Source organism: Phaseolus vulgaris, chromosome 10 (assembly GCF_000499845.2).
Source record: "Phaseolus vulgaris cultivar G19833 chromosome 10, P. vulgaris v2.0, whole genome shotgun sequence".
In the NCBI taxonomy this organism is placed as follows: Eukaryota; Viridiplantae; Streptophyta; class Magnoliopsida; order Fabales; family Fabaceae; genus Phaseolus; species Phaseolus vulgaris.
In genome coordinates, this window is record NC_023750.2 from 34,182,147 (window position 1) to 34,254,235 (window position 72,089).

The 72,089-nt window shown below is 32.9% G+C and overlaps 1 protein-coding gene across 1 annotated transcript; it reads left to right on the forward strand.

Moving 5' to 3' along the window:
* The first annotated feature begins 24,644 nt into the window (after positions 1 to 24,644).
* LOC137817957 (uncharacterized) lies at positions 24,645 to 25,691 on the forward strand. Its single transcript, XM_068621181.1, has one exon. The coding sequence runs from the start codon at positions 24,645 to 24,647 to the stop codon at positions 25,689 to 25,691; it is 1,047 nt and encodes a 348-aa protein (XP_068477282.1).
* Positions 25,692 to 72,089: the final 46,398 nt, after the last annotated feature.

Consider the following 72,089-nt stretch of genomic DNA (forward strand, 5'->3'; position numbering starts at 1 on the left):
GGAACCTAATTGACTATGTCTTCCCTTAAAAAAATAACCTAATCGATTATGTTGAATATTTGAATAACATAATCGATTATGTCTATTTTAACACACACCACGTAATCCATTCTCCTCCTAAAAGTAGAGGTTAATCGATTTTGATGTATGCTTAATCGATTATAAACTATTGTTTATGACATAATCGATTAAGTCCTATATTTTTTTTTCACGCATAATCGGTTAGGTACTGTGAAAAATCTTGAAATGGAATATCGTGTTGTTTTGCATGGCATGCGTATACGTTGGTGTTATTGATGCTCTTGTTTTGTGCATGGCATGGGAGTGGAGTTGATGCTGATGTAAATTCAGCATAACAAAGTGAAGCAAGGGTAGCATGATATTTTATGGTGTGGCTTTCTCCTTACATACTCTCTTTTCTCTTCATTGTAGAGAGAACCAACTAAACCCTTCACTTTCTCTGCCTCCGTCGGCACCGTCACACTCAACTGTCCACTAAAACAAATGGGGGTGGCATCCTCTCTTCCGCCTTTGCTACAATGTCACCCGTAAAACCAAATATTGTGTAAATGAAAAAATTGTGAATAGTCTAACATTTTACCATTTTATCCTTTAAATTTAAATAATTCTTTCGAATAAATTATTAAAAAAAATATTTATTTATATAGTTACTTTCAATAAAAAAATATTTTTATATCGTATTCATATTTTATCCTTCATAATATTAAAATAAAAAAAAACTTAATAATCATTTATTTTAAACTAAAACTTTGAATTTAAAATTTTTAGAGAAATTTGAATTAAAAAAAAACCTAGTTTTTTTTTATAATTTTATCCTTTAAATAACTAATTTGTTTAAATTCAAACATTTTTTTCCAATAAAAAATCACATTCACGGTAAAAGAATTACAATAAATTATTAAAAAAATTATTTATTTCTGTACTTAGTTTTAATAAAAATTATATTTAATAATATAATTTTATTTCTATAATCTATATGTTATCCTTCTCTTAATTATTTTTTATACGTTTATTTTTTAATTTTATTCTTATATTAATGATAGAATATGTTTTTAAAATAATTATAAATTATTATATGTATATAATTTATGTTTATATTCGTATATATTTTGCCATTCTTTTATTTTAAACTTTTAACAAAAATATTGAATAAATGTAGTAATATATAATCAAGATCAACTCAGCTCTAGCATTCCTTTTGGTTATTATCGCATTTTCACATAAGTATAGTTACAGTCACTTAGAATTAGTTACGAATTAAGAATTGATTAACAATCACGTCTATAAATTATGATAATGATTTTTTTTTTACAACACTATATACCTATAATTAATTTATATTTTTTTTCCATTTTTCTATCTAAAGAAAAAAGTTGGATTAATCTAATTTTATTTTATGTGTTGTCACATCTTTTTCAAAATAAATTTAAATAAATCACCCTAATAACTTTTTAGACAAAAGTAAAATAAAGATTAATCTTTACACTGAAATTAATGCATTGACAAGATATATTTCAGAATTAATGTTTAGACAACATAATTCATTTATATAATATGCAGTCAATTTATTAATAAAACTATACATAATATTTTACAATTCAATTTGGATTTGATCTTTTAATTTTATAACTATAAAAAATAAATTAAAAAAAAACATAGTATGCTTTTTTTTATAATTATTTCAAATTTACAAATTCAATTTAATAGATAAATTACTAATCTTACCATTAGAAACTATATACATATTTATATTTTTTACCATGTTTCAAAATTATTTGTGAAAACAAATTTTTATTACTTTCATGACTAATAACATTAATTAAAATAATTATGACTAATATCTATTAATTGAATCATTCAGTTGGAAGTCCACTATATGATAACAAAAATTATATATTTTTATATATTGTCATCATTAAATTTATTATAATAGATACATATTAATATTTAAAAAAGTACGAATACTCATAAGTTCATAATAAATTAAAATATCATAATATAAATTTATAAATTATTTTAATAATATAAATACACATATTAAATAAAATAAAATACGGATATATCACTTTTTTTCTTATTATATTTGAGAGACATGTACTACATTTATTATTTGAAAAGAATGAGTCAAATTGAATGTGACTTGATTACCTGCAAAAAGGGACCATACGAAAGAAAAACTTTGAGAGATGTGTGAGAAAGAGAAACTGAAAAAAAGAACAAAAAAGAAAAAGAAGTTGAGGAGAGAAAAGAAACATGAATGTAAACCACAAAAAATTTAGTTAGTTTTTTTCCAAAAAGTTGGTTAGTTTTTTCATTTCTCTGTCAATCTAAAGTATTTCTTATTGAACCAATGTCATCATTGTTTATTTTGTTCTAATCAATCAATGCATGTGGTATAAATACTGATTGTTTAATTGTTAATGCTCCTCATTTTACTCTGTTTTTCATTTTCACAACAAGTGGAGGCGGAAGAGGAAGAAGATAGAGAAGCATAATTACTTGAATACAAAAACTCACGAGCATTCAGATTTTTGCACAGGTATAGAGTTTCGATACCCCACGATTGTCAAATGCGTTACATGGATCTTGTCACAAATTTCTTTTCCGTTCAAGAACAAATTTATAAAGAAATTAAGAAAGAAAGGGAGCGAGGAACCTATGAAAATGAACACTTTGATTGGACCGCCACCATAAGTTCTGTAGAATATCTTGATGTTATTGTTGATGTGGGCGACGGGGGAGGATGGATCTGTTCTGACATCGAAATACGGCATTGTTGCAGGGAAGAGGGAAGATATTGGAATATAGATATTTTCTTAGGGTTTGTTACAGGAGTTTCTCATCTTATTATTCTTTTTCTTTTTTTTATTATTATATTTATTTTAGTTTTATATTAATTACAAATTAAGATTAGTGATTTGTAAGTCCTGACAATGAAGCAGTTGATGTAATTGTTTAATATAATTATGTTTCTTGTGTTATAAATTTTAATTTGTTTAATATATTTTGTACTTTAAATTATTAAAATTGTATCGGAACTCTTGATAAGAGAAAATGTTTCTATCTTATATATATTTAAATTATTTCCATTCATCATTTTCTTTACCCGACATACAACTAATTTCTAATTAAATTTTATACTAATCAGACTTATAAAAATATTCAATTCAAATCTTCAGAAAATAATTTAACCACGGAATAATTATGACATAAATAAATATTTTAACATATTTTTTTCTTATGTATTTATTTATTAAATAAATAAAATATAAAATTATAATAAATATATATCTATTTAAATATTTTTAAATGCGGAATAAAAATAACTTTAAAATTTTAAAAGAACTAAACTTTTAAGAAATTAAATTTGTTTGAAATAGGATACGATTGATGTTTATGGTGAATGCAACATAATAAATACTAATAATTGTTTTACGTCTAATGTGATATTCCTAAACCTTAATTTTTAAAAGTTTTATTTTTGTAATGTTGAGTCTAAAGATCTTAGAAATGAGATTTTTTCATAAACTTGGAAATAATTTTTGATAATATTGTTACCTTGCTCTTTTGTTTGAATTTTTAATTTTAAAAGAATTATTTCTATTAGATATCTGTCAGTAACAACGTGATCAGGTTGGAAGCATGTCTTTCAGTAATTTTAGACAACTTTTGCTTTTTTTAATCTTCTTTTTTTAGTATATTATAGGTAGGTTTGTGAATGTTCAGAATATGATGGATTACTTATAGTAAAGTTTTGTATCCAAATGTGCCGATCTGTCCTTTTAGGCGTTGACCAAAGTCAAACATACGATGGAACTCACCAAGGGGTTCCAAGGAGGAAAGTAAGTGTTGATCGCCTTGGGCGTCGCCAGGTATGGGCGTCACCAGCTTTTGGCGTCGACAGGTTTAGGCGTCGCCCACCTTAAAAGCGTGACCCGTTATCCTGAGAGCGTGCGGTGGGCCAGATGGTGCCACCCCCCGATACCCATGGGTAGGGAAGGCCGTGGAGGGGGCGACACAGTGAGGGGCCACAGTACAGCCGTGGAGGCCTCAGGACTCGGTACCTCAGAACAGTAATAAAGAGAAGAGAAAGGTGGCTTCAAGGCCATATTCCTAGTACCAGCAGGGAGTGACCTGACTCGTGAAGTACCCATGCATGAGGTGTAGGGACGTGGCAATCCACGCCACCTTTGAAGAATCGCTGGGACAGACACGACCTGGGAGAGGGCCACGTCCCAGGGGTAATCTGTGTGCATGGTGCGAGAGGAAGGCTGAGATACTCCCAGGGCGAGTGACTAGAGGCTGGGGCGCATGAGTTGGCACCCAGGCTGGGGCGCATGACTTACGCGTTGGGATTTCCCTAAGTTGGGTTACAGCGTCGTAAGGCCTTCCACGTGGAGTTGCGCTTAAGTCATAAGTGACACGTGGCAGTAACATTGAAACCCAAGGTATATAAGCTTTTCTGAAAGCTTAGAAAGGTACGTTCTGACATTTGACGCATTACGCACACTTGAATCATTTGCTAGCTTACACAGATTGTACGCACGAGTGATTTGAGCACTAGAGAGAGAAGTTAGTTAGAAAACGGTTACGCACCTTCAGAACACCTGAGTCACAGTGTTCCGATACGGAGGTGCACGGTGTTTACTGCCTTACTGACTTGAGCGTCGGAGTGCAAATGGTCGCGAGGGCGCCCTATGTTCTCTTTGTTTCAGGTACTCAGGGCGGCGAAGGGTGGTGATCTGGAACAAATATGAAGGAGTCCTTGATATGCGAGTCTTAGCTACGCACGAAGCACGATCTGGTCAACCGGCAGGAACACCAAACAAGTTTTTTCATCTGTAAAATTCAACTTAAAGTTTCGTTGGTTTTCGACGGAGGGAAAAAAACTTACTTTTTTCACTTTATATTTACTTATTTATGAAGAAAGAAGACACTACAACGTAGAGGCTCCAAAAAGTGACGCAAAAAGTAAAAGATATATGTTATATGAGATTAGTGTGGACTTAGTCCGTGTTTGGATCAGGGGGTGGCCCTGTAGCGCGGACGGCTTATAGGATGGCCACCCCGTTTGGTTCTGTGAGAGGGAGAGGGTGAAGGTGAGGGTGAGTGGAAAGGAGAGTGTTTTTTGGGTCATTTGTAATATGAGGAAAAAGGAGGGTGGGAAGGATGGAAAACCACGTAGGATTGGTTCAATTACCATGTTGCCCTTATTCACATTACACACAGTAACGTCTTTTTGCATTGATATAGGGTGCTTGGAGAGGGTCTTCAATGAGAATAGAGGTAGGAGAGTGAGTTTGGTAGTTCATTTTTGCCCTGGGTTACGTTTTATTTATTTATTTTAGTTTGAGCATAATCGATTATTATTGAAAAATAAGGCACTATATAATCGATTATGTGGTTAAAAACAGTTCATAATCGATTACAGTGCTCACATAATCGGTTATTTGAGAATTTTTGGGAACTATAATTGATTATAGGACGTGTGTTATTTTGACCATAATCGATTATGTATTATGCATAATCAATTATGTTAGTTTTTGAACTACAAGCATAATCGATTATGTCTGTGGATAATCGATTATGTGGCTTTTTGAAGGGAAGTGATACTCGATTATGTTCATAGTTTTCCAGATTTATGATTTTTTGATTTTTTTTTAAAATATTTTTTCAGTGACAATTTGACAACTACTTAATATTCATTCTAAATATCTATTTTCTTTTTAAAATATATTCATTTTGTTATTCATAACAATGAAAATCATTATTAAAATTAAATGATACTTAAATTTAAAATTATAATTCATGATTTCTTTCAATTTTACATTTTTTAATTTATAAATGAAACTTAAAATTATTTTAATTAACTAAAATATGAAAAATGATTAATCATTATTTATTCTTTTTTTATATACAAGGGTAAATTTGTAATCTTACAAATTTTACTATTCAAAATAATTTATAATATTCTTACAACCATCACATCACTCACAAATTTCAATAAACTTTCCTCATACATCTACTCTAGCATACCCCAATCCAAACAACCTCAACTTTCTTCACACTTTCTTCACACTTTCTTTACACTTCCACTCTCCCTCACCCTATATATATATCCTTCTTGATAGAAAACTATAATTTGACTTCCCTTTAATAATATTGTTCTTTTTTGTTTTGTATCATATTATTTCCTCTATTTATATAAATACATGAAGAAAAACTAATGAGAACTTAGTTATCAAATATGTAAGATTGAATTAATATTAATTAATATTTTTATAGTTGAATTTTGTAACACACTACATATAACTAATTTGATATATATTTTTTCAGTGTCACATATGTTACTGGATCAAAAACATTATTATCATAAGCAAACTTCACAATCGTCATTCCATACACAATAGATTGATGTGTGAAATAATATACATGTACTAATATTAACTGATTTTTTCATAGTTGAATCTTGTACCACACACTACATGAGATTATACATAACTAAATCAATATAATTTTTCTTAGTGCCATAAATGATACTTGGGATGGTACATAACTAGTTCAATATATTTTTCTCAGTGCCACAAATGTTGTTGGACCGAAAACATTATTATCATAAACAAACTTCACAACCGTCATTCCATACACAAGATTGATGTGTGAAACAATTTACATGAACTAATATTAACTGATATTTTCATAATTGAATCTTGTATAACACACTACATAGGATGGTACATAAGTAATTCAATATATTTTTTCTCAATGCCACAAATGCTACTGGACCCAAAGCATTATTACCCTAAGAAACTTCACAACCGTCATTCCATACACAATAGATTGATGTTATGAACAATATATATGAACTATATTAAACGATATGCCCATAGTTGAATCTTGTACCACACGCTACATGGGATGGTATATCAATAATTCAATATATTTTGTTAACATATTTAGTTTTTCTGTTTTAAGTTATTGGATTTGTTTGTTTTGCCCAACTTTCCTTATTTGTTTCAGCTAGGTCTTAGACTTTTTCTTATATATACACCATGTATTTTATTCTGTAATACATAAGTAAATAAGAATTTCTTTTGTATTTTCTTTTCTCTGTTTTTCTCTCTTTTATGTTTAAGTCATTGTCTCTTTTTCATTTGCAATTAGAGTTCATCAGAACCTCCCTTTCTCCATTGCGATTACGTGCGCTCCATTTGATGCACCACATCAGACAAGGAATACTCATCTTCATTGACTGTAATATGGTACAGAGCTCTTCCAATGAAGAGCTATGCTGCACTTCTCTCTAATCTTTATTTCCCGCTTTGTTGTTCTTGGTTATCTTTTCTGTTCTCTTTCAAAATCTTGATTGGGTTTCAAAATCTCTTAGGCAATGTCTAATGAAAACCCTAGTCTTCATAGTCTTAATAGTAGTCACAATATTACATGCAATTTTTGTGGTAAATACGGTCATACTGAGGTTGTTTGTTTTCGCAAAGTTGGTTTTCCTTCTAGTAATGTTAAAACCTCAAAGTTTTCTTCTACTAGAAAAGTCTGCACTTTTTGTAATCGTCTTGGCCACACTGTCGACACCTGTTATAAAAAGCATGGGTTCCCTCCTGGCTACAAATTCACCAATTGGACATCCTAAGCCAATAATATGATTACTACTGACACTTTTTATGAGCTTTTTCCTAAAGAACAGGATGTAAAGGGGATTCAACTTACATCACAACAATGCCAATTCCTGATCAACATTTTGCGTCAGCAAAACCTTAAGGATCCTGCCCCTCACACTCAAATTAATCAAGTTGGCACCTTCTCTGCAGATGAAATCCCCAATACTGAGCAATCTTCAACAGGTAAGTTTCTCTCTTCACTATCGGCTATAAAAGAATCTTGGATTATTGATTCTGGTGCCACGGATTATGTTTGCCACAATTTGAACGTTTTTACTACTTTTACTAAAATTAAACTTGTCTTAGTCTTCCAAATGACCAAACTGTTTATGCCACATATTCTGGATTAGTACGTTTTTCTGAAAAGTTTTATTTGTCTGATGTGTTATATGTGCCTCATTTTCAATTAAACTTAATATTCATTTCTAAACTCACACACCAACTTAAATGCACTTTAAATTTCACTTCAACCCATTGCATTATATAGGACAATCTCACCCAAGAGAGGATTGGTACAGTTAAAGCCATTGTTGTCTTATACCTTGTCACTACCTTGCCTACTTCTAGCCATTTTAAATTGCATTGTTTTGCTCCTTTTATTAATTGTAATATCACGGACAAAACACTGTGACATTATAGACTAGGACACCCTTCACTTGAAAGATTACATGTCTTAAGCAAACAATACTCTTTTATTACTATTGATACTCATCATGTATGTGACACTTGTAGTCGTGCAAAGTAGAGAAAACTTCCTCTCACTTTAAGTAATACTGTTACCTATGCTATTTTTTATCTTGCACACTTTGATATTTGGGGACCATGTTCCAACTCAGCATGTTTAACAACCATTGCATTTCCTGTTGGGAATGTCCTTTACATAACCCAGTTATAATATATAATTGTTCTATTATTTATATTTTTAAAATTTAAATATTTAATTGAATTTTCTATTCTTATTAATAAATCAAAATCTAAATTACTATAATATATAATTGATTTCTGAATAATATAATATAAATAAAATTACAAAAATAAGAACCTATAATTTCAAATAATGTATTTTATTAATTCTGATAAATAAGAATTTTTTTAATATTTCTAAAAAAATACAAACAAAATATTAAATTAGAACAAAAACAAAAAAAAACACGTAAAAAAATCAAAGGAAAAATCATAAAAAAAATTAGAAAATCTAGAAAAAAAATTAACATAACCGATTATGTTTTGTCTTAAAAATACAACATAATTGATTATTCACTGTTTTTAGGAGCCTAATTGGTTATATCTTCCTTTAAAAAAATAACCTAATCGATTATGTTGAATATCTAAATAGTATAATTGACTATGTCTATTTTAACACACACCACATAATCCATTATCCTCCTAAAAATAGAGGCTAATCGATTTTGATGTATGATTAATTGATTATAAACTATTGTTTAAGACATAATCGATTAAGTCCTATATGTTTTTTCATGCATAATCGATTAGGTACTCTGAAAAATCTTGAAATGGAATACCATGTTGTTGTGCATGGCATGCTTATACAGTGGTGTTATTGATGCTCTTGTCTTGTGCATGACATGGAAGTGGAGTTGCTCCTGAAGTAAATTCTGTTTCAAAAAAGTGAAGCAAAGGTAGCATGGTATTTTATGGTGTGTGATGTGGCTTTCTTCTTAACATACTCTCTTTTATCTTCAAGAGAACTAGCTAAACCCTCCACTTTTTCATGGGGGTGACAACTCTCATCCGTCTTTGCTACATTGTCACCCTAGAACCAAATATTGTGTAAATGAAAAAATTGTGAATAGTCTAACATTTTACCATTTTATCCTTTAAATTTAAATAATTCTTTCGAATAAATTATTAAAAAAATATTTATTTATATAGTCACTTTCAATAAAAAAATCATTTTATATCGTATTCATATTTTATCTTTTATAATATTAAAATAAAATAAACTTAATAATAATTTATTTTAAACTAAAATTTGAATTTAAAAAATTAAGAGAAATTTGAATTAAAAAAAAACTAGTTTTTTTATAATTTTATCCTTTAAATAACTAATTTGTTTAAATTCAAACAATTTTTTCCAATAAAATATTATATTTAATAATATACTTTTATTTCAATAATCTATATATGATCTTTCTCTTAATTACTTTTTATACGTTTATTTTTTAATTTTATTCTTATATTAATGATAGAATATGTTTTTAAAATAATTATAAATTATTATATGTATATAATTTATGTTTATATTCGTATATATTTTGCCATTCTTTTATTTTAAACGTTTAACAAAAATATTGAATAAATGTAGGAATTTCTAATCAAGATCAACGCAGCTCTAGCATTCTTTTGGTTATTATCGCATTTTCACATAAGTATACTGACAGTCACTTATAATTAGTTACGAATTAAGAATTGATTAACAATCACGTCTATAAATTATGATAATGAATTTTTTTTTTTTTACAACAATATATACGTATAATTAATTTATATTTTTTCCCATTTTTCTATCTAAATAAAAAAGTTGGATTAATCTAATTTTATTTTATGTGTTGTCACATCTTTATCAAAATAAATCACCCTAATAACTTTTTAGACAAAGTAAAATAAAGATTAAACTTTACACTGAAATTAATGCTTTGACAACATATATTTCAGAATTAATGTTTAGACAATATAATTAATTTTATATAATATGCAGTCAATTTATTAATAAAACTATAAATAATATTTTACAATTCAATTTGTATTTGATCTTTTAATTTTATAACTATAAAAAATAAATTAAAAAAAACATAGTATGCTTTTTTTATAATTATTTCAAATTTACAAATTCAATTTAATAGATAAATTACTAATCTTACCATTAGAAACTATATACATATTTATATTTTTTACCATGTTTCAAAATTACTTTTGAAAACAAATGTTTATTACTTTCATGACTAATAAAATTAATTAAAATAATTATGACTAATATCTATTAATTGAATCATACAGTTGGAAGTGCTATGATAACAAAAATTATATATTTTTATATATTCTCATCATTAAATTTATTATGATAGATACATATTAATATTTAAAAAAGTACGAATACTCATAAATTCATAATAAATTAAAATATCATAATATAAATTTATAAATTATTTTAATAAATATAAATACACATATTAAAAAAATAAAATACAGATATATAACTTTTTTTCTATTATATTTGAGAGACATGTACTACATTTATTATTTGAAAAGAATGAGTCAAATTAAATCGACAAAAAGGGACCATACAAAAGAAAAGTTTGAGAGATGTGTGAGAAAGAGAAACTGAGAAAAAAGAACAAAAAAGAAAAAGAACTTGAGGAGAGAAAAGAAACATGAATGTAAACCACAAAAAAGTTAGTTAGTTTTTTTCCAAAAAGTTAGTTAGTTTTTTCATTTCTCCGTCAATCTAAAGGTATTTTTTATTGAACCAATGTCATCATTGTTTATTTTGTTCTAATCAATCAATGCATGTTGTATAAATTCTCATTGTTTAATTGTTAATGCTCCTCATTTTTATTTATTTTACTCTGTTTTTCATTTTCACAACAAGTGGAGGCGAAAGAGGAAGAAGATAGAGAAACAGAATTACTTGAATACAAAAACTCACGAGCATTCAGATTTTTGCACGAGTTTCGATACCCCACGATTATCAAATGCGCTACATGGATCTTGTCACAAATTTCTTTTCCGTTCAAGAACAAATTTATAAAGAAATTAAGAAAAAAAGGGAGCGAGGAACCTATGACAATGAACACTTTGATTGGACCGCCACCATAAGTTCTGTAGAATATCTTGATGTTATTGTTGACGTGGGCGACGGGGGAGGATGGATTTGTTCTGACATTGAAATACGACGTGGTTGCAGGGAAGATGGAAGATATTGGAATATAGATATTTTCTTAGAGTTTGTTACAGGAATTTCTCATCTTATTATTTTTTTTCTTTTTTTTATTATTATATTCATTTTTTTTAGTTTTATATTAATTACAAATCAAAATTAGTGATTTGTAAGTCCAGACAATGAAACAATTGATGTAATTGCTTTAATATAATTATGTTTATTGTGTTATAAATTTTAATTTATTTAATATATTTTGTACTTTAAATTATTAAAATTGTATGTTGGAACTCTAGATGAAACTGAAAGAAAATGTTTCTATCTTATATATATTTAAATTATTTTCATTCATCATTTTCTTTACACGACATACAACTAATTTCTAATTAAATTTTATTACTAACCAGACTTATAAAAATATTCAATTCAAATCTTTGGAAAATAATTTAACAACGGAATAATTATGACATAAATAAATATTTTAACATATTTTTTTCTTATGTATTTATTTATTAAATAAATAAAATATAAAATTATAATAAATACATATCTATTTAAATATTTTTAAATGCGGAATAAAAATAATTTTAAAATTTTAAAAGAACTAAACTTTTAAGAAATTAAATTAGTTTGAAATAGGAACGATTGATGTTTATGGTGGATGAAACATAATAAATACTAATAATTGTTTAACTTCTATGCGATATTCCTAAACCTTAATTTTTAAAAGTTTTATTTTTGTAATATTGAGTCTAATGATCTTAGAAATGAAAATTTTTCATAAACTTGGAAATAATTTTTGATAATGTTATTACCTTGCTCTTTTGTTTGAATTTAAATTTTTAATTTTAAAAGAATTATTTCTATTATATATCTATAACTGTCTATAACCACTATAATAGTGACAGGGAGAATGAGGTTGGAAGCATGTCTTTCAGTAATTTTAGACAACTTTTGTTTTTTTTAATCTTCTTTTTTCAGTATATTATAGGTAGGTTTGTGAATGGTCAGAATATGATGGATTACTTATAGTAAAGTTTTGTATTCAATCTATTTTTTTCATCCGTAAAATTCAACTTAAAGTTTCGTTGGTTTTCCCACTTTATATTTACTTATTTAAGAAGAAAGAAGACAATACAACGTCCAAAAAAGTGACAAAAAAAAGTAAAAGATATATGTTATATGAGATTAGTGTGGACTTAGTGTTACAATATAAATGGATAAATGAAAGTTAATCTTTTAGTTGTATTAGAGACGACATTCAATAGAATACAAATTTATAAGGTAGTGATGACTAAATCTACATAAAAAAAAATATTATTTAACAATAGCGTAGGTTTTGAAGACACTAAAATGAATATAAAATTAAATAATTATTAAGAATGAGTTTTAAGTCTAACTCAATCTCATAAAACTGGTTTATAAGCGGTTTTTTTGACCATGATGGGGTTATTTTTTTTGGTTTTTACCAAAATGGGGTCCATTTAAAAAAAATTACAAATTTAGGTAAGTCGTGCCAATTCGGCACGACTTCATATGCAGAAATCGTTCCAATTAGGCATGACTTCTGCCATGTCATACTGAAGTCGTGCCAACTTGGCACGACTTCGGCCTTGTCATACAGAAGTCGTGCCAAGTTGGCATGACTTCTGCCATGTCATATTTTTTTTAAAAAAATTTTATTGTTTATATATTGGATAGTAAGTTATGTAATGTTAAAAATTAATTTGATACATAATTTTCTAAGAGTGTTAGTTTTAAGGAACAAAAAATTGGATAATCGTGTATGAATCATGTTTGACGGTAATGTAATAAAATAACTTGATTATTTGATTAATTAAAAAATGAAGAAAATTATTATTGAATTTGGAAATAAATAGATAAATGAAAAATTATTATATTTAGAAAATAAATAGAGAATTATTGTTGTGAATTTGCAAAATAAATAGCTTGAGAAGTAATGATTTTACAGAACACGTAATGATGAGAAGAAATTAATTTTTAACATTACATAACTTACTACCCAATATATAAACAATAAAATAAAAAATAAAAAATTATGACGTGGCAGAAGTCGTGCCAAGTTGGCACGACTTCAGTATGACAAGGCAGAAGTCGTGTCAAGTTGGCACGACTTCAGTATGACAGGGTAGAAGTCGTACCAAGTTGGCACGACTTTAGTATGACATGGCAGAAGTCGTGCCTAATTGGAACGATTTCTGCATATGAAGTCGTATCGAATTGGCACGACTTGCCTAAATTTGTAATTTTTTTTAAACGGACCCCATTTTGGTAAAAAAAATAAAAAATAACCCCATCATGGTCAAAAAACCTTTATAAGCTGATGTTTGCACCCACTTATATGTGTGAGACTATATATTATGAGTGGTCCGATAATGGACCGATAGTAGGTGACCTAATAAACCCATCAAACAAGTGTTAGGATAGACTTGAAATGACTCTGATACCATATTAAAAAATGGACTTTAAGCCTAACTCAACCTCATAAAATCAATTTATAAGATGAGGTTTGCACCCACTTATATATACTATGAAATGTCCTAATCTCTAGTCGATGTGGGATCTCTAACAACAATTAAACTTAACGTCGACGTTGCAGACACTACGTGAGAAAACAAATGTGAGTAAATTGTCGTCATTGGAGATACTACCTGTCAAAATTGTCTGTAGCTTTGATAAGATGGTGATCTATGTAGCATGGATACTGACACGGACACTGATACGACACGGACACGAAGATATGTATAATATCTAAATGTAGGACACGGGGATACGAATCTATATATTATATAATTATGAATTATATAAATTGACAATAAAGATTTATGTGCAAAAGTATGTTCCAGATTATTTTTTGGAGCAGAAAAATGTTTTTCATGACTGGTTCAAAAAGATTTGTTTCTTATTTTTATAATCATAATAAAAATTTATACAATAAGTTTGAGTTTTTAGAAAATTAATGTATTTTTTTTTAAATTGTGTTAGAACCGTACTAGAATTATCATAAATCCAACAAATACTTTTTGAATTGGACACTTCACGGATACGTGTCCTACAAGTGTCATATGAGTGTCGGTGTCCGATATGAGTATCCGACACGTCATTTAAGAGAAGTGTCTGAGGTTCATAGATGGTGATCCTAAAATTAGTTAATTTTATTATTACTTTTGAAATGTTAACTTCAAAGTAATTATTTATTAAAAATAAATTATTCTATTAAAAAGTTATAGCAATATAGCTATTTTTCATTTTTACTAAAGATCACAAATTATCATTTTTACAAGTGTATTGTATAAAATATTAATACAAATATTATAGAAACTTTAATAAAAAAAATTATCATCATTATGTAAACTTATAATGTAATATATATATATATATATATATATATATAAAATAAAGTAATACTTTAAATTTTTATGATGATATTTGTAAATTTATTATATATTAATTGAAAGAATATAATTATTATAAATTTATAATGTATATTATTATAATAATATTTAAAAGATACGAATACATAAATATAATAATGCTTGAATTTCGGCTAATTTTTTTATAAAAAGAAATAAAGATTTTTTTTACTAACAAGTGTAATAAATGGGTTTTTGACCATCATGGAGTTATTTTTTTTGTTTTTTTATCAAAATGGGGTCCGTTTAAAAAAAATTACAAATTTAGACAAGTCATGCCGATTCGGCACGACTTCATATGCACAAATCGTCCCAATTAGACACGAATCTGCCATGTCATACTGAAGTCGTGTCAACTTGGCACGACTTCTTCCTTGTCATACTGAAGTGGCACGACTTCTGCCATGTTATAATTTTTTTTAAAAATTTTATTGTTTATATATTGGGTAGTAAGTTATGTAATGTTAAAAATTAATTTGATACATAATTTTCTAAGAGTGTTAGTTTTAAGGAAAAAAAAATTGGATAATCGTGTATGGATCATGTTTGATGGCAATGTAATACAATAACTTGATTATTTGATTAATTAAAAAATGAATAAAATTGTTATTGAATTTGAAAATAAATAGATAAATGAAAATTTATTGTATTTGGAAAATAAATAGAGAATTATTGTTGTGAATTTGCAAAATAAAGAGCTTGAGAAGTAATGATTTTACAGAACACGTAATGATGAGAAGAGATTAATTAGAACTAAACAAACTAGTAAGATTCATTACAAGATATAAAATAAAAATATAAAGTTCAACTAGAAGTAAATTATTTGTGAGAAAACGTGTCAAGTTGGCACGACTTCAGTATGACAAGACAGAAGTCGTGCTAAGTTGGCACGACTTCAATATGAAGTGGCAGAGTTGTGTCTAATTGGGACGATTTGTGCATATGAAGTCGTGCCAAATTAGCACGACTTGTCTAAATTTGTAAAAAAAATTTAAACAGATCCCATTTTGATAAAAAAAAAAAAAACCCCTATCACGATCAAAAACCCGTAATAAACTCTAGCTAGAACCATGAATATAAACACAACTGCATTTATAACCATACTCATGGATAGTGGTAGAAAATCTAATATCTTTTTTTAGAGGGGGTTACATATCCTAAGACTAATCACAATTAATTTCCTTTAATACTAATTTTCATCATAATTGTTTACTGTGATTATATATATATATATATATATATATATATATATATATCCTTCTTGATAGAAAACTGTATTTTGACTTCCCTTAAATAATATTGTTCTTTTTTTGTTTTGTATCATATTATTCCCTATATTTATATAAATACATGAAGAAAAACTAATGAGAACTAAGTTATCAAATATATAAGATTGATGTGTGAAACAATATACATGAATTAATATTAATCAATATTTTTATAGTTGAATTTTGTAACACACTACATATAACTAATTTGATATTATGCCACAAATGCTACTGGATCCAAATCATTATTACCGTAAGAAACTTCACAACCGTCATTCCATACACAATAGATTGATGTTATGAACAATATATATGAACTATATTAAACGATATGCCCATAGTTGAATCTTGTACCACACGCTACATGGGATGGTATATCAATAATTCAATATATTTTGTTAACATATTTAGTTTTTATTGGATTTGTTTGTTTTGCCCAACTTTCCTTATTTGTTTCAGCTAGGTCTTAGTCTTTTTCTTATATATACACCATGTATTTTATTCTCTAATACATAAGTAAATACGAATTTCTTTTGTATTTTCTATTCTCTGTTTTTCTCTCTTTTATGCTTAAGTCATTGTCTCTTTTTCATTTGCAATTAGAGTTCATCAGAACCTCCCTTTCTCCATTGCGATTACGTGCGCTCCATTTGATGCACCACATCAGACAAGGAATATTCATCTTCATTGACTGTAATATGGTATCAGAGCTCTTCCAATGAAGAGCTCTGCTACACTTCTCTCTGATCTTTATTTCCCCCTTTGTTGTTCTTGGTTATCTTTTCTGTTCTCTTTCAAAATCTTGATTGGGTTTCAAAATCTCTTAGGCAATGTCTAATGAAAACCCTAGTCTTCATAGTCTTAATAGTAGTCACAATATTACATGCAATTTTTGTGGTAAATACGGTCATACTGAGGTTGTTTGTTTTCGCAAAGTGGGTTTTCCTTCTGGTAATGTTAAAACCTCAAAGTTTTCTTCTACTAGAAAAGTCTACACTTTTTGTAATCATCTTGGCCACACTGTCGACACCTGTTATAAAACGCATGGGATCCCTCCTAGCTACAAATTCACCAATTGGACATCCTAAGCCAATAATATGATTACTACTGACACTTTTTATGAGCTTTTTCCTAAAGAACAGGATGTAAAGGGGATACAACTTACATCACAACAATGCCAATTCCTGATCAACATTTTGCGTCAGCAAAACCTTGAGGATCCTGCCCCTCACACTCAAATTAATCAAGTTGGCACCTTCTCTGCAGATGAAATCCCTAATACTGAGCAATCTTCAACAGGTAAGTTTCTCTCTTCACTATCGGCTATAAAAGAATCTTGGATTATTGATTCTGGTGCCACGGATCATGTTTGGCACAATTTGAATGTTTTTACTACTTATACTAAAATTAAACCTGTCTTAGTCTTCCAAATGGCCAAACTGTTTATGCCACATATTCTGGTTTAGTACGTTTTTCTGATAAGTTTTATTTGTGTGATGTGTTATATGTGCCTCATTTTCAATTAAACTTAATATTTGTTTCGAAACTCACACACCAACTTAAATGCACTTTAAATTTCACTTCAACCCATTGCATTATACAGGACAATCTCACCCAAGAGAGGATTGGTACAGTTAAAGCCATTGTTGTCTTGTACCTTGTCACTACCTTGCCTGCTTCTAGCCATTTTAAATTGCATTGTTTTGCTCCTTTTATTAATTGTAATATCACGGACAAAACACTGTGGCATTATAGACTAGGACACCCTTCACTTGAAAGATTACATGTCTTAAGCAAACAATACTCTTTTATTACTGTTGATACTCATCATGTATGTGACACTTGTAGTCACACTTTGATATTTGGGGACCATGTTCCATAATTTCTATGTAAGATTTTCATTATTTATTGACTATTGTTGATGATTACTCATGTTATACTTGGGTTATTCCGCTGCATAACAAATCTGAAGTGCGTCAGCACATCATTAACTTCACTATTTTCGTTCAAAAGCATTTCAAAACTAATATGAAAATGATTTGTACTGACAATGGTGTTGAGTTTTCTATGTCAAATTTTTATGCTTCAAAGAGAATTATACATAAAAAAATCTTGTGTTGAAACACCACAACAAAATGGCATTGTAGAACGTAAAAATCAACACATACTAAATGTAACCCGGGCTTTACTTTTTCAAGCAAATCTTCCTCATATTTTTTGGGAATTTGCTGTAAATCATGTTGTTTTCTTATAAATGTTATTCCTACTCCATTACTTAATAACATCACTCCTCATGAAAAGTTGTTTGGAAAACTGTATGACATTTCCTTTTTAAAAGTGTTTGGTTGTCTCTGTTATGCTAGTACCATTATAACACATAGGAAAAAAAATTAGATGATAGATCTATCAAAGGTATTTTTCTTGGCTTCCCGCAAAACACAAAAGGTTATATTATCTTAAATTTAAAGTTTCATAACATAGAGATATCAAGACATGTAATCTTTCATGAAAACCACTTTCCATATAAATTGGACAGTGGCTTGCCTAGGGACCCCAACACTTTATCTCTCCCTATTTCTAACGCATATAATTCTGCTTTTGATTTTTTTTTCTGATATTGCACCTCCTGCCGAGCCATGTGCCTCTACTCATGCACCCAATACTGTCCTTCCACCAGCCTCATTATCCTCTGATCTTCCAACAAATAGTGTCTATGTTCCTACATCCAACATTGCACCTCCACCAGAATTATCACCACTTGCACCTCCAGGAAGCACCTCACCCCAATTTCCAAGAAGATCAGCTCGTCCTCACCGACAACCTGTCTATCTTGCAGATTTCCACACTACAACCAACATTGTAAGTAGTAGATATCCTATTTTTAATTACTTGTCTTACAATTCCTTATCTTCTAATTTTAGAAATATTATTTCCTCTATCAATTCTCATCATGAACCTTAGACCTATAACGAAGTCTCCAAACATTCTTCTTGGCAATCTGCCATGCAAGATGAGATTCAAGCTCTTGCTGCTAACAATACTTGGCAACTTATCCCTCTCCCTCCAGAAAGAAAACTATTGGTTGTAAATGGGTATATAAAATCAAATACCATTCTGATGGCACTGTTGAGTGCCACAAAGCTAGAGTTGTTACTAAAGGGTTCACCCAACTTGAAGGACTTGATTTCTTAGACACTTTTGCACCTGTTGCTAAACTCACTACCCTCCGCCTTCTCCTTGCCGTTGCCACTACCAAAAATTGGATTTTAAAACAACTTGATGTCAATAATGCCTTTTTTCATGGTGATCTCCATGAAGAGGTATACATGACTCCCCCACCTGGCCTCTCTCTTCCTTCTCCCCATCATGCTTGCAAGCTTCAACGGTCTTTGTATGGCCTTCATCAAGCTGGTCGCCAATGGTACGCCAAGCTTTCTACTTTTCTTTTATCAAATAATTACTCTATTTTTGTTGTTGATCACTCTCTTTTTCTTAAATATAATAATGATAAACTCACTATTATTCTTGTTTATGTTGATGATTTAGTCTTAACTGGTGATAACACGGAGAAAATAAATAGAATTACTGCATCCCTTCACCATCACTTCAAGATAAAAAATTTAGGTCATCTCACTTACTTTTTGGGACTAGAAATTGCTCGCAACAATTCTGGTCTTCATTTAAGTCAACGCAAGTATACTCTTGATCTTCTTCACGAAACTGACATGCTTGACTCTGCACCTATAGCCACTCCAATGACTCACACCTCCCGTCTCTCTCCGAACCAAGGCTCCCCTCTAGATGGTGATGCAACTTCCCAATACAAAAGCCTCCTTGGACGTCTAATCTACTTAACCAACACGCGACCAGACATCGCCTTCGTTGTCCACAATTTAAGCCAATTCATATCTGCACCCACAACTCATCATCAACAAGCTGTTTCACGTCTTTTGCATTACCTCAAGGGCATCCTTGGTGAAAGACTATATTTTTCTCATACTAGCTCACTTCACCTCTGTGGTTTTAGTGACTTTGACTAACCAACATGTCCTACCACACGCAAATTTGTCACTGGATATTCTATCTACTTAGGAGGACTCCCTAATGTCATGGAAATCAAAGAAGCAACCAACTATCTCCCGCAGCTCCTCCGAAGCCGAGTATAGAGCCCTTGCCACCACCACATGTGAGCTATAATGGTTGTCTTACCTCTTTCAGGATTTACATCTTCCTCTCTCCCAACCTGCAACCCTGTACTGTGACAACAAATTTATCCTTCAAATAGCATCCAATCAAGTCCTTCATGAACGCACCAAGCACATCAAAATTGATTGTCACCTAGTTCGTGAAAAACATAACTTTGATCTCCTCAAACTGCTGCCCATTACTTCTGTCATGCAAGTTGCTGACATATTCACCAAGCCCCTTGCTTCTGCACAATTCTCTACTCTCAAATCCAAGCTGGGCCTGATGAATATCTACTCTCCAGCTTGAGGGGGATGTTAACATATTTAGTTTTTCTATTTTAAGTTATTGGGCTTTGTTTGTTTAACCCAACTTTCCTTTTTTGTTTTAGCTAGGTCTTAGTCTATTTCTTACATATACACCATGTATTTTATTCTCTAATACACAAATAAATAAGAATTTCTTTTGTATTTTCTTTTCTCTATTTTTCTTTCTATTATGCTTAAGTCATTGTCTCTTTTTCATTTGCAATTAGGATTCATCAGAACCTCCCTTTCTCCATTGCGATTACGTGCGCTCCATTTGATGCACCACATCAAACAAGAAATATTCGTCTTCATTAAATGTAATACACCACATCAGACAAGGAATATTCATCTTCATTAAATGTAATATATTTTTTCTCAGAACAATAAATGTTACTAGACCAAAACATTATTATCATAAGAAAATTTCAGAACCATCATTCCATACACAATAGATTGATGTGTGAACAATATACATGAACTAATATTAACCGATATTTCCATAGGTTAATCTTTCCACACACTAAATGGAATGGTAGATAACTAATTTGATATATTTTTTCTCAGTGCCACAAAAGAGGCTATTGGACTCAAAGCATTATTATTATAAGCAAACTTCACACCCATTGCCAAACATGAATGCTTTATAAAAAAATAAAAAGCTTCACAACAATCATTCCATACTATATGTTACATGATTCTCATGACAATGAATAGAATGACAATCTTATCAAATCAAAATGAATCAAGTTTTGTGTGAAAAAAACGAGTCCAAAATCCTAAAAAAACATCCAAAAAAAGATTATTATCAATGATAAAATCATATCAATTGACTCACTTTGCCACCCCTAACGATAACCTAAAATATAAAAATGGATTTTCTTCAATAATTTCATCCTTACTTTTTGTTCTAATTATCCTAACGATGATCAAGATACCAACACAAATTGGTTCAAACCAAAAAATGTTTTTCACCTGCATAGAAGAAGTCCACCATGATGCCAAAGGTTTGTCAAGACTTTTTGCTAGAAACCAAAAAATAAAAAATAAACAATAATGTAGGCTGTAAGCAGATTGGCAAAAAATATAATTCATTCAGATGGCCATAGCATGATTACTGACATCTTCATACCCCACATAATTGTAAGGTGTATCGAACAGGATATATTTTGTATCCTTGGCACACTCATGAAGCTTGTGAACTCAGTAACTTAAAAAATGTGCTTTTAAATAAAAAATACCAAGTGATTGAGAATCCAGCAATGAACATAAATGTTCTTTTAAACATTTGAGCCACCTGTGCTAAAGAAAAGTACAAAGATAAGACCCCTTTTACTTCCCATGCCTTTTCTGCAGAAGGATACTTGTCAATGAATGTTAGGTACACACCAGCTTGAAAGTTTCATTAGAATTTCATCAATCACTTAATCGTACCCACTACATTGGCACTACCAGATAATAGTTCATCAAGTTTTATCCATTCTTCTATGCATCCCTTAATTGGAAATGACAGTATCTTAGAGCATTTGGGCACTCCAACATCACCAAGTATTCCCCATAGTAAATAATGCATGCATTAACCAAGAATTCCTCCATTGTTGACTGAAATCCACAACTGACAAATTTTCAGCCAGCTTCAGTTTATGACAAATATCTCGAGTATAACAAAATATTTTGTCATTCACAACCAGGTTAGAGTTTCTTTCACAACCTCTAAGTAAACTCTTCAATCTTCCACAATCGAATCAATTGCATGATGACACATAAAGGCATTACCAAGTAGCACACCAAATCCTAATTTCTCTAGGTTATTAACTAAAAACTCTATTTGGACGACTTAGGAATGAAGTTTCCTTAGCAGTGAAAGAATATGTCAAAATAACTTCACAAAAGTGCACTAGAAATTCGGAACACACATATACCTTTCTACCCTTAATGAGAAAAATAAATAACCATAGTTCCCTACACACATATACCTTTCCATATTTTTTATTGTACAATTTAGAAAGTATTTTTAAATTTGGAAATACTTTTCAGATTGTACAAACCAAAATGTTTTTTTTTCTGAGATACATTTCGGATTGTACAGTCTATATGGTATTCTCAAATTTAGAAATACCTTCTAGATTGTATAATTCAAAATATGTAAATTTAAAAAAACCAATTTTTTGGATTTGATCATATAGCATTATGTTGGTTTTTATTAATATAATGTTGCGGACAGAGTTATGACTAGGAAAAGAGATCGAGCACCACAATGTGATGATAGATAGAGACCAACAATATTAGCCCGTAGAGGAGATCGTGACCAAGTACATGATCATATCGGTGCTAATATTATGGATGAACAAGAAGATCGACACATACCTTTAGACATGTCTCTACTAGTAAGTTTCTCGGATCATATTGTTATTGTGATCATATTGTTATTGTGAGAGAAACACCATTAATGAAAGTTAGGTTTATTGTCATATGAATACATCAATAATTATTTTGTTTAAATTGTAACAGACATGGATATATGATCATTTCTCATATATAAGAAGGAGAAATATAAATCTCAGCTATTAGGAGGTTCACTCCCGAACAACTCTATATGTGAATGGACGACCACGAGCAACCTGATATGTGACTAGATGATATATGTGTTGTACCGACCAATCCTCGGACATCGACATCGGACCTCGCAACAGAGGGAGAGATCGGACGTTGGTGGTCTGAACAACTATATTGGGCCAAGTAAGGTGGGCCCCAGAATTATACTAGTTACCAATTAAAACATCATATATGAGAGGAAGCCCTGAGACACGAGGGATCCATGCATGTGGTGTGTATAGCGCATTCAGGCGCGACACGAGTAAATAGTCCTTGGAGGTGCAAGCCCATTAGGGTTAGAGTTTTCAAGGGAAGTTGCATGCATGACACGTGAATACTTAGGGCACCCACAAAACAGATGGCCTCAGAGGTTTGGTGCATGAGTTGGTACCCATGCGGCCATTCAGTTAGTCGTTGAACTCCAGTAAAGGGAAGTCACACGTGCTAGATTACACTAAGATTGTGTGATAGCGGGGCAGGAACATTCTCCAAGGAACCTTAGACATGAGTAATAGAACAAATGTAAACCCTAGTTACAACCTATATAAAGGGTGCTAAGAACCCTAGCAAGGTACACCGTTTCTAAGACTGAAACTACTTTATACACTTATTGTTTCCTTGCCCCAGTATTGACTTGAGCGTCGGAGTGCAAATGGTCGTCAAGGCGCCCTTTGTCTTTGCAGGTGAGAGATTCTTCAACCAAGGAAGTTCGATTCTCAGGCAGAGATAGGAGGGCCAGGGACAACCGTTCGAGTCAACCGGCGAGAACATTTGGCGCCCACCGTGAGGCTCGATAAAACAAGGTCTCAGTCACAATCGTGTTAAGAGTTTACCAACGATATGAGGACTACGAGGCAAGGATCTATTGCGTCCTCGGGTGTTGCGCCCTCTGGAGAGGACAACGTCACCATGCAACAACTCATGGAGACCATGCGCGCCCTCCAAGACACGGTAGTAGTGTCTAGGGTTGAGATTGTCGCATCACAGGCAGACAACGAAGAGCTGCGCAGAACCAATGTGGAACTGCGTAGGGATTTGCAACAGGCAGGGGAGCACGCGGTGGATGAGCGTGCCCTACCCATACCACCTAGGGCACGCCCCATGTCGTTCTCTCAGGCGATTATGGATACTGTGTTACCAACCACGTCTCTGGGCCCGAAAGTCACCTTCAAAGGTGTAGAGGACCCAAAGGCTCACCTCACAGCGTTCCACACCCAGATGAGCTTACAGGAGGATCTGACGCTGTGTATTGCAAGCTGCTGATGAACACGTTGGCAGGCGCAACATTGGAGTGGTTCGTCAGTCTCCCTGATGGACACATCACTACCTACCAGTTTGCGACGCTGTTCAAAGAACAATACCTCATCAACAGGGCTCCCCCTCGAATCTCCTACGATGTCTTTGACATAAAGCAGTACCAGGGAGAGTCCTTGAAAAAGTTCTTGAACAGGTTTGGAGTCCATGTGGTGAAGTTAAAACCCACAGATGAGGCCATGACGGTGCACGCCTTCACCAAAGGAATGCTACCAAGGCCCTTCAATGAATCGCTGCTCAGATATTACCTGAAGACGTTCTGCGAGATCAGACGTCGGGCTATGACCCATATCGCCGCGGAAGATCGAGTCACAGAGAAATGTGGCTTCGTCGGTCCTGTCCGACCTCGAGTAGCAGGTCGACCTCAACCCATGAGGGTGCATGAGGCGACAACAAAGAAGAAAGGCTCGGGGAAACAGCAACCTTACGAGAAGCCCCAGACTGAAGCACACACATGGGGAGAATGCCCCCCCAAGCACAATTTTTGCGTAGAACTCAAGGAGTTGATCGTTATTCCCAACATCGTGACAAGACTGAAGGTGCCCCCAAAGACCAATAAGAAGTTGGTGCCCAACAAGAACGCTTGGTGCGAGTTCCACCAAGCATATGGGCACCCCATACGCAATTGCTTGTCACTGGGGCACCAGTTGGACGAGCTGGTGAAAAATGGTTTCTTGAAGGATTACCTCCTAGAGCCGCAGGAGGATCAGGCGGTAGCAGCCACAATAATAGAACAGGGGCACGAGGTGCCCATTCAGGGTGAGATCAACGCCATCCCTGGAGGGTTCTCAGGAGGAGGATGCACCGCCTTCCAGCGAAAGAAGTACGCACGAGAGGTGATGGCAGTAGAGGTGCAGGAGGCAGATCATACTCCCGATGTCGACCTTGTCTTCACCAAGGCCAACTGCCAGGACGTTGTCCCACATGATAATGACCCAGTGGTGATTTCGGTGGTGACAACAGGAAGGAGGGTGCATCGTGTCCTCGTGGACTAGGGAAGTTCAGCCGATGTGATGTTCTGGTCGACCTTCAACAAGTTATAGTTGTCTTCATACCAGTTGAGGCCTTATACCGGTTGTTTGTATGGTTTCGTTGGAGACCAGGTGGAGGTGTGTGGACACATAGAGCTGAGGACGACCTTCACAGATGGCACAACTTCACACACTGAAAACATCAGGTACCTTGTTGTTAATGCTCCGTCAGCCTATAATATACTTTTGTTCGGACCTGCTTTGAACAGGATTGGAGTGGTGGCCTCTACAAGGCACATGAAGATGAAGTTGCCTTCCCTCGAGGTTATTGTGGTTGTCTTCAAAACTATTATTTATTATCATAATTACATTGGTTGTTTTGTGAAGTATTTCTATTAAATTCAGATGAACATGATATTTTCTCTGATATTTTTCAGAACTTATGTATTGTATATTTTGTATTTCTATAAAAGGTATACTTATATAAGGATTAACATATTGATGCATCTCAATTTATTTGTAGGAAATATCTTATGTTGATAAGATTGTTGTAATGGAAAAGGGACACATAAAGTGGATGGAAAACTTCCAATTAATTCATATACAGAATTCTCTCCGTTGAATGAAATTAATTCAGCTGGTATTGACTACTGGAATCTAATTCGTCCTACCAAGTAATACCCTTCTTTCAATTCCAAAATTGGATTATGACTTTTTCCGTGGAGATGGAAGTTCTAGTCTTTTTTGTATTGAAATGAAATGAAATTTAATCCTTGTTTTGTAGCTCAGAAGTTTATGTCTACAGAAGATGGTTTTTGTTTTGTACTATACATTGATTTCAGTAACAACCAATGGTTGAAGGACTATGATCAAAATATTGAAGCTCTAGGTCTAGGGCATAGGGCATAATAAGTCCCAGACCGAAAGTGAACAAAACTGGTTTTTCGAAAACAAAACGTCCTGGCTTTTCTTCCCTATATCTCCTTTTTGTGATTTGTTTATGTACGTGTCTCCTTAAATGGGTGCAAACAACATATGAATGTACTTGTTTGATTATTTTTTGAGTACTTCAATGCAATATGGACATATAATAAAATTGTAGATAGTAAGGCCAAATTTCACAAATTTTTGTAGAGGATAGCCTTGGTTTGCACAAAATTTCTGAAATATTCTCCCGAAATAATTTTTTGTTGAAATTACACGTAGGAATCTCGACTGAATTTGGAACAAAACGCGATAAATTTCAGGTCAAATAGATGAGTATTCACCTAGTAAAAAAATCAAACAATTTCACACACAAACGAACCTTCCTTTCAGCCCTGACAATGATAAATAAAAAACTTATTGCAAATTTTGTTGAACAAATTTGGGGCTCAAATCTCTCCCAAAACCCAATACACACAATGACAAATAATTCACATCATTATAATTTCAGACCAAAAAATATAAAAAATGAAAGATTAATTAATTTAAAATACATTTGAGGTAACTAAAAATATTTGTTATTATACTATTTAATTTATATTAATATCATATATATATATTAAGTATATAATTTTATTCATATAAAAATATTAATATTAATGATAATTTTTATGATTATTATTATGAAAAGTTAATATATTTTAAAAAGGAATTGAGTATTTAAAATTTGGGTAAGAAAAAATTGTATATGTTTAAAATTTAACAATATTAAGATATATGAAATGAATATTAAATAATAATCAGTAGTATGAAAACCTAAATATTAAATAATAATTTTAACAATATTTAACATAAAAAATATGTAGTATAAAAAAAAATATTTATGACAACAAATATTTATAATTTTTAAATTTCAATCATTAAAATGGATTCGCATTAATAAAATATTCTTACAAAATAATTACACAAATATTTTTAATTTAAATCAGTATCTCAATTCAATAGTGTAATATAAAACATATATATAATTATTCTAAATTTTAATATTAAAATTGATAGTCATTAATAAAAAAAATCATAATTACATTAATAAAATAATTATATTATTATTTCTATTTATAAAATTTAAATATTCAAATTCTCATTAATAAAATCAAATCTAAATTACTATAATATATCAATTGAATTCTATTATTTATATTTTTATATTTTTAGAACTTAATTATTTAAATGAATTTTATATTCTCATTAATAAATTAAAATTTATATTATTATAATATATAATTGAATTCTATTATTTATATTTTTAAAATTTAAATATTTAATTGAATTTTCTATTCTTATTAATAAATCAAAATCTAAATTTTCTATTTCCATCATGATGTGAATGTAACTACAAGAACACATGATTCTTGACATTCTTAGGAACAACTTGAGCTGGATTTGAAAGGCACTTTACTTTAGAATTGGATCAATGTTCTAAATTCAAGAACTCACCAAAACTAAGCACCAACCAAGACTCATATGGAAGTCCATGTATTATCAAATTGAATCAAAACAAAAGGAAAGAAGAACAAGAATTAAAACTGGACAGAATTTAAAAGCTAGCTACTGAACCAAAACAGAATTAAGAACACAATGCTGGAAACACAAAATTAAACGGTAGAAAAAGAAGTAAACTCTAGGAATCAAAAATACCGAATGGAAAATTGAAGAAAAGGAAAGAAGAACACTTATAGAAGAAGATGCTTGCTGGATTTTGAGAATTGGAAGAAGCCATTCACGCCACTTGGAACCTTGAACCAAGATAAGTGATGGAGTGCCGCCACTTGAAGCTCACCATAGCTCACAAGATAAGGCAAAGGAAGAAGAAGACTCAAGACTCACAATTTCTCTCCAAATTTGAGTATAGTCTCTCTACTATATAATTCCAATCTGAATTGTACAAGCTAAGCACCTTTATTTATAGCCTAGAGGTGCTGAAAATGCAAGCTAAATGGCACACAAATGCAATGAAATTCGGTTTGGCACCCCCTAGGCTCCTATCTACACTCCCCCCTAGACTCCTTTACTACTTACACCTTTTTATTACATTCACACCCCTATTCTACAAAAGAAATAAGAAGAACCATTTTATTATACTCTTGTCCCAAAGCTCTTGCCATGCTCCTAGTAATTCGTTGGGCTTGGGCCCCTTGTTGGGCTTGGACCCCTTGATGGGCTTGGGCCCCTTGTTGGGCTTGGGCTTCATGGCCTAGAGCATCCTCTACTTGGTTTCCATCAACAGTGGTGTTATTGATGCTCTTGTCTTTGTGCATGGCATGGCACTGGAGTTGTTGCTGATGTAAATTCAGTTTCAAAAAAGTGAAACAAGGGTAGCATGGTATTTTATGGTGTCTGGTATGGCTTTCTCCTTAACATACTCTCTTTTCTCTTCATTGTAGAGAGAACCAGCTAAATCCTCCACTTTCTCTGCCTCTGTCGACACCGTCACTGTAACAGCATGCCTTTTTTTTTTAAAAAGCCAGCAGAAACATTCTTCCCACCACAGTACCATTTTTCTTTGATTTTTCTTCTTTCACTCTCTCTCTCTCTCCATATTCTCTTCTCTCCCTCTCTCTTAATTTCTCTTCCAATCTTCATCTATTTTAGAATCTGATCATACCACGTTGTAGCTGAGGAGTTAAGGAATATTTTCAGATTTTCAAATAGAGTAAGCTCATTTTTACTCTAAATATCCTTTGTTCTCTGTTTTTCCTTAGGATTTAGTCATCAATCTTGGTGGGGTCAGTTGAGAAGTTTAATCCTCTCAACTTATTCTATTATATACTGAATTTTTGTTCTGTTTGGATAATTTGCATTAGGCCCGTAAATCTTGAAGCTTATCCAAACGGTGGGGAATAAAATTCTAGCAATTGAGGTAAGGGAAGCTAAATTTAATTTTTAATAGCACCCTAGGATAGAAAATCTGAATGCGGAAGGGACGTGGTCCCAATATTCAATTTCTCTTGTAGGGATGTTGTGTGTTTATATATATTGGGTTGTTTGTTTATATATTATTTAAATTTGTAAAAATATTTGGTTTTGATGATTTAGTATTAAAGTGTTATTTTTTTACGTCAAATAGACTTTTGAATATTTTGGATCACTTTTTGAATGATATTGTATGACGAAATGGTATGGAATTGAATTCATACATTTGGGATAATGTATGGACTGATGTTCGTTGTGTATTAAGTATTGATGTCGGGATAATGTATGGACTGATGTTTGCTGTGTATTAAGTATTGATGCGTATGTGGTAACAGAGATCTCCGAGCTTCACTGATGATCTAAGTCACATAAACTAAGATATTAAGTGGTGAGAAGCTTATGGGGGAGTTCATGCACACCGTGACATATGAGATGCACGACTTGGGTTGTATTGAACTTACCCTGATCCTTTCTGTTGGATTCGCTGGTAATCTTTGGATCAGGTGTTAGTCTCTGGTAGGACTTACTTAATATGGGTCTTCCGGAAGACGTTGTTTGTTGAATATTCTGGATGTGTAGATCCATGTGAGATCTATGTGATTGTTTATTGTTGAGATTTGAAGAAAATTGAATAATTTGAGAAATTGATCATGTAATTTGGTTTTCTCTTTTGATTTAAGTGTGTATATTATAAAATTCTATTTTCACTAGCTTACCCTTACTTTTCTTGTTGTGTTTGAACTGCGATGACTGTACTATGTACACGAGCAGATGACCATACAGGTGTAGGAGAGCCTTAGAGGTTTCAGAGTTTTATTTTGAGCTGTGGATATATAAATATTCGTATTTCTATAAATCCTAATCATGTATTAGGAATGTTTTTGAACAACTCCAAGTTTGTATAGAAACTGGTAGAACTTTTATTGTAATAGTTATATGTAAATTATGGGGTGTTACAGTCACACTAAACCGTCCACTGAAACAAATGGGGTGAGACTCTCTCATCCGTCTTTGCTACATTGTCACCCCTAAAACCAAATATTGTGTAAATGAAAAAATTATGAATAGTCTAACATTTTACTATTTTATCCTTTAAATTTAAATAATTCTTTCGAATAAATTATTAAAAAATATTTATTTATATAGTTACTTTCAATAAAAAAAAATCTTTTTATATCGTATTCATATTTTATCTTTTATAATATTAAAATAAAATAAAAAACTTAATAATAATTTATTTTAAACTAAAAATTTGAATTTAAAAAATTTAGAGAAATTTGAATTAAAAAAAACTAGTTTTTTTTATAATTTTATCCTTTAAATAACTAATATTTTGCCATTCTTTTATTTTAAACGTCTAACAAAAATATTGAATAAATGTAGTAATTTCTAATCAAGATCAACGCAGCTCTAGCATTCCTTTTGGTTATTATCGCATTTTCACATAAGTATAGTGACAGTCACTTATAATTAGTTACGAATTAAGAATTGATTAACAATCACGTCTATAAATTATGATAATGATTTTTTTTTTATTTTTTATTTTTACAACACTATATACGTATAATTAATTTATATTTTTTTTCCATTTTTCTATCTAAATAAAAAATTTGGATTAATCTAATTTTATTTTATGTGTTGTCACATCTTTATCAAAATAAATTCAAATAAATCACCCTAATAACTTTTTTAGACAAAGTAAAATAAAGATTAATCTTTACACTGAAATTAATGCATTGACAACATATATTTCAGAATTAATGTTTAGACAACATAATTAATTTTATATAATATGCAGTCAATTTATTAATAAAACTATAAATAATATTTTACAATTCAATTTGGATTTGATCTTTTAACTTTATAACTATAAAAAATTAAATTAAAAAAAAAACATAGTATGCTTTTTTTTATAATTATTTCAAATTTACAAATTCAATTTAATAGATAAATTACTAATCTTACCATTAGAAACTATATACATATTTATATTTTTTACCATGCTTCAAAAATTATTTGTGAAAAAAAATGTTTATTACTTTCATGACTAATAAAATTAATTAAAATAATTATGACTAATATCTATTAATTGAATCATACAGTTGGAAGTGCAATATATGATAACAAAAATTATATATTTTTATATATTGTCATCATTAAATTTATTATGATAGATACATATTAATATTTTAAAAACCACGAATACTCATAAATTCATAATAAATTAAAATATCATAATATAAATTTATAAATTATATTAATAAATATAAATAACATATTAAAAAATAAAAAATGGATATATAATTTTTTTTCTTATTATATTTGAGAGACATGTACTACATTTATTATTTGAAAAGAATGAGTCAAATTGAATGTGATTTGATAATCGGAAAAAAGGGACAATACAAAAGAAAACTTTGATTGATGTGTGAGAAAGAGAAACTGAACAAAAAAAGAAAAAGAAGTTGAGGAGAGAAAAGAAACATGAATGTAAACCAAAAAAGTTAGTTTATTTTTTTCCAAAAAGTTAGTTTGTTTAGTTTGTTTTTTCATTTCTGAGTCAATCTAAAGGTATTTCTTATTGAACCAATGACATCATTGTTTATTTTGTTCTACTCAATCAATGCATGTTGTATAAATTCTTATTGTTTAATTGTTAATGCTCCTTATTTTTATTTCTTTTACTCTGTTTTTCATTTTCACAACAAGTGGAGGCAGAAAAGGAAGAAGATAGAGAAACAGAATTACTTGAATACAAAAACTCACGAGCATTCAGATTTTTGCCCAGGTATAGAGTTTCGATACCCCACGATTGTCAAATGCGCTACATGGATGTTGTCACGACTTTCTTTTCCGTTCAAGAACAAATTTATAAAGAAATTAAGAAAAAAAGGGAGCGAGGAACCTATGACAATGAACACTTTGATTGGACCGCCACCATAAGTTCTGTAGAATATCTTGATGTTATTGTTGATGTGGGCGACGGGGGAGGATGGATCTGTTCTGACATCGAAATACGGCATGGTTGCAGGGAAGATGGAAGATATTGGAATATAGATATTTTCTTAGAGTTTATTACAAGAATTTCTCATCTTATTATTCTTTTTATTTTTTTATTATTATATTCATTTTTTTTTAGTTTTATATTAATTACAAATCAAAATTAGTGATTTGTAAGTCCTGACAATGAAACAGTTGATGTAATTGCTTTAATATAATTATGTTTATTGTGTTATAAATTTTAATTTATTTAATATATTTTGTACTTTAAATTATTAAAATGGTATGTCGGAACTCTGGATGAGAGAAAATTATATATATTTAAATTATTTTCATTCATCATTTTCTTTACACGACATACGACTAATTTCTAATTAAATTTTATTACTAACCAGACTTATAAAAATATTCAATTCAAATCTTCAGAAAATAATTTAACCACGGAATAATTATGACATAAATAAATATTTTAACATATTTTTTCCTTATGTATTTGTTTATTAAATAAATAAAATATAAAATTATAATAAATACATATCTATTTAAATATTTTTAAATTCGGAATAAAAATAATTTTAAAATTTTAAAAGAACTAAACTTTTAAGAAATTAAATTAGTTTGAAATAGGAACGATTGATGTTTATGGTGGATGCAACGTAATAAATACTAATAATTGTTTTGCTTCTATGCCATATTCCTAAACCTTAATTTTTAAAAGTTTTATTTTTGTAATATTGAGTCTAAAGATCTTAGAAATGAGAATTTTTCATAAACTTGGAAATAATTTTTTATAATGTTATTACCTTACTCTTTTGTTTGAAATTAAATTTTTAATTTTAAAAGAATTATTTCTATTATATATCTATAACTATCTATAACCACTATTATAGTGACAGGGAGAATGAGGTTGGAAGCATGCCTTTCAGTAATATTAGACAACTTTTGTTTTCTTTTAATCTTCTTTTTTAGTATATTATAGGTAGGTTTGTGGCACACGTCAAAACGTTGCTGTGTGGGAAATTAAAAGCTTCTGTGCTGTGATTGCAACCTTTTAATACGGGGAAGACGGGAGCGAAGCTGTTACGGTAGAAGCCCAGTGAGGAAAATCGAAGTGGGTACTTGGTGACGATGACGATTAGAGTTTTTACGGCGGCGATTAGGGTTTTTAGGGTTTTTTACAGAGAAGATTAGGTTCTTTTCCCACTGCTTGAATCTGCACTTTCCGCTCTTTCTTCCATTCTCGCACGCCAACTCCTTCATATTTGTTGGGTGGTCGAAGGGGGAGAGGGTTCTAGATTGGCGTGGCTCTGGTTCGTCAGAATTGGGTTTTTGGTTTGCTTTCAAAGCCAAATTGCCTCACTTCATCAGCGGAATAGCTGGAGGTGCGGCGCGGAGTTCTTGGCGGCAACTTATTAGCCTTCTAAAATGACGGAGGGTTTCTGCGGGTTTTCTCATACCATGGGTTTGTTTGATGGATCGGGAAGTATGTCCTGATAAAAAAATATATTCTATATCCGGTCAAAGGAAGACTTTTGCTCAGGCTTTGGGAAATACATGTGACATTCCTTTGTCCCAGCTACCTACTCCTTGTATTAAGGGTGACATGATTGTTGTCCGGATTGATGAGGCAGATTACTTGGCTGGTCTTGAGGATTGCAAAACCCATCTCCATGGTCGGATTATTCTATCTAAGGGGGATAAACCTCTTACACACCTGGATTTAACTAAAAAGTTGCAGCTGGTGTGGAAAGCTCTTGGACCATGGAAAGCAATTCCTCTTGGAAAAGGTTTCTATGAGTTTGAGTTCGCTTCTATAGAAGACATGCGATGGGCCCTCGGGATGGGTTCGCTGAAGTTATCTCCTGGTTTATTGAGATTGTTTGCCTGGACAAAAGACTTTGTCCCAGCTACCATGAAGAGTACCAAAGCTTAGACATGGGTTAGAATCTACCATTTGCCTTTGGAGTATTGGAAACCAAAGACAATATATTCCATCGTTAGAGGCCTTGGTACTCCTTTGTCTTTGGATGAGCATACTATGAGAAAGAATAGGGGTATGTTTGCTAGAGTGTTGGTGGATATTGATCTACTGTCCCCTCTCTCCGATCAACTTTTGGTTGAACGTCCAGACTTTGCTTTTGTAGTTGGTGTGGAATATGAATGGCTTCCTCCATTTTGCTCTCATTGTAAGATGATTGGGCACGAGCTTGCTCAGTGTCGGGCGATCCATGACCAGGGTCGCGTTCTTGGGCCTCAACATAAACCTTCTCAGAAGGCATCTTCTGATGAACGGGACCAAGGGAGGACCGTGATTCCTAAACAACGTAAAGAATATAGGAAAAAAGATCCGGAGACAAAACTCGTGGAAGGCCTCATTGATAAGTTGAAAGTTGATGAAACAGGTGGAGGGGAGGATGATTTTGCAGATATGCCTCCTCTTGAGGATGCTTCAGATCATGATAGGTCCTCACCCAAGCAGGGGTTGTCCACTCCCACTTTGGATTCACTTGTTGTTATGCAAGCTAAGGACTCAGAGTCAAATTCAACAACTTTTATTGATGATCATCATGTGGAGGTATCTGTTCCTGTGATTGTACCATCTCCGTTGCGTACTACCTCTCCTCGGAGGGTTAAATCACATGCGGATACTAATGCACCAGTTCCTAATGTGGAGGTCTCTGCTATTGTGACTGTACCATCTCAGTCGCCTCATACCTCCCCTCGGAAGGCTAAATATCTTGGGGATGTTAAAGCAATATCGTTGGTCCTTCAAAATCACTTTTCTTCTCTTGATGGTTTGGAAACTACAGATGTGGGAGGTGATTCTCATATTGGAGTGTCAACTATTCCGCCTACCATTGTTGGAATTAATTTTGATCATATTGAAAATCAGGTTGTTTCAAAATTCTGGGCTGACTCTAATGACATGGAGGAGGATGACAGTGATAATGGGGAGGAAACAGTTCGCACTAAAAGAAAACCAGGGAGACCACCTAAGGGTGTTGGGTCTATTAGTGTCTAAGTTCAAGAGGGGAGGGGTGAATTGAGCTTATAAAATTTTCGCAAGAACACACAATTTTTCAGTATTCCAGAGGCAAAAAGAACAGATTGTTTTTACATGAAACAGATTGATTCTTCAGAGCAGTATTGGCACAATTTGAATTTTGTTCACTGTAAAATTGTGATCAACAGAGAATCAGAACAGAACCAGATCAGCTTAATATTGTGAGGATGAAGGATATAGCTATGCTTAGAGATCAACCAAAATTACACAACACAAGATTTCAAGAAGTATGATCCTTTCTCAGGTTTTAATGAATGATCAGTTTGTTCACAATTCACTTAAACCATTATATGCAGCAACCTTGTTTATGATCAGAAAACTTCAACAAATCAGGAAGAACAATTTTCACTTAACCCAGAATTAACAGATTCAATTTAAAAAGAACAGATTTAGTTCTTGACAGAGTTAAGCAAAAACCAGAAAAGAGTGCAGGGATGAGAGTACAAGATACACACGTTTTTATACTGGTTCACTCATACAGAGCTACATCCAGTCTCACCTTACCCCAAGGTGGAATTCACTAAAAACAGTGCCAATCACTTACACAACCAGCAGTTCTTGAACACTACAAGAACAACACACACAATGCTGAAAAACCCTATTTCAGCACACCTTGCACTCCAAGAAACCCTATCAAGGAGTGACTAACACTTACACCTTTACAAAACAGAATAAAGGAAAGATTACACCTGAAAAGAAGATGCAAGAACTCAAAACCAGTAGTTCAATTTGCTGCAGAAACTGCACCAGCACCTTCACCAAGATTCAAGGTTTCCTAGAACAAGCACACTTGAAAATCTCTTTGGAAACCTTTCAAAAACTCTTTTCAATCCTTCTTCTCACATGGAAATTGTTTGATCTCTGTTAAAAGCGTAATTCCTCAGCACTTTTTCATGTGAGAGAGACTTTTCTTTATATAGAAAACAATTTCTAACTTCTTTTCAAAAAACAGTTGAAAAGCAGTTAAGAAAACAACAGATTCAGTTTTGAACATAACAGATTTATTTTGTGAAAACTGCCAACTCAGCTTAACAGAAATAACTGTTTGAGTGGTACCTTTGGAGCCCTAACTAACTTGTGAAAAACCTTTCAACTCACCAAGGAATAAACCTGTTCTTTCACAGTAAAACAGATTGAAGTATCACACACAGGCCAGCTCAGCTTAACTGAAATAACGAACTGAGCTTTCCCTTGGTGCCTTAACAGAAATTTAGAAAAGCCTTTTAACAGAGAAGAAATAAACAGATTCTTTCTCCATAAAACAGATTTATTTGTGTACTGTTTTAAAACTGTTAAAACCATTTTAAAAAGCTTTTCAAAAACCATTAAACGAAAGCCTTTTTAACAGAGAAGAAATAAACAGATTCTTTCTCCATAAAACAGATTTATTTGTGTACTGTTTTAAAACTGTTAAAAACATTTCAAAAGACTTTTCAAAAACCATTTAACCACACCATGTGCTTGATCTAGACTTGGTTAGGCATCTAGGATAGGTTACACAGCAAAAAGCAATCATACACACTTACAAGCCTAATTACATATGAATCTAAAAACCTATTACAATCTTCAAAGCACCCAAGCCATTTTCTTCATCAAACACACATCAAGCCTTGGTAGGGAAGAAGCTTCCTCCAGCTTCAACAAAGGGGACTGGTAAATCCAGGAAAATTGCTAAGGCAGTTCTCTCTACAACGTCGCAATGAAGGTCTCTTCATTTTTTTGGAATGTCAGAGGATTGGGAAACCACAAAACTGTGGAGATGTTGCTTAGTTTACTTAACCTACATAAACCTCTCCTGGTTTTTCTTGCTGAACCCATGATGCCGTACATTAATGCTTTCGACGTCCTTTTCAAATATGTTAATATGCATTTGGTGGCTACGTCTCCTATTGTTAATAAAGTTGCTAAACTTTGGTGTTTGTCGGTTCCTAATCTTGTCCAAAATTTCTTGGTTAATGATCAATTTATCTCTGTAACTTGTCGTCTGCAGGATAAAAGTTTTAGCTTTGCAGGTGTTTATGGTGCTAACACATACTTGTCTAGACGATTTTTATGGAGGGATCTTAGTTTCTTCACAGGGCCTTGGTGTATTCTGGGAGATTTTAATGCTGTGCTCTCGGCGGATGACTGTAAAGGGGGGGGGTGGCTCCTAATCAGGTTTCTTGTAATGAATTCCTGGACTGGATTAATACTAATGATCTTTCTTGTATGCCTTTTACTGGATCTTGTTATACTTGGTGTAACGGAAGGAGAGGGTTGCATAGAATTCACAGAAGACTGAATAGGGCTTTATGTAATGGAGTGTGTCTGGATGAATGGGAATCTTGTACTTATCAGGTTCTTGTTAAAAATTGTTCTGATCATTCCCCTATTCTTGCTAGTCTTGCTAGTAATTCTTTGCGGAAGGTTAGCAATTTTCGTTTCTTTTCGATGTGGCTTCAGGACACTTCGTGTCTAAAGCTTATTCAGGATTCTTGGGCTAATCAGGTTGTTGGTTGTCCTATGTTTATCTTGCAACATAAGTTAAAAAGGTTGAAACTTGAGCTCCGAGACTGGAATAAAAATTCTTTTGGTAATGTTCATAATGGAGTTCTTCTTAAGCAGGGCATCCTTCTTGGGATTCAAAAAAGCTTAGAGACTGCTAGTTTGTCTGATAGTGATGGACTTCTCTGTCAAGAAAAGATTGCTAAGGAGGAGCTTGATCATGCTCTTCACTGTCAATATTTGTTTTGGAAAGAAAGGGCTAGGATGTTATGGTTCAAGGATGGAGATCGAAATACTGCTTTTTTCCATGCGGTGGTCAAAAGGAGAAATAATTCTAGTGGGATTCATCGTCTACGGATTGATAATGAGGTTACGGAGGATCCTAAAATCATTGAGGATCATATTTTGGACTTTTATAAAAATCTTTATGCTGAGTCTATTTCTAATGTTCTGGATACTGATAATATGGAAGATTTTATTGGTACTTATATTCCTGAGATGATTTCCTTTGAAGAGAATATGATGTTGATTAAATGTCCAGATTATTCTGAAATTAAAAATGCTGTTTTTAATCTTAACGGTAATAGTGCTCCTGGTCCTGATGGTTTTGGTGGTGTTTTCTATCATTCTTGCTGGGAAATTATTGGGACAGATGTTTGCAATGCTGTTCAACAGTTTTTTAAACAAAACTGGGTTCTCCCTGGAATGAACAATAATGTGGTATCTCTTATTCCAAAGGTTCAGGGTGCTGATTCCATTAAAGATTACAGGCCAATTGTTGTTGCTAATTTCAAGTTTAAGATTATTTCCAAGATACTAGCGGAAAGGCTTGCACTTGTGGCTGCTAGAATCATTTCTCCTAATCAATATGGATTTGTGCAGGGTAGACAGATTCAGGATTGCATTGGTATTGCTTCTGAAGCTATTAACATGCTTTCTAAAAAGGTTAGAGGAGGTAATGTGGCTTACAAAGTTGATATTCATAAAGCTTTTGACACTCTGAGTTGGAAGTTCTTATTATTAGTTTTAAAACGCTTTGGTTTTCACCCCTCATTTGTCGGTTGGATTAGTACAATTCTCCGTTCAGCTATGCTTTCTATAAGAATAAGTGGTAGTTTGGTGGATTTTTTTCCTTGCAGTCGAGGGGTAAGACAAGGTGATCCATTGTCTCCTTTACTTTTCTGTCTTGCAGAGGAAGTTCTTAGTAGAGGTCTCTCTAAGTTTGTGAATGATAAGAAGATTTTAAATATGGCCAGTCCGCAAGGTTATCTCACTCCCTCTCATATTTTGTATGCTGATGACATATTTATTTTTTGTAGGGGGTGATGGAGATCAAGCTCAAGAGGACATGGAGGCCAATCAACAAGATCAAGAAGAGGTGGAGGCACAAATGGAGGACGCCCATGGAGGTCAAAGTCCACCTCAAAGGATTACAAGAAGCATGTTCAAAGCTTTGGGAGCTAGAGGACATTTATTTTCTCTTTTTGTAATTTCTTTAGTTGAAGGTGCTTAGAGGGAAACATTAGAAACAGTACAGATTAATTCCAAATTGCTCAACAACATATAAAAGAAAAATACTTAGAAATAGGATCACTTGTTGTTGTAATAAAGCTCAGCTAGCTGCACTTGAACTCCTTCAAGTTGATCATCCAAGTGTTGAAACCTGGCGTAGGTCATCTCATAGTGTGCTTTCTGCTCATATGTGAGTTGTCCAGCCTGCTTAGCACTTGTCTTTCAAACATAGACAAAGGTTCACCTCTGTATTCAGGTGCCTCATATGCAACCATTGCATTTTGGCTTGTAGCAGCAATATCCTCATGTCCAGCAGAGTGTAGTGGTGATGCATCCATGTTCTGCACTCCATCAGCATTTTCTTCTTCATTTTCTGGATCAGCAGCTTCATTTTCAGCTCTGTTTGCAGCATTCCTTCTGAATATCCAGCTATCATCTTCCTTTTGAAATCCCATCTTGAGGAGAGTGGAGTTGTCTATCTCACTTGCTGCCTTAATTGTGTCATTTCTTTCATTTGTAGTGTCAACTTCAAAGTAATCAATTAGCTTTGACACAAAAATTGCATATGGAAAGCGATAGTCTGGTAACCTTGTGGATTTGAGCATATTCTCCACCATAGTACTTACCCAATTTACCTTGAGTTGATTCATGATGCAGTATAGTAAAATCAAGTCCTCTTCATGGAGAGTTGCATGATTACTTCCTCTTGGAGTAAGCTGCCAAGCAATGATGTAGGCAAGGAGTCTTGGAATGATTGTGAGATTTCCAGCATGAAATCTAGCCACTGGTTCAGCAGGATTCCTCACACAACTTCTGTAAAACTGCATCTTGTTGAATCCCTGGATTCCAGCAGTATTCCCTTTGCTTACCTTCATTCCAGAATATTTGATTCCTCCCACACTGCTCCATATTTCCCTTGTAATCTTCAGCTTCACACCTTTCACATGGGAGACCAGATTTTTGCCATCTTGAACCAAGTTGCTGTAGAAAACTTTCACCAAATCTGGATATACATTTCCAGTCATCTCTAGAAAGTTCTTCAGTTTTTGATGCTTGAGCAAGGTTTTTGCTTCAGTCAGATTTTCTTCTCTCAGCCAAGAAAATTCCAACACTTTGGGTGCATTGACTTGCTTCCTGCTTGTCTCATGGATGTACCTTGTCATTGCTTCAGAATCTCCAGCAAACCATTTCTCCAGAATGCCTTGGTTGCTGCTGGATTGCTCTTTGGATTTCTTCCTTCTGTGTGATGAGGATGCCATGCTTAATCTGTGTTTTCCTGCATCAGTTTATTAACATACAATTCTAGAGAAAAAAAAACAGCACAGATTATTACTCAGAACAGAAACGAAACCTGTGGTGAAGCAAGTGTGAACCTGGACAGCTTATAGCACAAATGAGAAAGTGTGAGAAAGAACTGATTTGAGCTAGGTTTTTATAGAGCTTAAATCAGATTTTGGAAATCACCAATTGTAAAAGCAAATCACTTAAATCAGATTTCAGCAATTATGGATTAAAAAGAAAATCAATTTGATATGCTTCAGATTTTATTCCTGTGGTGCAGCAGATTCAGATATTGATTTGCACAAGAATATATTGGAACCAGATTTTAATTTGATAAATCAAATCTGTTGCACTTACACACAATCCAATCAGTTGGGATACCCACAAGCTAATTGGCATAGGCCTGCTGGTTAATAACCGTAAAAGCAGTCAACAACAAAGTGAGAGAGAGAAAAAAATAAATCTTTCTCTTTCCTAGTCACAGTTGTGATTTCTGAAACAGAGAACGAAACATGTTAAAACATAAAACAACAGATTGAAATTTTCACTGCAGAGGACAATTCAAGCTAATTATACCCAATTCATTTAAAAGAAAGTGAAACCTGTCTTTAGCAAGTGGTTTAGTGAATAGATCAGCTAATTGAAATTCAGTACCAATGAATTGTATATCACATGTTCCATTAGCTATATGTTCTCTTAGAAAGTGATGTCTAATTTCAATGTGCTTAGTCCTTGAGTGCATGACAGATTTATGGCACTTGTATTATCACAATTTATAGGTATGTTATTTAACAGAATACCAAAATCACTTAGCTGCTGCCTTAGCCGTAAGGTTTGAGCACAACAACTTCCAGCAGCTATGTATTCTGCTTCTGCTGTGGAGAGAGCAACACAAGCTTGCTTCTTGCAATGCCAAGAGATTAGACTTGATCCAAGCATGTGACAAGTCCCACTTGTGCTCTTCCTATCAACTTTGCAGCCATTGCCTAGGTGCTTGCTTTAATCCATATAAGGCTTTCTTAAGCCTGAACACATGTTCTGGATTCTTGTGATCTTCAAATCCTGGAGGCTGAGATACAAACACCTCTTCATTGATGTAGCCATTTAGAAATGCACTCTTGACATCCATTTGAAACAGCTTGAAACCTTGTATGCTGGAGAATGCTAAAAGAAGTCTGACAGCTTCAAGACGTGCTACTGGTGCATAGGTTTCACCAAAATCAATACCTTCTTCTTGGTTATACCCTTTAGCAACCAGTCTTGCTTTATTTCTAGTGATAGCTCCATGTTCATCCATCTTGTTCCTGTACACCCACTTGGTTCCTATGATGTTCATCTCATGCTTCCTTGGAACCAAAGTCCACACTTCATTGTATTCAAACTGGTTCAGCTCTTCCTGCATTGTTGTTATCCAATTGCTATCTTGCAGTGCTTCTTCCAGGCTTTTAGGCTCAATCTGTGACACAAAAGCTACTGTTCTGCAGAAGTTATTGAGTGAATTCCTTGTTGAGACTCCTTTCTCAATTTTACCAATCACATTGTCAAGAGTGAGATCCCTTGGAGTCTTCCATTCTTTAGGCAGTCCTGCATTCACAGTAGATTCTTTGACAGAATTTGGATTAGTAGCATCAAGCTCACTGGATTGATTCTGTTGCATAATTGTTCTTAAATCATCCATACCAGGTTCATCCACAACAGATTTGGGCACAGAAAAATCTGTTTCATCAAACACAACATGTATAGATTCTTCAACAGCAAGCAATCTTTTGTTATATACTCTATAAGCATGACCATTTATTGCATAACCAATATGTATTCCTTCATCTGATTTAGGATCAAACTTCCCTAGATTATCCTTACCATTATTTAAAACAAAACATTTGCAGCCAAACACCCTAAGATGACTAATGCTAGGCTTCCTTCCTTTATACAATTCATAGGGAGTTTTCTTAAGGATTGGTCTAATCAATGTTCTGTTAAGCACATAAGAAGCAGTATATACAGCATCAGCCCAAAAATATTTAGGTAAACCAGATTCATTTAGCATAGTCCTAGCTAACTCTTCTAGTGATCTATTCTTTCTTTCAACAACACCATTTTGTTGGGGTGTCCTAGGAGCAGAATAACTATGTATGATCCCATGTTTTTCACAATATTTATCAAACTTTGCATTTTGAAATTCTCCCCCATGATCACTACGAATCTGTTTTATCCTATTTTCATTCTCATTATCCAGAACCTTAGCAAGTTTCTTAAAGGCTTTATATGCATCATTTTTAGAAGCAAGAAACAAAGTCCATGTATATCTTGAAAAGTCATCAACAATCACCAAAGCATAGTAATTTCCAGCTAAGCTAGCAGTCCTAGATGGTCCAAACAAATCCATATGCAAAACATCCAAAGCTTTATTTGAGGAAACCATATCTTTTGACTTAAAGGAAGTTCTAATCTGTTTTCCCTTTACACAAGCATCACACAACCTGTTATTTTGAAACTTTATGTTTGGTAAGCCAGAAACAAGTTCCTTAGATTTTAGCTTATTCAAGTGATTTGTGTGAATGTGAGCTAGTCTCCTATGCCACAGCCATGACTCATCATTTTTAGATAGCAAACACTCATTTTCAGAACAGCTCTTAATAATGTCTAGGAGATAAATGTTGTTTACCCTTTTTCCAGTGAACAGCACCTTACCAGAATTTTCATTTGAAATTGTACAAGTATTTGCTTCGAAATTGACCTTGTATCCCTTGTCACACAGCTGGCTAATGCTTAGAAGACTATGTTTTAGCCCTTCAACATATAGAACATTCTCAATTGTAGTTGAGTCTTTAGTGCCAACATCTCCTCTTCCAAGAATTTTTCCTCTATTGTTATCTCGATATGTGACATGCCCTTCAGCTTTGAGTTTCAGATTTATAAACTGAGTCACATCACCAGTCATGTGCTTTGAGCAGCCACTGTCTAGATACCACTGGTTTCTCCTGCTGTTTTTCTGCAACAAAACAGATTTAGCACATATGGTACCCTTTTAGTCTAGGGTCCAGCATGATTAACACCTTTCCTTAGGAAGCCATTTGGCTAAACCTTTAGGAACAAAATATTTCCTAGCCTTACATGTTCTAGATACATGACCAGATTTCATACAATAAAAACATGTTGCAGTATGCATTGTTTTTGAATTACTAAAAGAGGAAAAACCTGTTTTGGAAGGAACAAAGAAACTGGACAACTTTTTCACATTACCTTTCATTCCAGGATTATATCCTAAACCATTTTTATTGAAAACAGCATTCTGTGAACCTAATAATGTTTCAAGATTTTCTCTTCCCTTAGTGAAATTTGAAAGTGTTTTTAACAAGTACTCAACCTGTTTTTCCAGCTTTTTGCAATTTTCACAAGTTTTAATTGATGCATGCAAACATGTCAATTCAAGACTAATTAATTCAGTTTTAGCTTTGTGCAGTTCTTCTTCAAGAGCTTTGACCTTTGGTTCAAGTACCTTATTTACTTTATTCAATCTGTTGCACATTACAGCCAACCTGTTTGCTTCATCATGTGTTTCCTTAAAGGCTAATAGCAGTTAATCATAGTTTTCAGAATCAGTGGAGAAATTACTTACTGAGTCAGAGTTGGATCCCTCATCATTCACCATGAAGCAAAGATTTGCTTTTTCACTTTCAGTTGAAGAATCACTAGATGAGGATACATCATTTTCTTCCCATGAGATATATGCTCTTCTACCTTTCCCTTTGTCATTCCTCTTGCTTGCTGATTTTTCTTTACTTTGATTGTTTGGACAATCAGCTTTTATATGACCTGGTTTACCACATCCAAAGCACGTGTAATTGGAAGAATTTGAATCAATAGGTTGTTTGGAATACCTCTTTCTCTGCTGAGTTCTGTCACGGTTTTTCTTTCTAAGAAATCTGCTGAATTTCCTGGTGAGCAGACTCACAGTCTCATCATGTTCTGGATCACCTTCTTCCTCACTTGCATCATGTTCTATGGTAGTTTTCAGAGCAATTCCTTTGGCCTTCTTTTCCACTGTTTCTTGTTCTTTCAATCTTTTCAGCTCAATTTCATGTTCTATCAGCTTTCCAAAAAGTGCAGCAGTGGACATCTTGGATAAATCTCTGGATTCTGAGATTGCTGTTACCTTTGGCTGCCAGCTCCTATCAAGACATTTTAATACCTTAATGTTAAGCTCTTCCTTGTCAAAGACTTTACCAAGGCCAGTGAGGTGATTTACAATGTGTGTAAATCGTTTCTGCACATCTGCAATACTTTCTTCAGATTGCATTCTGAACAACTCATACTCCTGAATGAGTGAATGCTTCCTTGCCCGTTTCACATCATCAGTCCCTTCATGAGTCACCTCTAGTACATCCCACATCTCCTTTGCTGAGTTACATTGAGAGACTCTAAAGAACTCATCCATATTCAGTGCAGATGTGATGATATTCTTGGCTAAAGAATCATATTGGGCCTTTTTCTTCTCAGTTTCACTCCATTCAGACCAAGGCTTCTTTATTGTTTCATCTTTGACAACCTGCATAGGTATAAAAGGTCCACTGACCACTGCATCCCAGATTCCCATGTCAATAGATTCCATAAAGATCTTCATCCTGATTTTCCAGAAAGCATAGTTAACACCACCAAACATAGGAGGTCTATTAATAGATGCACCTTCAGCAAAAGGCATTTTAAACTCAGACATCATACACACACTTGAGCAAAATACAAGCCCTAGCTCTTGATACCAATTGTTGGGTCTATTAGTGTCTAAGTTCAAGAGGGGAGGGGTGAATTGAGCTTATAAAATTTTCGCAAGAACACACAATTTTTCAGTATTCCAGAGGCAAAAAGAACAGATTGTATTTACATGAAACAGATTGATTCTTCATAGCAGTATTGGCACAATTTGAATTTTGTTCACTGTAAAATTGTGATCAACAGAGAATCAGAACAGAACCAGATCAGCTTAATATTGTGAGGATGAAGGATATAGCTATGCTTAGAGATCAACCAAAATTACACAACACAAGATTTCAAGAAGTATGATCCTTTCTCAGGTTTTAATGAATGATCAGTTTGTTCACAATTCACTTAAACCATTATATGCAGCAACCTTGTTTATGATCAGAAAACTTCAACAAATCAGGAAGAACAGTTTTCACTTAACCCAGAATTAACAGATTCAATTTAAAAAGAACAGATTTAGTTCTTGACAGAGTTAAGCAAAAACCAGAAAAGAGTGCAGGGATGAGAGTACAAGATACACACGTTTTTATACTGGTTCACTCATACAGAGCTACATCCAGTCTCACCTTACCCCAAGGTGGAATTCACTAAAAACAGTGCCAATCACTTACACAACCAACAGTTCTTGAACACTACAAGAACAACACACACAATGCTGAAAAACCCTATTTCAGCACACCTTGCACTCCAAGAAACCCTATCAAGGAGTGACTAACACTTACACCTTTACAAAACAGAATAAAGGAAAGATTACACCTGAAAAGACGATGCAAGAACTCAAAACCAGTAGTTCAATTTGCTGCAGAAACTGCACCAGCACCTTCACCAAGATTCAAGGTTTCCTAGAACAAGCACACTTGAAAATCTCTTTGGAAACCTTTCAAAAACTCTTTTCAATCCTTCTTCTCACATGGAAATTGTTTGATCTCTGTTAAAAGCGTAATTCCTCAGCACTTTTTCATGTGAGAGAGACTTTTCTTTATATAGAAAACAGTTTCTAACTTCTTTTCAAAAAACAGTTGAAAAGCAGTTAAGAAAACAACAGATTCAGTTTTGAACATAACAGATTTATTTTGTGAAAACTGCCAACTCAGCTTAACAGAAATAACTGTTTGAGTGGTACCTTTGGAGCCCTAACTAACTTGTGAAAAACCTTTCAACTCACCAAGGAATAAACCTGTTCTTTCACAGTAAAACAGATTGAAGTATCACACACAGGCAAGCTCAGCTTAACTGAAATAACGAACTGAGCTTTCCCTTGGTGCCTTAACAGAAATTTAGAAAAGCCTTTTAACAGAGAAGAAATAAACAGATTCTTTCTCCATAAAACAGATTTATTTGTGTACTGTTTTAAAACTGTTAAAACCATTTTAAAAAGCTTTTCAAAAACCATTAAACGAAAGCCTTTTTAACAGAGAAGAAATAAACAGATTCTTTCTCCATAAAACAGATTTATTTGTGTACTGTTTTAAAACTGTTAAAAACATTTCAAAAGACTTTTCAAAAACCATTTAACCACACCATGTGCTTGATCTAGACTTGGTTAGGCATCTAGGATAGGTTACACAGCAAAAGGCAATCATACACACTTACAAGCCTAATTACATATGAATCTAAAAACCTATTACAATCTTCAAAGCACCCAAGCCATTTTCTTCATCAAACACACATCAAGCCTTGGTAGGGAAGAAGCTTCCTCCAGCTTCAACAAAGGGGACTGGTAAATCCAGGAAAATTGCTAAGGCAGTTCTCTCTACAACGTCGCAATGAAGGTCTCTTCATTTTTTTGGAATGTCAGAGGATTGGGAAACCACAAAACTGTGGAGATGTTGCTTAGTTTACTTAACCTACATAAACCTCTCCTGGTTTTTCTTGCTGAACCCATGATGTCGTACATTAATGCTTTCGACGTCCTTTTCAAATCTGTTAATATGCATTTGGTGGCTACGTCTCCTATTGTTAATAAAGTTGCTAAACTTTGGTGTTTGTCGGTTCCTAATCTTGTCCAAAATTTCTTGGTTAATGATCAATTTATCTCTGTAACTTGTCGTCTGCAGGATAAAAGTTTTAGCTTTGCAGGTGTTTATGGTGCTAACACATACTTGTCTAGACGATTTTTATGGAGGGATCTTAGTTTCTTCACAGGGCCTTGGTGTATTCTGGGAGATTTTAATGCTGTGCTCTCGGCGGATGACTGTAAAGGGGGGGGGGTGGCTCCTAATCAGGTTTCTTGTAATGAATTCCTGGACTGGATTAATACTAATGATCTTTCTTGTATGCCTTTTACTGGATCTTGTTATACTTGGTGTAACGGAAGGAGAGGGTTGCATAGAATTCACAGAAGACTGAATAGGGCTTTATGTAATGGAGTGTGTCTGGATGAATGGGAATCTTGTACTTATCAGGTTCTTGTTAAAAATTGTTCTGATCATTCCCCTATTCTTGCTAGTCTTGCTAGTAATTCTTTGCGGAAGGTTAGCAATTTTCGTTTCTTTTCGATGTGGCTTCAGGACACTTCGTGTCTAAAGCTTATTCAGGATTCTTGGGCTAATCAGGTTGTTGGTTGTCCTATGTTTATCTTGCAACATAAGTTAAAAAGGTTGAAACTTGAGCTCCGAGACTGGAATAAAAATTCTTTTGGTAATGTTCATAATGGAGTTCTTCTTAAGCAGGGCATCCTTCTTGGGATTCAAAAAAGCTTAGAGACTGCTAGTTTGTCTGATAGTGATGGACTTCTCTGTCAAGAAAAGATTGCTAAGGAGGAGCTTGATCATGCTCTTCACTGTCAATATTTGTTTTGGAAAGAAAGGGCTAGGATGTTATGGTTCAAGGATGGAGATCGAAATACTGCTTTTTTCCATGCGGTGGTCAAAAGGAGAAATAATTCTAGTGGGATTCATCGTCTACGGATTGATAATGAGGTTACGGAGGATCCTAAAATCATTGAGGATCATATTTTGGACTTTTATAAAAATCTTTATGCTGAGTCTATTTCTAATGTTCTGGATACTGATAATATGGAAGATTTTATTGGTACTTATATTCCTGAGATGATTTCCTTTGAAGAGAATATGATGTTGATTAAATGTCCAGATTATTCTGAAATTAAAAATGCTGTTTTTAATCTTAACGGTAATAGTGCTCCTGGTCCTGATGGTTTTGGTGGTGTTTTCTATCATTCTTGCTGGGAAATTATTGGGACAGATGTTTGCAATGCTGTTCAACAGTTTTTTAAACAAAACTGGGTTCTCCCTGGAATGAACAATAATGTGGTATCTCTTATTCCAAAGGTTCAGGGTGCTGATTCCATTAAAGATTACAGGCCAATTGTTGTTGCTAATTTCAAGTTTAAGATTATTTCCAAGATACTAGCGGAAAGGCTTGCACTTGTGGCTGCTAGAATCATTTCTCCTAATCAATATGGATTTGTGCAGGGTAGACAGATTCAGGATTGCATTGGTATTGCTTCTGAAGTTATTAACATGCTTTCTAAAAAGGTTAGAGGAGGTAATGTGGCTTACAAAGTTGATATTCATAAAGCTTTTGACACTCTGAGTTGGAAGTTCTTATTATTAGTTTTAAAACGCTTTGGTTTTCACCCCTCATTTGTCGGTTGGATTAGTACAATTCTCCGTTCAGCTATGCTTTCTATAAGAATAAGTGGTAGTTTGGTGGATTTTTTTCCTTGCAGTCGAGGGGTAAGACAAGGTGATCCATTGTCTCCTTTACTTTTCTGTCTTGCAGAGGAAGTTCTTAGTAGAGGTCTCTCTAAGTTTGTGAATGATAAGAAGATTTTAAATATGGCCAGTCCGCAAGGTTATCTCACTCCCTCTCATATTTTGTATGCTGATGACATATTTATTTTTTGTAGGGGGTGATGGAGATCAAGCTCAAGAGGACATGGAGGCCAATCAACAAGATCAAGAAGAGGTGGAGGCACAAATGGAGGACGCCCATGGAGGTCAAAGTCCACCTCAAAGGATTACAAGAAGCATGTTCAAAGCTTTGGGAGCTAGAGGACATTTATTTTCTCTTTTTGTAATTTCTTTAGTTGAAGGTGCTTAGAGGGAAACATTAGAAACCTCTTTTGTTTTAGCATCTTTTAGGCTTTAGTTAGGAGCTTTAGGAAGGGGGTGTATTAGTAGATAGGTGTAGGTGTAGTTTTTGGGAGGTGTCATAGTAGAAAAAGGTCACACCTCCCATGTGACTTGTTTTTGGTGGGAATTTCAAATGAGTTTATTTGAAATTTCCCACCTATTTTTTCAGCACCTTAGGCTATAAATAGAGGTGCTTCCTTTGTAAAATTCAGATTGGAATTAATCTAAGAAAACTCTACTCAAATTTTGAGTGAACTTTGGAGAGCTTTGAGCCTTCTTCTCTAGTCTTATCTTGATGGATCATTGGAGTCCTCAAGTGGCGGCATCACTCTCATCTAGGAGCATTCCACACTTCTAGTGGCGAGATCATCCAACTTTCTTCCATCTTCATGAGCACTCTCTTCTCCTTCCTTTCTTCTCTTTCTATTGTTTTTGTTAGCTTGTGTTCTTCAGTTTTGGTTTGGTTATCTTTCATTTTCCAGCAGCTGTTCTTATTCTTTTCTGTTTTGGTTCGGTGCATTTTAATTTCCAGCACTTCTATTTCAGTTTGCTTATCTTTTGTTCCATTTTGTTCGGTTCAATTTGACTATAATTGGAACTTCCATATGAGTTTGGAATTGGTGCTAGTTTTTGGAGAGTTCTTGACTTAGAACAATGATCCAATTCTAAGAAAAAGTGCCTAACTATTGTCCAACTCAAGTTGATTCCTAAGAAGGTCAAGAACCTTTCTTCTAAGCTAGTGGAATCACATCAGGGGGGATATTAAGTCTCTTAGAAATTTGAGTTCTTTTCTTAAAACATATGGTGATTTTTCTGGTCAATATATTAATAACTCTAAAAGTAGTTTCTTCACCATGGATAATTCTCCAAGATTTGTCACCAAAATTCAAAATATTCTTTCCTGTAGTCATGGTTGTTTGCCTTTCAATTATTTAGGAGTGTCTATCTTTGTTGGTGCTCCAAAGTGTCGGTTTCTTCAACCTTTGGTTGATAAAGTTAAATTGAAGCTAGCATCTTGGAAAGGTAAATCTCTTAGCATGATGGGTCGAATTCAGCTGGTCAATACAGTGATTACTGGATCTCTAGCTAGTTTTAATATGTATAAGTGGCCTGTTTCACTTATTAAGCAAGTTGAGCAGTGGTGTCGGAACTTTATTTGGACTGGTGATATTCTGAAAAAAGGTATTGCTACCGTTAATTGGGGGAAAATTTGTTCACCTCTTGAGGATGGAGGCTTGAATATTGTTAATCTTCATCATGAAAATAATGCATATCTTCTTAAGCTTGCTTGGAACTTTGCTTATAGCGACAAACCTTGGTCTTTACTCTTGAAAGCCAGGGTTCTTAAATCAAAATATGAATTTAGAACAGTTTATAGATCCTCCTCTCTCTGGCCTGGAATTAAGCAATTTTATTCTACCATACTTGACTATACTTCTTGGACTGTTGGTACAGGTTCTTTTATTAATTTCTGGAATGATAAATGGTGCTCTACTACTTCTTTAGCAAATATTGCAGGGTTATCTGATGGTGTTAGCCTTCCGGATACAGTCTCTCAATTTTGGACAGGTTGTGATTGGAATATTCCCTTCTCTTTACAGCAGATGCCTCTTTTTTTTAATCATATCATGATTAGAGAGGAACAGGATATTCCTAATTGGATTCTAAATGAGTCTGGTCGTTTCACGCTTAAATCGGCTAGGACTTTTTTCTTGGAACCAGGAGTTCCAGGTGGTTGGGGTAAATTCATTTGGTCTTCATCTATTCTGCCTTCCAAAACTCTAGTACTCTGGAAAAATTTTCATGGGCGACTTCCTACAGATCAACATATTCAGAATAAGGGTTTGCATATATGTTCTATGTGTTCGCTTTATGAAAAGCAAGAGGAATCTATTCAACATCTATTTTTTGAATGTTCTAACGCATTGAATATTTGGAGTTGGGTACGACAAATTTTTCTTACTTCTCATTTCTCTAATAAGGATGATCTACTTTCTTTTATTAAGAGTGATGGTAGTCCTTTGGTTAAATTGATTAAGCTTGCGGTGATAACTTTTTCTATATGGATGATATGGCGTATGAGGAATTATGCTAGATTTCAGGATAAGATTGTGGTTTCTAAGGCTATTTCGATAATTAAATATTTAACTTGTCTAGTGGGAAATTCGTCTAAAGCTTCAATGAAGAATGATATGTTGGACTTCAACGTGATTAAGTTTTTCGGTATTAAGACTCGTAGTGGTAAAGTTCTTCGTCCTCTTCCTATTAGATGGGAATTTCCTTCACCAGGCTGGGTCAAAATTAATACTGATGGGGCTGCTAGGGGGTATCCTAGTCTTGCTACTTGTGGAGGTATTTTTCGTGGGAGTATGGGAGAATTTATTGGTGCTTTTTCAGCGTTTCTTGAAGTTCAAACTGCTTTGGTTGCTGAGTTTTATGGAGTTATACATGCTATGGAGGAAGCTCAAAAAATGGGACTTACTAATGTCTGGCTTGAATGTGATTCTGCCTTGGTTTGTGCTGCGTTTACTGCTAGGACTAATGTTCCATGGATGCTTCAGAATCGATGGAATACTTGTCTTAATTTTTGTAGGGCAATCAGGTTTAGGGTAACTCATATTTTTCGTGAAGGGAATGCGTGTGCTGATAAGTTGGCTAATTTAGGATTTATTCATAGAGAATCATTTCATTGGTATAATAGACTCCCAGCTAGTCTGTTCTTATAATTCTTTATGAATAGGTATAATCTACCTATGTATCGTTTGTGTTAACATATGAGTTTTGGTCTAGTCCCTCCATATTTTTGTATTTTCTTTCTTTTTTCTTTTTTAATAATATTTTTTTCATGTGATGACAGATGATTGTTGTTACTTGAGGTGTTAGCTTAGCTGAGATGTCAAGTTGCATAGTGATGCCTAACACGAAAACTTTATAGGTAGGTTTGTGAATCGTCAGAATATGATGGATTACTTATAGTAAAGTTTTGTATCCAATCTATTTTTTTCATCTGTAAAATTCAACTTAAAGTTTCGTTGGTTTTCGACTGAGGGAAAAAACCTACTTTTCCACTTTATATTTACTTATTTACGAAGAAATAAGACACTACAACAAATAATGTAGAGACTCCAAAAAGTGAGGGAAAAAGTAAACCATATATGATAGATGTTATTAGTGTGGACTTACTCTCTCAATATAAATGAAAGTTAATCTTTTGATTGTATTAGAGACGACCTCCAATAGAAGACAAATTTACAAGGTAGTGTTGGTTAAGTTTACATAAAAAAAGTATTATTTAATAATAGCGTAGGTTTTTGGAGACACTAAAATGAATATAAAATTGAATAATTACTAAGAATGGACTTTAAGTCTAACTCAACCTTATATGTGTGAGACTATATATTATGAGTGGTCCGATAGTAGACCGATAGTAGGTGACCTGATAAGCCCATCAAACAAGTGCTAGGATAGATTCGAAATGGCTATGATACCATATTAAGAAGTGCACTTTAAGCCTAATCCAATCTCATAAAATCAATTTATAAGATAAGGTTTGCACCCACTTATATATACTATGAAATGTCCTAATCTCTAGTTGATGTGGGATCTCTAACGATAATTAAATTTAGTGTCGCTGTTGCAGACACTACGTGAGAAAGCAAATGTGAGTAAATTGTCGTCATTGGAGATACTACCTGGGAAACAAATATCAGTGTCGCCTAGACCTATGCAGAATGTAATAAAATATTAACTTGCATCCACTATATGTCCCCATTTTCGATGCAATATCATTATGCAACTTATTTTTTATTGCATCTACTTTGTGTCTCTATTCTAGACGCTAACTTATTATTATTATTATTATTATTATTATTATTATTATATTATTATTATTATTATTATTATTATTATTATTATTATTATTATTATTATTATTATTATTATTATTATTATTATTATTTTAATAATTTTTAACTTACATCCACTTTGTGTCTCATTCTAGACTCAATTTTATTCTGTCACTTAATTTTTTCATTGTATCTATTTTGTGTCCTCATTCTAGATGTTAACTTATTATTATTTTAATAATTTTTAGTGTGAGTTAAATGTCTCCATTGTGGACACTATTTTTTATATTTATTTTTGTGTTCAATTTGAGTATACTTCATCCTTGTTAATGACTTCTTTTTTATAGCTCTCACTTTTTGTTGACAGTTAAAATGAATTTTTCTTGTAATGAGAAGAAGAAACACTTTTAATTAGATCTATTCATTTCTAAAGAAACAATGAACACAAATTTGAGATGATGAATCGTTTTCCCATCTTCATTCACATTATGTGAATTAAGAAGAAAATCACGTGAAGTTGAGAAAAATATAAAAATAAAATTTTACTTTTATTAACATATTTAATTTAATTTAATTTTTTAATTCTTTTAAAATATAGTAGGGATTTAAGTAAAACTCTACAAATATCTCATCAATGTAATTTATTTTTAAAAAAATTAGTAAATTTAAAATTTGGTTTCATTAATATTAATGGTTAAATTACATGATTTTTTTTCTAAAATTTATAGAATTTGGATCTATATAGTACTCAGATATGTCAACAATCTGAAAAAACAAGGATAAGTTGTAGGTAAACTAATATTTAAAATCAAATATGATATTATTATTCGCATATTTATATTAAGAATATAGATTTATTATTTATTTTAATAAATATTCATATATAAAAATGATTCTTCTTTATAACAGATTTTAAATATATAAAAATATTTCTTTTATAAGTGATTTTAAGAATAATATTATAGTTTAGTATGTTTTGTTTTGAAAACTACTTTTCCAATAGATAAGTATATGCAAAACAAAATTATATATATATATATATATATAAGTTATTTAGTTTTTCTGTTTTTCCTGAAAATTTGTGGTTCTGTTTTTTCTTCTTCCACTTTCATTATGTTTTTTTTACTTTTTATTTATTTATTTCACATTTTGATTTATTTTTTCTTATGAAAATCAAATAAATAATAATACTTAGAATTCTACGTTTTTTTAATCTCAAATAAGAAAATAATAAATAATTTTTTTAAAACTAAAAAATTATTATAATTTAATTAATAAAAATATTGATTAACAACAATTTTTATTTTTTAAATAATATGAAGAAAAACATCCCGAATATTAATTCCTATATTTATTTTGCATTTCTTATAATTTAATGTTTTTTCTTTAAAATAAAAAATATATATATATATATATAATTTGATATTTAAAAGATATGAATATACATAAATCTATATTTCATTTAAATAAATATAACTTTATATATAATAATAATAATAAATATAAAAAATACGGGCACATATATTTTTGAGTTTGTGTTTTCTCTAGTAATAATAATAGTTTATGAAAATCATAGGTATAACTTAAATAGGTAAAAATTGTAATATTATAAAATTATTTTGTGATTAAATATAAATTAGAATGAAATAATTAAATTATTTTATATATAAATTAATTAAAATTTATGTTAATATATCTACAAATTTGACACGTATATTTTACATAAACAAAATTATCAAATTATTAAAAATTCTAAATAAGTACAAATTTAAATTATTTAATATCCTATTTAAATAAAAATATAAAATAAAAAAAATTATTCAAAATTTTACATAAATACCTATCTAAATTATTTAATATCTTTTTAAAATGAAATATAAAATAAATAATATTCTTAAATTATTTAAAATCATAAATAAATAAAAATATAAATTTTTAATGTTTGTATTTAAAAATATATAAAATAAATAAAATCTCTAATTTAGAGAATACTTATGAAATAAATATTTCCAAAATATTTTTTTTTTTGTATTTATGAATTCTTCTTATAAAATTTTACATTAAATATTTATGTCAACAATTTCGCTAATTAAGATATATATTATCAAATTAAATCTTCACAGTATTTAATATTTTTAAATCTGAATGTGTAATCTATTCGTCACTTTCTAACGGATTCCCAAGTAAATCTTATTACTGATTATGTTTACAATAAAATTAAGTTATTATTCAACCAGAGAATAATTCTAGAATAAGAATTTTCAAAAGAATTTCTTTTCTTCTTTATTTATTAAATAAATAAAATGTAAGAAAGTTATAATAAATATATATCTATGTAAATATTTTTTATTAAATTCTTTATTTATTGTTATTTTATCTTCGAATAAATAAATATTTAAAATAAAAGTAAAGAAAACAAAAGTTGATGTTTGACCGGTTTAATAAATTGAGAATATCTAATGTTTTTTAAGACTTTGTATTTAAATATAATATTAATTTAAGCTGTAGGATTAAAATGTGGGATAAAAATCATTTTAAAATTTAAAAACAATTAAAATTTTAAGGAATTAAATTAATTTGAAATAGCATTCGATTGATATGTGTTGATTGTAAAATAGTAAATACGAACTATTATTTTATTTTAAGATAGAGAAGTTTTACTTTAAAATTCCTTTTAATGATAAAATATTATATATAACTAATAAAAATAAAATTTTAAGATAAAATAATAATATTATTAGTTGTAAAAATAGAAATGTGAAAAAAATAGTCCCAAACTATCATCATTCTTTACTAAAATATCTATTTAACTTGAATCTAAAATATTACTATCCATATTTAAATAGAAGATAATATTATATTTCAATTACAATGTATTAAAATGATGCAATAATCTTATAAAATGTTACATTGCGAACATATAATATCTGTTTTTAAAAATTTATTATATATTTTTTTTAAAAAAAGTTAGTAGTTTTTTTTCAATAATTTAGTTAGAAATAAATATTTATTTAATATATCTTAAAATTGTCATGTTTGTGAAAAATTACTATAGAAAGTAAAGTATATACTATGTAGTTAAAATTGGAATATGATAATTGTTCTAAAAAACCTAATTTTTTAAAAAATTGGAAAATTTGTCCACAGTTTTTAAAAGATAATTGACCTTATGTGGAAGAGCTTCATAGTTTTCACAAAAGCTAGAATCACACTTGCAAGAAGTTTTGGTAAATTATTTCTAAATTTTCAAAATCAGTTTTTGAATTGTTCAACTCTTCTGCCAATGTCTTGACTCTATTTTCCAACTAGTTGTTTAAACCTTTCAACCAGTTATTCCAAGGGGCCAACCTATTAGTTTCCTCATGAGTTTCTTTGAAGACATCAAGAAGTTGGCTATAATTTTCAAAATTAATAGAAGTGTTTGAACTTACTTTGTTGATTTTTGAACCTTTTTTGCCATCAAACAAAAATTGGCTTCTTCATCTTTCGTTGATGATGAACTTGAAAAAGATTCATCATCATTATGCGTTTGTATCGCTAATCCTTACATAATATGACGTAAATAATTGTTCTTATATAGAAGAGATAGTTTCTCTTCTACTAAATATTTATTTAAACATTTTTTTCTCATTAAGATATATATTATCAAACCAAATCAGTATCATTACAAGAAATTTGTTATTTACATACCTATTATTACATACGGATTCAAATCCATATGTAAATTGAGCATTACATAAGGATTTTACATACAAATTTGAATCCGTATGTAAAGTGAGCGTTACATACGAATTTGGATCCATATGTAAAGTGAGCGTTATATACGGATCTGGATCTGTATGTAAAGTTAGCATTACATACGGATCCGTATGTAAATTGAGCATTACATATGAATGTTACAAACGGATTTGAATCCATATGTAAAGTGAACATTACATACGGATTTTTACATACAGATTTAGATCCGTATGTAAAATGAGCGTTATATACGGATTTTTACATACGGATCTGGATATGTATGTAAAGTGAGCGTTACATACAGATTTTTACATACGAATCTAAATCTGTATGTAAAGTGAGATACGAATGTTTACATACGGATTATGATTAAATATTTTTAATAATTGTAATAATAATAATAATATTGATATTAGTGATAATATTAATATTAATTTTAATATTTTTATTAATATTAATATTAATAATTTAATAATATTATTAATATTAATAATATCAAGATGGTGATCCTAAAATTAGTTAATTTTATTATTACTTTTAGAATTTTAACTTCAAAGTAATTAAAAATAAATTATTCTATTAAAAATTTATAATAATATAGCTATTTTTCATCTTTTACTAAAAATCACAAATTATCAATTTTACAAGTGTATTGTATAAAATATTAATACAAATATTATAGAAACTTTAATAAAATAAATTATCATCATTATGTAAACTTATAATGTAATATATATAAAATAAAGTAATACTATAATGATAATATTTGTAAATTTACTATATATTAATTGAAAAAATATAATTATTATAAATTTATAATGTATATTTCCCTTAATACTAATTTTCATCCTAATTGTTTATTGTGATTATATATATATATATATATATATATATATATATATATATCCTTCTTGATAGAAAACTATAATTTGACTTGAAGAATAAAAGAATGATTTCTTTCCCCTAAACAGTATTATTACTTTTTTTTTGTTCTGTATCATATTATTCCCTCTATTTATATAACTAAAATGATTTATTGTTTACTTCCATAAGATTGACAGGAAGAAAAATTAATGAGAATTGAGTTATCACTACAAAATAGATTTATGTGTGAAACAATATACGATAATTAATATTAGTTGATATTTTCATAGTTGAATTTTGAATTTTGTACCACACATCACATGAGATGATACATAACTAATTCAATATAGTTTTTTTTTTAGTGTTAGATCAAAAGTATTATTATCATAAGCAAATTTTACAACCGTCATTCTATACACAATAAATTGATGTGTGAAATAATATACATGTACTAATATTAACCGATTTTTTCATAGTTGAACACACTACATGGGATTATACATAACTAAATCAATATATTTTTTCTCAGTGCCACAAATGCTACTAGACCCCAAAGTAGTAATATCATAAGCAAACTTCACAACCATCATTTCAGACACAATGGATTGATGTGTAGAACAATTTACATAACTAATATTAACCGATATTTCCATAGTTGAATCTTGTACTACACACTACTTGGGATGGTACATAACTAGTTCAATATATTTTTCTCAATGCCACAAATGTTGCTGGATCGAAAGCATTATTATCATAAGCAAACTTCACAACCGTCATTCCATACACAATAAATTGATGTGTGAAACAATTTACATCAACTAATATTAACCAATATTTCCATAGTTGAATCTTGTATAACACACTACATGGGATACATGAGTAATTTGATATATTTTTTCTCAGTGCCACAAATGCTACTAGACCCAAAGCATTATTACCGTAAGAAACTTCACAACCATCATTCCATACACAATAGATTGATGTTATGAACAATATATATGAACTAATATTAAACGATATTTCCATAGTTGAATCTTGTATCACACGATTAGTGGGATGGTATCTCAATATGTAAAGGGATAATATATCTCTATGCTTTTTAGTCTTTTCTGCTGTAACCACCTATTGGTTATAACTCCTTTATATACTCTTGTAATTGTAATCTTTGATATGAATATTTGATATACATTTTTCCTTTTCTCAAACTCTCACTCTGTTTTACTCTTTTACCCTTTATCTTCCTCTCTCTTCACATGGTATACAGAGCTTTTTTTTTTCATCATGTCTTCCCCTTCTTCATCTTCTTCTTCTTCGGGTACCAATCTTGAAAAATTGTCTGGTGTTTCCTCCTTCACATCTCATACTTCCTCTACTCCAATTTCATTGAAATTGGATGATGATAACTTTCTTCTCTGGCAGCAACAAGTCACTGCCACTGTACATGGTCTCAACCTTTCACGGTTCTTGGAGGAGTCTTCATCACCCCCAGAATTTCTCACTGCTGAAAATTCAAAATCGCCCACCCTTAATCCTCTTTTTCTTCGGCATCAGCAACAGGATCACCTTCTCGTTGCCTGGCTTCTCGCGTCCATGACAACGCCAATCTTGACGAAAATGGTGGGTCTTCACAGAGCGTATCAAATCTGGAATAAACTGCATACGTATTATGCCACTCAGTCTCGAGCCAAAATTAAGAAACTCAAGGTACAGTTACGCAATCCTAAGAAAGATCGCTCTATTTCCACCTATCTTCTTGATCAAAAGAAAATCGTGGATACACTTGCCGCTGTCGGTGCCCCAATCTCGATCGATGATCAAATCGAAGCTATTCTGGACGGCTTACCTAACGAATATGACGGTTTCATTACTTCCATCACCTCTCGCATCGATCCATACACGGTGGAAGACATTGAGGCTCTTCTGCTTGCTCAAGAGGAGCGTTTTGACAAACATCGATTGTTGGATTCTGGTATTGTTCAAGCACATCTTTCAACAGCTTCTTGGCAACCGTCAAACCCCACATACAACAAACCATGGATGAATCAAACTCACAGAGGTGGTCGCCGTGGTGGACGACCCCCAAATCGCTTCTCTGGAGCGTCAAATCGAATTTCTAGAGTGTCAAACAGAAACCCCTAATTTCAAGACTCAGTGCCAAATCTGTGGAAAGATGGGTCACACAGCTCTCCGTTGTTGGCAAAGGTATGACACCGATTCAAATACCTCTATCAATGCTAATGCTACTGAATTTTTTGCTTCAGCGAATGAATCTGCTGAACCATCTATTTTGGGAGCACCATCTACGGTCACCGATCCTCTCTGGTATCCTGACAGCGGTGCTACACATCATCTCACAAGTGACTTCAATGCTTTTACCACCAAAGCCAATTATAATGGCACCGAGGATGTAAAGTTAGGTAATGGTTCAGGTACTCCCATTACTCACATTGGCTCTGCCACTTATATTACTCCTCACCATAACACTGTTGTTCATCTTCATCAACTTCTTCATGTTCCAAACATCACCAAAAATCTTATAAGTGTTTCTAAGTTTGCTAAAGACAATAATGTCTTCTTTGAATTCTATTCTGATTACTGCCTTGTCAAACAACAGGATACAAAGCGGATCATTCTACAAGGAAAACTTAAAGATGGTCTTTATGTGTTTCCTCCGTTTATTCACAAACTCAAACCTTCTGTATGCAATATTAGTGTTAATTCTGTGTATTCTAAGTTTCAACTATGGCATAATCGCCTTGGTCATGCTTCCTATAACACTGTTACTAGAGTAATGAAATTGTGCAACGTACCATGTATTAAACACTCTGTTTTTTGTGAAAATTGTACTATTGCTAAACATCACCAATTACCTTTTCATGATTCTGAAACTGTTTATACTTGTCCTCTTGAACTTGTATTTGCTGATATATGGGGTCCTTCTCCATACTATTCTTCTAATGGATCTCGGTATTACTTAGCCTTTCTTGATGCTTATTCGCGCTTTACATGGCTTTAACTAATATCCTCTAAATCTCAAGTTTTTTCAGTTTTCCAGCGTTTTAAAATTTTTGCTGAAAAACAAACTGGATGCATATTAAAAAGCTTACAAACGGATAATGCTAAGGAATTTCTTGCTCTTACACCTTCCTTGCATAATAATGGGATACAACATACGCTAACTTGTCCTCACACACATGAGCAAAATGGCTCAATTGAAAGAAAACATAGACATGTTGTTGAGACAGGTTTAGCCTTATTATCAACTGCCTCTTTACCTTATAAGTTTTGGGGAGAAGCTTTTCTAACTGCAACCACTATTATTAATCACTTACCATCTTCTGTGCTTAACAATCGTACACCTTATGAAGTTCTTTTTAACAAAAAACCCACTTATGAATTTTTTAAAGTCTTTGGTTGTGCTTGTTATCCTTTGCTTAGACCGTATAATCATCATAAATTTGAATATCATGCTTTTATATGTCTGTTTTTGGGATATGATTCCAATCATAAAGGGTACCTTAGCTTGTTGCCATCTGGTAAGACAATTATCTCACGCCATGTCATCTTTAATGAAACTGTTTTTCCTTTTTCTCTTACAAATAATCCTTTCTCTATTAATTTTGATTTGTCATCTTCTACTCATTCTAATGTGCCCCTCACTGTTATTCCTTCATCCACCTCTTTACCATCTGCTCCTAATAATAATTCTGCTCCTAATAATAATAATAATTTTGTTGCTCCTGCTTGCACCACTGCACCTATATCTTGTGAATCTATGGAGTCTCTTTCTTCTCCACCTGCTTCAGATTCTATCATCAACAATCATCCCATGGTGACTCGTTCCAAAGCTGGTGTGTTCAAACCCAAAATATATCAGGTTAGTACATCATCTGCTAAACCCCTTGGTTATAAACAAGCTTTATCTGATTCAAACTGGTTTAGAGCAATGCAATCTGAATATAATGCGCTTATAACTAATAACACTTGGACTCTAATGCCTCTTCCTCTTGGTGCGAGTGTCGTTGGGTGCAAGTGGATTTTCAAACGCAAGTTGCATGCTGATGGGACTTTTCATCGCAACAAAGCACGCCTTGTAGCAAAAGGCTTTACTCAGGTTCCTGGTCTGGATTATAGTGACACATTCAGCCCTGTTGTTCGACCTACAACAATTCGAATTGTTCTTGTTTTAGCTGTTTCCCACAATTGGCCACTACATCAAATAGACATTGACAATGCCTTTTTGCATGGAGACTTGCAAGAACATGTATACATGGCTCAACCACCTGGTTTTGTTTCATCTGCGCATCCTCAACATGTATGCAAACTGAACAAAGCTATATATGGTCTAAAACAAGCTCCTCGGTCCTGGTTTCAGAAGCTTCATCACACTCTTACACAAATGGGTTTTCAATCTTCTAAAAGTGATTCTTCTCTGTTCATAAAGTTCTGGGATGGTAATGTCTTACTCATTCTTGTCTATGTTGATGACATTCTTATTACTGGTAACTCATCTCATGTAATTCAAAAATTTATTTCTGCCCTACAAACTGTTTTTCCTTTAAAAGATCTTGGAATATTGCATTATTTTCTTGGTGTTCAGGTCTCATAACTACCAGATGGTAGTTTATTCTTGTCTCAGGAAAAATATGCAAATGATCTTCTGCTGCAAACTGATATGCTTCATGCCAAATCCCAGCCCACACCAATGATTTCTTCTTTGCGGTTAACTAAAGATGGTAGCACAGCCGTTCCAGATCCCACTGTTTACAGATCTACTGTTGGAGCACTTCAATATCTCACTATCACACGTCCTGAACTTGCTTTTTCTGTGAACAAAGTCTGTCAGTTCATGCATGCTCCTCAAGAACACCACTGGAAAGCTGTGAAACGGATTCTAAGATTTGTTGCTGGCACCACTGCGCATGGTCTCCATCTTCATCCCAGTTCTACATCATCCATAATGGGTTTCAGTGATGTTGATTAGGCAACTGATTTGGATGATAGACGCTCCACAACTGGCTACTGTGTCTACTTGGGAAAGAATCTTATCTCATGGTCTTCTCAAAAACAAAAGGTGGTCTCTCGGAGCACTACAGAAGCTGAGTATCGAAGTGTTGCTGCTGTTCTTGCCGAGCTGTTATGGATTCAATCCCTTCTAACAGAACTCCGACAAGTTTTCTCTCCTCCTACAATATACTCTGATAATCTAGGAGTTGTTCTTATGGCTGTCAATCCAGTCATGCACTCCAAGACTAAACATTTTGAATTAGATTTACACTTTGTCAGAGAGAAAGTTCAACAAAAACACATTCATCTGGTGCACATTCCTGGTCAATATCAAGTAGCTGACATTTTTACTAAACCTATTTCAAGAGCATCCTTTTTTAATTTTAAGAGTAAACTTATGGTGGAACACATCCCCACCACAAGTTTAAGGGGGGATGTAAAGGGATAATATATCTCTATGCTTTTTAGTCTTTTCTGTTGTAACCACCTATTGGTTATAACTCCTTTATATACTCTTGTAATTGTAATCTTTGATATGAATATTTGATATACATTTTTCCTTTTCTCAAACTCTCACTCTGTTTTACTCTTTTACCCTTTATCTTCCTCTCTCTTCCTCTCTCTTCACACAATAATTCAATATATTTTTTCTCAGAACCATAAATGCTACTAGACCAAAGCATTATTATCATAAGAAAATTTCAGAACCGTCATTCCATACATAATAGAATGATGTGTGAACAATATACATGAACTAATATTAACCGATATTTCCATAGGTTAATCTTGCCACACACTACATGGAATGGTACATAACTAATTTGATATATTTAATTTGATATATTTTTTCTCAGTGCCACAAAAAAGACTAATGGACTCAAACCATTATTATCATAAGCAAACTTCACAGCCGTTGCCAAACATGAAAGCTTTATAAAAAAAATAAAAAACTTCACAACCGTCATCCCATACTATGTTACATGATTTTCATGACAATGAATAGAATGAAAATCTTGTCAAAACAAAATAAATCAAGTTTTGTGTGAAAAAAGTGAGTCCAAAATCTTAAACAAACATCCAAAAAATAGTATTATCAATGTTAAAATCATATCGATTGACTCATTTTGTCACCCCCTAACGTTGACCTAAAATATAAAAATGAATTTTCTTGAATACTTTCATCCTTACTTTTTGTTCTAAATATCCTAACGATGATCAAGATACCAAAACAAATTGGTTCAAACCAGAAAATGTTTTTCACCTGCATAGAAGAAGTCCACCATGATGCCAAAGGTTTGTCAAGACTTTCTGCTAGAAACCAAAAAATAAAAAATAAACAAGAATGTAGGCGGTGAGCAGATTGGCATTAAATAAAATTGATTCAGATGGCCATAGCATGATTACTGACATCTTCACACCCAACATAATTGTAAGGTGTATCGAACATGATATATTTTGTATCCTTGGCACACTCATGAAGCTTGTGAACTCTGTAACTTCAAAAATGAACAAGTGCTTTTAATAAAAAATACCAAGTGACTGAGAATCCAACAATGAACATTGAAATGTTCATTTAAACATTTGAGCCACCTGTGATAAAGAAAAGTACAAAGATAAGATCACTTTTGCTTACCATGCCTTTTCTGCAGAAGGATACTTGTCAAGCAATGTTAGGTACACACTAGCTTTGAAAGTTTCATTAGAATTTCATCAATCACTTAATCGTACCCACTACATTGGCACTACCAGATAATAGTTCATCAAGTTTTATCCATTCTTCTATGTCAAAACAACTTCACAAAAGTGAACTAGAAATTCAGAACACACATATACACTAAGCATTGAAAGAAAAAGTTGAAGAACAAGGGACTCATCTCCATCAAGTGCAATAACTTCTAAACTCAGAAATAATGAATTTGACAAGTAAATACATAATCTGTTCATAAGTAAAAGACACTAACTCTTGAGTAGTTCTCCTGTTAGGCATACAACATCAAATCTCTGTTTCTGCAATCAAACTCCACACATATCTAGACACTAATTCAGAATTTATTCATGTATGAGTATTTAGTTCAATTTCTACACTTAAGAAGGCAGCTTTCATTGCTCTTGTAAAGGAGAACTAGAGAAGACAATTATTAGAAATGGATACACTCTGCAGTTTTAAATAAGGCAAATAACCCCTTTGCTTACAAAAAGACCACAAATTTAAATTTACAAACTGAAAAGACATCAGCTGACAAGTTGCAACTTCAAGATGTACAATCAAAAGCTTCAAGAATGAAAACAAACTTTAAAAGAAACATGCACAAATAAATTGTAGCCTCACCTTTACAAGAGAAACTCAAAAAATTCTCCATTTTATTGGTCATAGATAGTAAATAGAAGATACAAACAACACAATCAATTGTATTATATAAATTTCTTTCTATGATGATCTCTTCAACTGTAAGTCAGGAAAATTAAAACTATCCCTGCTAAATTTACTCACCAAAGAATGAATTGTGATTTCTTTTAGTCTATATTCTATTCTAAACATGAACTCCAAAACAACCAATATATACATACACTATGATATATAATGTTTAAAAGGCAGTTTCTTCCTGCAACCCTACATTTTTCTTCCTGCACCCCCACAATGTAATGCAAAGACAATAATATCCCTACTATTTTTTAAAAACCCCAAAATACACATAAAATCCACACTACTCTTTCTTCTTCCGGACAATGCAATTCGGTAATTTTACGGAATGGGAAATCTGCATTTATTTTTTTGCATTCTGGATTGGAAAATCCATAAATATTCCGAATTGATGAATCCGGTAATCTTCCGGATCGATCAATCCGTAACAAAAATTAGACTTCTGGATTCAGCAATCCGGAAATCAATAAGTTGCTTTCGAAACAAGGTGAAGGTCAGTTTTGGGATTTACAAAATTGTGGGGGTGCAGGAAGAAAAACGTAGGGGTGCAAGAAGAAAAAGCATGGCCTGTTAGCACATGGGCCAAAATAGATCTAGAAGAAAAAAATTAAGTCTCATTTTAAAGGCAATTACTTTCTGCACAAAATGAATTTTAACATGCACGGATGCTTACGTGAAATGACAAAATACCCTTAAATAAGATAAGAGGGGTACATATCAAAATACATAGGATACGTTTTTTTATGTGAATGTAACTAGAAGAACACATGATTCTTTGACATTCTTAGGAGCAACTAGAGCTGGATTTGAAAGGCACTTTACTTTAGAATTGGATCAATGTTCTAATTCAAGAACTCACCAAAACTTAGCACCAACCAAGACTCATATGGAAGTCCATGTATTGTCAAATGGAATCCAAACACAAGGAATGGAGAACAAGAATTAAAAGCTGGACAGAAATTGAAAAGCTAGCTACTGAACCGAAAAGAAACAAAGAACAAAGCTGGAAAAGTAAATGTAATCGGTAGAAAAATGAAGGAAAAACACTAGGAAATAAAGCTACCGAATGGAAAATTGAAGAAAAGGAAGAAGAACACTTATAGGAAGATGCTTGCTGGATTTTGAGAATTGGAAGAAGCCATTCACGCCACTTGGAACCTTGAACCAAGATAAGTGATGGAGTGCCACCACTTGAAGCTCACCATAGCTCACAAGATAAGGCAAAGAAGAAGAAGACTCAAAACTCACAATTTCTCTCCAAATTTGAGTATAGTCTCTCTACTATAAAATTCCAATCTGAATTTTACAAAGGCAAGCACCTTATTTATAGCCTAAGAGGTGCTGAAAATGCAAGCTAAATGACACCTAAATGTAAAGAAATTCGGCGCCTAATCTAGACAAGGAAGTGTGACTTTCCTTCCTAGTTTGGCACCTCCTAATCTCCTATCCACACTCCCCTTAGACTACCTTACTACTTACACCTCTTTATTACATCCACACCCCTATTCTACAAAAGAAATAAGAAGAGTCATCTTATTATACTCTTGTCCCAATGCTCCTAGTAATTCGTTGAGCTTGGGCCCCTTGTTGGACTTGGACCCCTTGATGGGCTTGGGCCCCTTGTTGGGCTTGGGCTTCATGGGCTTGAGCATCCTCTACTTGGTTTCCATCATACTCCCCGGGTTGGAGAGAATTCGTCCACGAATTTGGGAAACCTGCAGCAAAAGGAGTGAGATCAGTAACATTGAAAGAATTACTACCAAGATAAGTAGAGGGCATATCTAACTCATAGACATTATCATTAATCCTCTTGATGACTTGGAAAGGGCCATCACCACGAGGCATAAGTTTGGACTTCCTTAGAGAAGGAAATCTATCCTTTCTCAAATGAAGCCAAACCCAATCACCAGGCTCAAAGATTAATGGCTTTCTCCTTTGGTTGGCAGTGTCAGCATACTTACCAACTTTCTTCTCAATTTGTAACTTGATGCGGTTATGCAAATCTTTAATAAAAGATGCCTTTTCAAAACCGTCTTTGCATAGAACCTCATAAAGTACAGGAATGGGAAGAAGATCTAGAGGTGTGAGGGGATTAAACCCATAAACAACCTCAAAAGGAGAATGGTTAGTGGTGGAATTCACTACTCTATTATAGGCAAATTCAACATGAGGTAGTAAATCCTCCCAAGCCCTTGGATTCCCGGAAATAAAGCATCTCAATAATTGACCGAAAGTTCTATTAACCACTTCGATTTGACCATCAGTTTGGGGGTGGCAGGTAGTATAAAACAGAAGTTTGGTGCCAAGTTTCCCCCATAAGGTCCACCAAAAGTGACTTAAGAACTTAGAATCCCGATCAGATACTATACTTCTAGGAAGTCCATGCAAACGAACAACTTCCTTGAAGAAGAGATTTGCAATATGGCATGCATCATCCACTTTGTGGCATGGAATAAATTGAGCCATTTTAGAAAAACGGTCCACTACCACAAAGATGGAATCCTTACCCTTTGATGTCTTGGGTAGTCCTAAGATAAAATCCATAGAAATATCAACCCAAGGCATTGTAGGGATAGGAAGAGGGGTATATAAACCATGGGGTTGGACCTTAGATTTAGCCTTCCTACATGCTATACATCTATCACAGAAGGTATGTACGGATTTGCGCATGTGAGGCCAAAAGAAATGTTCATGCAATGTTTCTAAGGTCTTAGCTACCCCAAAATGTCCCAAAAGCCCACCCTCATGAGCCTCTCTAACAAGAGATTGTCTAAGGGATCCTTGGGGAACACAAAGTCTTTTTCCTTTAAAAAGAAAACCATTATGTAAGAAAAAGTCTTTGTGACCTCCCTTGGAACACTCTTGATAGATTAGAGAGAAATCTAAGTCATCATGATAAAGTTCCTTTATGTGATCAAAACCTAAATATTGAACATTTAAAACATTTAACAAGGTATATCTTCGTGAAAGAGCATCGGCCACCACATTAATTTTACCTTGTTTATGTTTGATCATATAAGGAAATTGCTCAATAAACTCCACCCACTTAGCATGTCTCTTATTAAGCTTGCTTTGGCTTTTCAAATATTTAAGGGATTCATGATCACTATGAATCACAAATTCCTTTGGAAAAAGATAATGTTGCCAATTTTGCAAAGCTCTAACAAGAGCATAAAGTTCTTTATCATAAGTGGAGTAATTGAGATGACTCCCTTTGAGTTTCTCACTAAAATAAGCGATGGGGTGTCCTTCTTGAAGGAGGACGGCCCCAATGCCTATATTAGAGGCATCACACTCAATTTCAAATGTCTTAGCAAAGTTAGGAAGGGCTAGAATGGGGGCTTTAGTTAATTTATCCTTCAAAGTTTGAAAAGCGTTTTCTTGCTCTTGTCCCCACTTAAAAACCACATCCTTCTTTACTATGGCATTTAAAGGTGCAGCAATTGTACTAAAGTCTTTCACAGACCGCCTATAAAAACTAGCAAGTCCATGAAAGCTTCGTACTTCATTGACATTGGTGGGTGTAGGCCAATGTTGAATTGCTGCAACTTTGGTTTGATCTACATGCACCCCTTTATGACTAACCACAAACCCTAGGAAGTCTATATGATCTAATGCAAAGAAACATTTAGCATGGTTAGCATACAATTTCTCCTTCCTAAGGGTTTCTAAAACTTGTCTAACATGTGACTCATGATCTTCTAAGGACAAGCTATATATAAAAATATCATCAAAGTAAACCACAACAAACTTGCCAATGAATGCTCTTAAAACATGATGCATGAGTCGCATGAAGGTACTAGGAGCATTAGTCAAGCCAAAAGGCATGACCAACCACTCATATAAACCAAATTTGGTCTTAAAAGCGGTTTTCCATTCATCACCATGTTTAATTCGAATTTGATTGTAACCACTCTTAAGATCAATTTTGGAAAATATTTTAGACCCATGTAATTCATCCAACAAGTCATCTAACCTAGGAATGGGATGCCTATATTTGATGGTGATGTTATTTATAGCGCGACAATCCGTACACATCCTCCATGTCCCATCCTTTTTAGGGACAAGTATGACAGGCATAGCACATGGGCTCATGCTATCTTGTACCCACCCCTTAGCTAATAAATCCTCAACTTGTCTTTGAATTTCTTTGGTCTCTTGGGGATTGGTCCTATATGCAGGGCGATTTGGTAAAGAAACCCCGGGCATGAAGTCTATTTGGTGTTCAATCCCTCTTAGAGGTGGTAAGCCTTTAGGAGGATCTTGAAACACATCTTCATATTCTTTTACCAAATGGTCCAAACATGTGGGACTATCCTTAGCCGACTCATATTCAATAGGTCTAGGAATAGCTAAAAAATAGGCTTGTGAGTAACTATTACCTTTTGAACTTGTTGGGAAGATATGAGAAGGCTTCTCTTGGAATTTTTTATTTCTTTTTCTTTCTCTCTCTTTTCTCTCATTTTGACTTGGTCCTCATGTACCTCCTTTGGAGAGAGAGACTTGAGAATGACTTTGTGTCCATGGAAGTTAAAAGAAATTTTGTTGGTAAAGCCATCATGAAAATTTTTTCTATCAAATTGCCATGGCCTACCTAAAAGGATATGAGTAGCTTCCATTGGAACAACATCACACAAGACCTCATCTTTATATTTGCCAATGGAAAATGTAATGAGGACTTGTTTGTTCACCACTATCTCACCCACCTCACTCAACCATTGTAACTTGTAGGGCTTGGCATGAGAGATGGTAGGCAATCCAAGTTTGTCTACTACTCTTGTGCTTGCCACATTTGCACAACTCCCCCCATCCACAATCAAAGAGCAAACTCTATCATTAATAAGACACCTTGAATGAAAAATATTTTCTCTTTGAGTTTCATCAAAAGGTTTTAACACTTGTCCAAGCATGCGTCTTATTACTAATAGGTCACCCTCATGTGGACTTTCACTTTCACTCTCACTTGGGGATCTAGAAGGTGAGGAATGTCTAGAAGATTCGGACCCATGCTCACTACTATCTACCCCATCATGCATATACATAGCTCGTTTAGAAGGGCAATTAGAAGCAATATGTCCATAGCTTAAGCATTTAAAACACTTCTTACTAGACGATTTTTGTGGTGATTTAGGCCTAGCATTGGAAGTGGAAGGCTTAGACTCTCTAGGTTTGAAAGTAGAGTCCTTAGAAGGGATGTTTGAAAAAGAGTTTTTATTTTTCCAAGAAGAGTGGTAATAGTTATCTTTAGAAGAATTTTTGAAAGCATTTTTCCTTGCAAGTTGATTTTCAATTTTGCTAGCAAGGTGCACCACATTTTCCAAAGAAGAATATTCTTGTAACTCTACCACGTCTTGAATATCCCTTCGAAGTCCACTCACAAACCTAGCTATCTTAGCCTCCCCACTCTCATCCATATTAACTCGAATTAAAAGCGTGTCTAGTTGTTTAAAGTAATCATCCACACTTAGCGTGCCTTGATGAAACCGTTGGAGTTTCAACATAAGGTCTTTCCTAAAGTGTGGGGGTACGAATCTAGCGCGTAAACATGCTTTCAAATCGTTCCAAGAGACCACGGGCGGCCTCTTGTGTAGGTCAATGTCCATGAGGTATTGATGCCACCATTGCATGGCATAGTCCAAAAATTCTAAAGAAGCTAACTTAACCCTATGCTCATCCCTAACCCCATTTACATCAAAAATTTGATCCACCTTAGCCTCCCATCCTAAGTATACATTGGGATCACTTTCACCACTAAAACTAGGAAGTTTTACATTAGGAGAACAAGGGCCAGCCACATGTTGGCGCCTCTCTTCATGGTGATGATGTCTTGGCCTTGGATTATCTTCATAATAACCATGGGAGTGCCTTGAAGAATGCCGACTAGGAGGAGGAGTTCTTCTCTCACGGTTTTGATGCATTTCTTCTCGGTTTAACTCCAAACTTTGGAGCCGTGCTTCCATCTTCCTTATCACCTCAAGATAGTGAGCATTGAATTCTTTAAGTCTTCATAAAGGGCTGCCTTTTGTGGTGAGCACGGTTTGGAGGACTCTCCACTAGAGAAATGAGCCATGAGCAGAAAATACACAAAAACAGAAAACAAAACAGTGAAAGAAACTTGTTAGACAATTAAAAACAGTGAGATATAGGTTGCTGGAAAATGCCCAAGAAAGCACTCAAACCACTCCAAGAAAATATTTTGTCCTCAACCAAGCCTTGCTTGTGGAATGGAGTAGCTTCAAGTGAAATATGTCACAGCAAACCAACTTACTTAAGAACAAGTCTCCACACAACTTTTAAGAAGAACAAAAAGACAAGCAAGAAAAAGGTGTAAACAAATAAAAGCTAAACCAAAAACAGAGAGTAATGTATGACAAACTAGAAAGAATATGAATGAAAGACAATCAAGAAAAATAAAGAACTCAATGAATAAAGAAGGCACACAAAAAGAGT

Coding starts and splice junctions, on each gene's coding strand:
- LOC137817957 (XM_068621181.1), top strand. CDS start 24,645: ATGAACACGTTGGCAGGCGCAACATTGGAGTGGTTCGTCAGTCTCCCT.